General features: G+C 43.0%; 1 protein-coding gene and 1 long non-coding RNA gene across 2 annotated transcripts in view; one reads left to right on the top strand and one right to left on the bottom strand.

Annotated features, from left to right (window-relative positions):
* Positions 1-12,122, top strand: part of ETS2 (ETS proto-oncogene 2, transcription factor) — a 15,167-nt gene extending 3,045 nt beyond the window's left edge. Inside the window, exons 2-10 of the mRNA XM_057428718.1 lie at positions 389-460; positions 3,983-4,103; positions 5,607-5,726; positions 6,165-6,365; positions 7,199-7,282; positions 8,055-8,297; positions 8,457-8,720; positions 9,406-9,524; positions 10,454-12,122. Coding sequence (XP_057284701.1) covers positions 389-460; positions 3,983-4,103; positions 5,607-5,726; positions 6,165-6,365; positions 7,199-7,282; positions 8,055-8,297; positions 8,457-8,720; positions 9,406-9,524; positions 10,454-10,669 — 1,440 coding nt within the window. The 3' untranslated portion in view covers positions 10,670-12,122. The remainder of the gene's footprint in view (positions 1-388; positions 461-3,982; positions 4,104-5,606; positions 5,727-6,164; positions 6,366-7,198; positions 7,283-8,054; positions 8,298-8,456; positions 8,721-9,405; positions 9,525-10,453) is intronic.
* A 795-nt stretch (positions 12,123-12,917) lies between these two features.
* LOC130609597 (uncharacterized) lies at positions 12,918-59,995 on the bottom strand. The gene is made up of 5 exons (XR_008974821.1): positions 59,911-59,995; positions 49,602-49,771; positions 24,634-24,790; positions 20,696-20,877; positions 12,918-13,044 (listed from the first exon to the last, which is right to left on the bottom strand). It is a non-coding gene; the product is annotated as an uncharacterized LOC130609597 (long non-coding RNA).
* Positions 59,996-72,089: the final 12,094 nt, after the last annotated feature.

Here is a 72,089-nt window from a genome sequence, read left to right as displayed (position 1 = left end):
AATGGTTAAGATAATGGGTGAAAGTTGGAAAATAGAGCAATAGATTCTTGGTGGATAAAGGACTTCTGGAGGCTTTTCAGACTAACAGTATAAGGTACTAAAAGCCCTCACACTGGGTATCAGAGGCTAATCATCCTCTTGTTTGCTCATTTCATAGAACTTTAACACCAGTAATGCCTGTGAAAGGTTTTCCAGTTAAAAAGCTGCGTAAGCAAGATGGAAATTGTGCCCTGTGTGGTTGGAATGTGAGCAATGAGAAGGGAAGCTTTCCCTGGATCTCATTCTGGGAGCTGTTCCGTAGTCTGTACTGAAGCAGTCAGATCCGTCTGTTAATAAGTTTGCTTCCTAGGTAGCAAGATTTTTCATGTGACCTTTCTCATTTTTTCAGATGAGTGATTTTGGGATCAGGAATATGGATCAAGTAGCTCCTGTGTCTAACATGTACAGAGGAATGCTCAAGGTGAGTAATCTTGAGCTGTCGCCTTCTAAAGCCAATTGGGGCATCTCCCGGCTAATGTATTTATTGTGTTCTTATTAATACCATCACAGGAATTGTATGACCATGAACACAGATGTTCAGGTTTTATTTACTTGTAAGCTTCAATCTTCTAGAGTATTTCCACTTCCAGCAGAGATGTGAAAAGAGGAACTGAAATAGGAAGATGTAAATTTTACACCCCCAACCCTCTTCCCCCAAGGAGATTCCCTCCTTCCGCCCCCTAAATTTGAAGAATTTGAAAATGAGAGATACACAAGAAATCCATTGGAGTTGGCACAGCACTTTTGCCTAAATAAAAGTTACAGGACTGGCAGTAGGGGTGGTCTTTATATATTTAACATAATGAGAGTGGCAAAGGGCTCTCCTGATATGACTGGTTAAATTTGATTCATTTCACCGAAGGAAAAAAAAAAAGTAGGTTATTCACTTACTGTATGCAACTATATGAAATGGAATTCTAATACATTGTAGGAAAACAAAGATAGTTATTAAATATATTTATCTTTCTATAGATTGTGTCTATGACCTTGTTTTGAAAGGAGCTTACAGCTGAGGACTAATGAGAGGCAAACCATAAGGACTCAGGTCTTTAAGGGCTTCCCTTCTCCCCATTTATACAAGTTGTTTTTAAATCTCAGTATCAATTTTTTTACATTACATTGATTAATGTAAACCGGCTAAAGATTAGGAAGAGACTTTCCACTCTGATTAACTTTGAGGAATGTTCATATTTTGAAGAACGAGTTAGTGAGACGGGTATGCTAACTTCTCTGATGCTTTATGTCCCCTCTTAGCTTATGCTCCTGCCCTCAACAACAACAAAATCCACAAGAGATCCCCAATTTAACAGCTGTGTGCTCTGTGACACAGTGGTTGTTCTAAGCAGTTATTTAATATTCAGTTGTCATATAATTAAGTTGATGTAGAGTCCTGTATTCTACTGTTTTGTAGCTTTCACATTTCTTTTCATTCTGTAATAATTGCTCTTACATATGTTGAAAATCCAAATAGTACGATTGTAGGGCAAGTAGAATTTATTGTGTATTGGGTTTTCCCCTTTTTTAGTATTAAATTAAGAACCTGCTTAAACATTAATTTTTCTCCTTTTTGAAATGTGAAACTAGCACAGTATAGATTTTACTCACTCACATGCCACAGCATTTTTTCCAGTGACTCAGGATAAGGGTCAGCTATTTACACAAAAAGCAGGAGTTTCCAGATGGTGTTGAAAGAACTTGCCCTTTCTTCTAGGTACTAGTGATTAGTCAGTGCTTTTTATCTAGTAATGTATAAAGAATCTTTTACTAGGAGGTTTGGCAATTGTTATTAACATGTTTCATTTAGATGTGAGCCTTTTGCGGGTTGGCTTTGACTCTAGTTGTGGGGGTATCAACTGTACACAATTTGTCTCAGTTGGATAGTGTTCAGTGGAGATTTCTGAACCCAGTTAACTGAGGCATGGTACTGTTTATCTCTTCTTCTGTGAAGTGCATGCTTTCATAATGCGTCTACTAGGACGTATTGCAGCCTGTTATAAAATACAACCATTAAAAATATGGTTCCTTATTTCTTACTAGAGTTAATGTAACTTGGGAAGACGGGGGATGGGGGATGACACATGGCACATAAAAGGCACCTGGTGCAAAGAGACTCCAAGCCACTTGAAATTTTGTGGTGAGATAAAAAGGAAAGGTAGGGAATAACCTGACTTGGAGTATTGTATACGGTTCTGGTGTCCTCAACATAAAAATGACATGGAACTGTTGGAACAAGTCCAGAGGAGGGCCATGAGGATGATCAAGGGACTGGAGCACCTCCTGTATGAAGATAGGCTGAGAAAGTTGGGGCTGTTCAGTCTGGAGAAGAGAAGGCTGCGTGGAGACCTCATAGCAGTCTTCCAGTATCTGAAGGGGGCTATAGGGATACTGGGGAGGGACTCTTCATTAGGGTCTGTAGTGACAGGACAAGGGGTAATGGGTTAAAACTTAAACAGGGGAAGTTTAGATTGGATATAAGGAAGAAGTTCTTTCCTGTTAGGGTGGTGAGGCACTGGAATGGGTTGCCCAGGGAGGCTGTGAATGCTCCATCCCTGGCGGTGTTCAAGGCTAGGCTGGACGAAGCCTTGGGTGAGATGGTTTAGTGTGAGGTGTCCCTGCCCATGGCAGGGGGGGTGGAACTAGATGATCTTGGGGGTCCTTTCCAATCCTAACTATTCTGTGATTCTATGATTGTGAGGAAATGTTAATACTCATTTGTTACTCCAGTAACATAACTTGGGTTGCTTGTGCATCGTAAATGAATACTGCCCTGAAAAATCTTTGCCTTGTCCTCATCTAAATCTCCTACCTTGGCATAAGCTGGCAGACCAGTGGATGCCTAAAACAAATAAGCATTTGCAAGTTGCCTTTGTCTCCAGCTCCCTGAACTGCAGTAGCTGCTATGAACAAACTGTAGCTTTCCAGAACAATATTCTATCCTCGGGTGCTTTTACAAATCTCAGTGGCAACTTTTATCTATCCATGCCTCTAGATACTACAGATAGAGTTTTCTTGTGATAAACAGGAAAGTTGCATAAGTCGTTTTTAAGTTTATTTCTTTGTTAACATTCCCTCTGTCCCCTGAAGACTAATGTGGCTGTGGAGTAATCCAGTAAAAGTACTAGTATTTCTGGCATACACAATTGACACAAGTCATGTTTTAAAGAAATAGGTTTCCAAAATATAACAATATTTATTGAATGTTGCCAACGTATTAGTAGAATCCACTCTATGTGGAACATTTTTATCAGTCCTGTTCATCCCTTTGTGTATAACGAAACTAGCAGCCTTTCACTGAGCACTTGAAAGCCTGCAGAATGTGGTAGCTGGCAAATGCAGTAACTCACAAGTATAAAAGTCACAGCAAAGGAGTAATATCTGTCTGCAGGTCCTGTAAGGCTGACTGTATGGCTTCAAGTGATATGGTTCAGATTAATTTTTTTATTTAGAAAAAAAACAAAAAAAACAGAATAAATCTACTCAAGGTCTTGCACTGGCAATTGTTTTTCCATAATTTATTGATCCTGCCTCTGCCATCAACCATTCATCAAGTGAATAGTCAATTTCAAAGGTTAAGGAAATAAGGATTTCTTTAAAATATATCTAGAAATAAATAAATATATAGCTGTACACACAGATGTGCATTCCCTGTTGTTAAAAGCCTCATTTGCAGGTAAACTAAGAATATCCTTACTTGGCTTTACTGCAACCTGCAGAACATGCCACCCACCTAGCACTGTGGTCCGAACATCAAGTGTTTTGTATTAATGTACAACAAGCTATGCTATCATTGTGTTTATATTTCAAGGGCACAAGTTAGCTGATGGAGGGTAGTACTTGTGCATGATCTTCAAATCTAGGAAACCTAACCCAGGCACTTTCCAGCAGTGAAGTTGATAGTGCTCTAGCAAAATGCTCACATTGTTTTATTTGTGTTGCTTTTCAGCGTCAACCAGCATTTGACACCTTTGATAGCTCAAACTCTCTTTTTGCTGGATACTTCTTCTCACTAAATGAAGATCAAACTCTTCAGGAAGTGCCAACAGGATTTGATTCTACTTCTTACGGTAACTCTTCACTTTGTTCCGTAGTCCAGTCAGCAGATCAGAAATTTGTGGGGTCTAACTACCAATTCATGGCTATGCTCTTACATGGATTTCCCAAAAAGGAATAGTTTAGTACACAGACTTCTGTATCCATGCTTGATTTTGCCCATGGGAGTTTTGTTCTGTGGATAGTTGCTATTCTCTGTACTGAAAAGGAATGGGAACTGGGGTTCAGTAGCCTAATAGACTGACTGTCCATGGAAGAAGCCTTAGTAGGTATAAAAACAGAACTAAGAGAATTTTAAAAATACATAAATAATTTTATGTGTATTTAAACTTGCAGCATCTCAACCATAATCAAAATGCAAGTGCTCTGCAAGCTCCTTTCTTGAAAACTGTGGTGGTAAATCCCAGTGTGTTTTACTCAATACATTAAAACCCAGGAGTGGGGATGTTTACAGATCCTTTTTTATTGTGTCTTTGTGTAGGACAAACATACCGTGAGTTCTCTACCAATCCTTGTCTAGAATCCCTGACAAAATATGAGGGCTTATCTGAAATGTAGACATTTTACCCTGTACTGCCTTTATCTCCCCTTGGGGAAGGAAAAACGCCCAACCCTCAAGCCTCTGAAAAGCACTCCTTTGTTATAATGTGACTCTAATCAGTAACCTGCTCTGGTCAGCAAAGCAAGTCCCAGCAGATATTGAGCATGGGTGTGGTAAAAATAGTAGTTAAGCATGGGCTGGTAATGAGCTCCACTTGCTGGGTCAAGTGGAGCCTGTAGACAGTCTTGGAGAACAAGAAGAGCTGCACAGCTTCATGAACTAACTTGGAGTCTGCCAAGTTCATCACCTTCTTATACCCTGCCACCGTTACATGACTGGTGCAGCAGAGCTCCTCCAAATGCAACCTGCACGTGAGTTCTTGGAGGCTCTCAAATGTTCAGGGATGCAGTTGTGAATTGCTGAAGTTGTCTTCAAATTGCCCTTAGCTTAATGGTCCTGACCAAGAAGTATCAGTAAAAGGCTTCCTAATCTAAAACACTGCTTTCTATTCCATTGGAATAAATAGTGCAAGCTGGTTCTTCACAACCCCACTGTCAGTTACTTAGCTCTCAAACTAAATGAAGACTGGTGTTATAAGAAAGTCTGAGGTCAAGCTATAGATGACAAAATGGGAATAAGCAGTCTTATATTTCCTTAAAAAAGAAAAAGTAAAGTTTCCCTGCAAGAAAGGCCCTTTATGTAAGTACTAAGAGTAAAGGAGGATCATGGAAAGCTGCAAAACTTTAATTTACCATGATGCAACTTCTATCCAACTAGTAGCACAGAGATTTTAGCATTGATATATTAAGTCAAAGAATATACCAGAAAATCATTTATGCTGTTTGTTTCTGGGTTTAAAATACCTAGTTTCCAGCATCCTTTTCTTCAAATAGTGCAGCAAAAACCTGTCACTCCTTTCACTGGCCTAAAAGTTAATGTATTTTTTTTTTCCCTCCACCCCTTTTGTTTCTTGTAGAGTCTAACAACTGTGAATTGCCTCTGTTAACCCCATGCAGTAAGGCTGTGATGAGTCAGGCCTTGAAAGATACTTTCAGTGGTTTCACAAAGGAACAGTGTCGGCTGGGTATCCCAAATAGTAAGTGTTTTCTATTTATAAGCTTTTTTTCTGTTTTTAATGCTAAGGAGGAGGCTGAATAGCGTCTCTTTCAGAAGAGAAAGAATGATGTCAGTAGGAAATACAAGAATGGATCCTATGTGAATCTGGCACCACAGCTTGACTTGGAAAGACCAGACTTAGTAGTATTAAAAATGGGTGCATGAAGAGCTCATGCTTTGGCAGCATAAGAGAGAATCAAGTAAGCTGAGGACATCTCTGATTACAAGTGAATGCAGAAGAACAATAGAGGACTGTTTTTCAGTTTTGCATTTTTTTTAAATCAGAATAGGTTCATTCTGAATTCATTCAAATCTAAGTAACGTGGGTAAACAGTTTTGTTCATTCACTGCCTTCTAATGAAGATTATTTCACAAAGGTCAGGAGTTATTTCTAAATGCTCGATACTTTGTCTTGCAGATCCCTGGTTGTGGACTGAACAGCAAGTTTGCCAATGGCTTTCATGGGCTACTAATGAGTTTAGCTTGGTAAATGTGAACTTCCATCAGTTTCTTATGAGTGGCCAAGACTTGTGCAACCTGGGCAAGGAGCGTTTCCTGGAACTGGCACCTGACTATGTGGGTGATATTCTGTGGGAACACCTGGAACAGATGATAAAAGGTAATTATAGAGCCAGAAAGCTTTTGTTTTAAGGCTCTTCTAATAGAAACACAAATGGGACTCTTTCAACACTTGTTTCTCTATGAAGGGCTTTTATTACATGTGAAGACTCAAAATGAACTTTAAAACTTAGTTGTGATAATGCTTTTATTAACCATTAATAAATTCTTGATATGCAAAGCACATACAGATATCTGCAGAAGTTTTTCAGTATTCAGTCTGAGTACTATTGTGGTCAGATTTTATTTGGAGTAATTATTGAAATGAGATTAGGATAAGACTAATACCCCATTTAAAAAGATAAACAAGAGTTGCACAAAATTTGTTCAGTTCTCATTACAAGTTTCTGGTTTTGTTCTTTTAATGTAGTGTTTTGAGGTAATTCAGTGAATGAATATCAAAAAATCAAAGACACCTGTAGGTGTCTTGGGTGAACACTGATGGTATTGCTAAATCCCTACATGCAGTGCTTTGTGAAGTCCATGGGGTTTGGACTGTAGCACTTGGTAGTTGCAAACATTAAAGACTTGGACTTTAAAATACACTGCAGTTATGTTGTTTCTAAGTTTTATGTTAAAATTCAATTGGTATGATGGTTTTCAAGCCTGTTGGAAATTGGTTAGGTGGTTTGGGTGTGTTTTTGGTTTTTGTTTTTTTTTTTTCAAGAGAGAGGGTTCAGTGGAGTGTATTTGTAAAATTCACGTGAATGATGACCCCAAAATACTCATGAGAGTTGGAAACTTTTTGTGGCCCACAGGTCAGATACATAAAAGTAAAAAAACAAATTAAAGTTTGTTTTGGTTTGTTTTTTTTTCCCCCTCGTCTCTCTCCAGACAGCCAAGAGAAGACACAGGATCAGTATGTGGAGAATTCTCATCTCACCTCAGTTCCTCACTGGGTCAATAATAATTCCTTAAGTAAGCATCTTATGAAATTTGACGTTTTACATCTCTGTTTACTGTAATCATGTCACAGATCCCAAACAAAAAAGCACACCAGAATAGTCACTGTGCTTCAAGAGAGCACTTGATTTCAATTGCTATGGCCTTTTTTCCTAGTATTATTTAATTGTCATCTAATTCATATCAGAAGTCTTTTGAAGAGCAAAGGCTTTGAGAAAATCAAATTTCCTCTTGGTATGCCAAAGCCTACATCTGTGGAGCAGAATGACTGCTCCCACTTCTAGCAAACACTGTCAAAAACTAGCATCACTGGGGAGCAGTAAGAGCTATATTTAGGCTTTTCTGAAGACTCTGGAAGTGAAATTTACCTTTTCAAAGTGTGTGGGACGCAGTGCTAGCTCCCTTTGATTAGCGTTGTATTTCATTCTACCATAGTCAATCTTCAGCTCAACCTTACTACGCCACTTAATGATGAGGGCCTTACTCAAAACCATTTAAGCTTCTTTAGCTTTCTCTGTACCCCTGTAGTTTCCTTGAAATACAAATAATACATGTATTTGTGATCAGCAAGTTACAGAGGGAGATTTACAGAATCTGATTTGGAGCCCATTAGATGGGGATCTTCTTATTGACTTCAGTAGATCTGTAGCATCTATCTTTCTCTTAGGTATTCATGGGTAAATAATTTCTTTGTGGCACAACTGTAGTGAGGTGCAGGAGGTTTATTAGTGTGTTTAAGGGTCTGCAGGGCAAATCATCTAATTAATTCTTTTATTTCTTTCTTCAGCTGTAAATGTAGATCAGAACTCATATGGTATGCAAATGCCTGGATACCCTAAAGCCCTCAGTTATCCCAAACCTAGCCTCCTGACTGATGTCTGTCAGACTTCCACAGGACCGAATCTCCTTAATCCAGAGCAAGAGTTTTCATTGTTCCCTAAAACCCAAGCAGATGCTGTTGGTGTCAACTACTGTGCAGTAAATCAAGATTTCCCAAGAAGCAATCTGAACTTGCTCATAGATAATTCTGGTGAGTTGTTATCTGCATAACCATGGGTCTGAGGTCATATTCTGTATGGCTTTTCCTCCTTTCCGTAATTGATATATACAAGCTGGATTGAGTAGGATAAAAAAAAACAACTAACCAAACCCAACACTGTTTGTTTGTTTGTTTGTTTGTTTCATAAAGGTAAGCTTAGGGAGCATGAATCTAGTGACAGCGGTGCGGAAAGTTATGAAAGCTCAGATTCAATGCTACAGTCCTGGAACAGCCAGTCGTCATTAGTGGATTTACAGCGGGTGCCATCCTATGAGAGTTTTGAAGATGACTGTAGCCAGTCCTTGTGTCTGAGCAAACCTACAATGTCTTTCAAAGACTATATTCAAGAACGAAGTGATCCTGTAGAGCAAGGGAAACCAGTTATACCGGCAGCAATTCTAGCTGGCTTTACTGGTAAGTAGTGAAGCAAAATGGTCACTCCTATTCTTATGTAACATCAGTATTCTCTATTAGTATGGACTTTATTGATAGTTGTAAGGTATGCCTTGCAATGTAGTCAAGAGACCACTACTCATAAGAGTAATAATTTTAAATGTTACTGAAGAAAGTATCATAGATCCATCCATCTAAAGCAAGGACAAGCAGGTGTGCCAGAGCACTTAAAAATCAAATGCACTTTTTGATCTGTCTGAAAAAGAGGGAAACTTGGAAATAAAACTACCGTACTTGAGAGTTTCTGCAGGTGTTGGCTTGCCTGTTAAGAACTTGTTCCTGCAGTCCTTGCCGAAATCTGTTTTTGCTTTAGAACACTTGCCAAGCCAAGGACTGCAGGACAAGCCCTGGAGCTTTGAATGCAGCTGATGGGAAGCAGCAGTGAAGGTTAAGGAATCCATATGAAAGGGAAAGCCATACCTTGTGTCAAATCCTGTGTTTCCTTGGAAAAGTAGACTTTTCATTTTAACATGTATAGGATCAGATTTGTGTTACAGAGAAAAACCTTAGGTTTTTTGCTAAAAAAAAAAAATCACAGTAATGCAAGATCTACCCTGAGATATGAGTATGGTTACATACATTGGTTATGGTAAGAGCTTGCAGAAGTATTAATTGTGGCTTCTCCCCACCCTTTTTTTCTCAATAGGCAGTGGACCTATACAGCTATGGCAATTCCTTCTGGAGCTACTGACTGACAAGTCATGTCAGTCATTCATTAGTTGGACAGGAGATGGATGGGAATTTAAACTTGCTGACCCAGATGAGGTATGTGGCTAACTGTGATGAGCACAAATATTTAAGGTCTGATCCACCATCTGTGGGCCTAGTCTTTATTAAAGCATTTACACGATCAGACACTTGCTGAAATCTCATCTGCAAATGCTTTATTGTACAGTCAGGATTGCTGTGGAATGTTTCCCCCTCTCCTCCCACCCAAGGATATTAGCATTTGGTTGTAGTTAGGAGAGCACATTTTATAGCTTGAAATGTAAAGGTAGTATACTAAGTTTGTTCTTCAGACAGTGGAATACTGTAAGATTAGTTTACTGGATGTAGTTGAATCAACAATGCCTTAGACTGCCCAAAGGCATGGGGAAAATGCCTTCTGCCTGTTGCTGTTCTTTTAGATACACAGTAGTGCCACTTTTGAAATATTTTGGGAACTAGAGCTTTAGTCATTAAAAATAAGCAGAATGCATTTTCATTTTCTGATACTGTTACCAGCAGGAAAGTTATTGTATCAAGGGATGTGATACAAAGGCTTTATATAAAAAAGAAAAAGGGCAAGAAGTCATTGACCCCAACAAACTTCATCTCATTCAGCTTCCAGTTAAAGACCTGTCCTGTGCTGCTCAATAGCAAATTAACAGTTAAATGGTGCCCTCTTGAGAGAGGGGAGACTATATTTCCTGTAAACCTGATCTCCTTAAACACATTTTGACCTATCCACTATCAATAGCTATCCTTTTCGCTGATATCAGCCACTTTCTCCTGAAGCTGCGACTGATAATTTCCTGGGGTATGTTCAGTTGTGGGATCAGTCACAAACTCTTCTCTTACCTGAGTTTGGGACATCCAAAGCAAGTAAAACGCTGTGACTGAAAAAAGGCTTTGATAACTGTTTATCAGCCACCGACTAGAAGAACATGACTTGAATAAACCCTTTGCATGTCACTTTCTTTTCGGACTGCCAGGTGGCACGGAGGTGGGGAAGGAGAAAAAACAAGCCAAAAATGAACTATGAGAAGCTCAGCCGAGGCCTACGCTACTATTATGACAAGAACATCATCCACAAGACTTCAGGGAAACGCTATGTGTATCGCTTCGTGTGTGACCTGCAGAACCTGCTGGGGTACACAGCAGAGGAGCTGCACGCAATGCTGGGGGTGCAGCCTGACACGGAGGACTGAGCCCAACAACGTGATGCTGCAGGGGCGAAGATCACGCGTTGGGACTGTGTCTGGGAACCGTCTATAGTAGTCAGTTCTTCTGGCTGTTCAGATGGCTGCAACTGTTGGGAAATAAGGACCTTACCCGATTTTTTTGTAACCAGGGAGAGCTGGAAGGAAGAGGCCTTATTTCATCAGTAGCCTTGGGTGTTGCCATGTCGGGCACTTGAGCAGCATGGAAGTCAGCACAGACCCTAGCTCTGTCATGAAGATATGGAAATGCTCTCAGGTTAAGCATTTCAACTGCCTGTACTGCCGTATGAAGTGTTTTGGCTACTTTCACTGCCATGAAAACTGGGTTGGCTTTAAAACCAAAGGTTGGATGAGAAACCAGTGATGCAGCAGAACTGTTGCTCAGATATTTTAAAATACCATTGTCCTTGCTTACATGTAATACAATGCAATTTATAAAAAAAAGGCAACAAAAAGAACCCCAACAAAGGTAATTTATTTTAAATGAGCAGTAAGGAGAATTGATATTAGTTTTGTTCTAAAGCACGTTTTATGATTATTGTTATTATTATTGCTCCTCCAGAAATGTGCTGCATAGGTACATAAACACTCTGTGTCCAAAACCAGATGTAGCAACCATTAACAAAAGAAAAGACCCTGTAAAGAAGGGAAGGAAAATTGTACCATTTCAATATTCAGTTTGTATATATTCTGTGATTCTTTTTGAAACTCTGTAATGCTCCTATTTAACAGATACTGTATAGTGTAAATTAAACTAATTGTGTGTGTGTTTTGAAATAGGATGAATGTAAACTTATCAAATGAATTTTTTTCATGTTTGTCTAGGATATACAACCTTCTGCAAATATTTAATTGGCCTGAGAGACAACATAAGTGCTCAGTGTGCATGCATATGGTATGCCTACGATATGAAATGGGGGGGTGGGGAGGGAGGGCTGGCTCAGTATTTTGCCAAGACTGAAGTTGGCAATTCTTTGTGCATTTTGGCATTTTTACAAGACACTGATGTTATATTCTGGGACATAAAGGGCCTGTTTGTGGTTTCTTCTGTAACTGAAAATGAAAATATTAATATGGCTAAAATTACCTTTTTTCTTTATAAATGGCATCTGTTTTTCAACTTCTATGCATGTCCTCTGAAAAAAATTTATATACAAGCCTTATTTTTTCAGTTGACTTGTCTCTTCCTGCAGTTTATCCTGTATGATTAAAATATGAATTCTATTTTTGGAAATAACTGTGACTCCTTTTCAAAGATCAGGAGGGATTTATGTAGCAGCTATTTTTACTGCAAAAGAAAAAAAAAAGAAAAAATTCACTGGAAAAATGTACTTTGTAAGAAAGCTTTATTTTTTATCTGAGCTTGATGTACATTTAATTGTGTTGTACAGTGTGAGAGGTTTTAAAATGAGCCTTCATTAAAACCTCTTGAATAAGAAAATAGTGTGTGTGTGTGCTCTTTGAAACTTCCCAAATTAGAGAAGTTCCTTTTTTTTTGTTTATTTGTTGGTTCAACCATTATCCATCCAACCAACACCTTCAGTCTCTGCAGGATTAAAAAACCCCAAACAAATCCACAAACCACCACCCAAACAGCCAAATTTACACTGGTAGGGAGCTTAGTGCATAGGCTGATGGTTTGGGTTGGAAGGGACCTTAAAGCTCATCCAGTTCCAACCCCACTGCCATGGGCAGGGACACCTTCCACTAGACCAAGTTGTTCAAAGCCCTGTCCAACCTGGCCTTGCATGCTGTTGGGGATGGGGCAGCCACAGCTTCTCTGGGCAACTTGCACCAGTGTCTCACCACCCTCACAGGGAAGAACTTCTTCCTAATGTCTAATCTTAAATCTATCCTCTTTCAGTTTGTCCTGTCACTACGTGCCCTTGTAAGTCCTGCTCCACATTTCTTGTAGGCTCCCTTTAGGTACTGGAAGCTGCTGTAAGGTCTCCACGCAGCCTTTTCTTCTCCAGGCTGAACAACCCCAACTCTCTCAGCTGGTCTTCATAGGAGAGGTACTCCAGCCTTTCTATACTTTTCTCCATTCCTCTATCTTACAGAAAAGTAGGAAATACGAAAACATTTGCTCTTAAGCACATATTTAGAAAACAGTAAATGTGATTATTAATAAAAATGGTGCTTCTTTCTACCAAACTGTGGCTGTGTCTTGATGTTGCTTTCAGAGTAGTCACCCTGTTTTGCAGTATGTTAAAAATTTGGACAGAAAGGATGTGGGTTTTTTCTGAAGATGTGCCTTTCTAAATGGAGGGAGCTGAAAGAGTAGCTGTGAGTCTTGCAGCATGGTCCTTGGACTTCCCTGAACAGTTGCAGACACCGTCCTTCAGCCTTGCTTTTCATTGTCCCTGTGAAAGAAAAGAAGCTTCCCACATCATTCCTCCTTTCACATCCACCACTGCTGCAGGTTTAGATGCATCTCAGTGGGTGTTAACCCACAAACTAGTCTCACACTAAAGATTAAGAGGATGTAAAGGCATAGAGAGCTGCACTCCCCTGAGCTGAGCCAGAGCTTGGCACCAAGTGGAAAAAAATCCCCTCAAACCAACAAGTTTTCCTGGGCTTTGGGTAACATCCTTAAAAACATAGTGCTACGTGTTACGTGCCTTCCAGCTGTGATCCTAACAGGGGAAGATGCCTTATTTTGCAGGAAATGTACGGTCAGTCTGTCACAATGAATATGTTGGTTTTTTTTCCCTGTGTGTCTTTCTCACGCTGTGGCTGCAGAACCCTAATCATCCTCTCAACCTGTACAAGTTTCATTTTCAATCTGTTTTCCCTGAACAGAGAACTGTTTCTTCATTTAGACTGAAAGTTTAGTTGCCTCTTGAGTCACAACTTGAGTTGCCTCTTGATCAATGCTAGCTTCAACCTAGAGACTAAAGGGAAGTTGTTTATTTCCCCCCCCTCAGCAGGAAAAGAAATTTCATGATAACAGAAGCAATGAAGCATCCTGAAACGCAACCCATGCTAGTGTGCCTTCCAGAGGCAAAACCTGGTATCCTGTACTGGGTCAGGCCAATGCAGTGGTCCAAGTTGCAACCCAGTGTGACCCAGAAGACAATTATTAAAGGGTATTTTGTCATAGCACACACAGAGAACACCACTCTGTTTTCTCAGCCACCCGGCATCAAAGAGGCTGTTGAAAGCAGTCTGGCTAAATTCTTCAGGACATGCTTCTCTGTCCTTCCAGCTGCCAGCTTTCCTCATGAGACAGCAGTCAAAATAAAGTCTTGCAGTTGGCACCTACCCACGGTTGGCATGTCACCTCTAATAACAAAGTCTGACTTCAAAGCCTTCTTTGCTCTCTTTTAAAAATTTATTATTTTTTAAATTTGGTATTTTTTAAAAAGGTAAGATCTCATCCTAAGTAAAGCAACACCTCCGGGTTGGGGAATCTGTGAGCCACAAACACTCCATGTCGAGGAGGCTATTCTGGGAAACATCTGCCTGCTGCACCCTATTCTTACACTCGCCTTAGGTCTTAGCTTTCAGCCACGACCAGGCACAGGTTAGGAGCATGAGAAATGGGGCATATGATGGATCATTTATCCCAGTACTATATCTCCACCAATGGGAGGAAGATTGACTATACCTGGCCATTCTCTGCTCTTCCTTTTCCCATGTGATCCCCCAACACCCACCACTCTCTGCTGTCTTGTCCTTAAGCACTGGAGAGGAGCACCTCACCCAGGGGCTGAGGTAAAGGTACACCATGATTTTGCTCAGCATCAAAACAAGCACCCTCTTTTGCTCAGCAACAAAAAAAGTACAAACTCCTCTCAGTACCCTTCCTCTGGTACCTTACACTTTTTTGGCTTTTTGGCAGTCACTGCACATTGAGCTGATGATTTCAGAGAGCTGTCAGTGATGACTTTCAATTCCATTGCCTGGTAACTATTTCCTAGTTTAGCATCACATACACTCTATTTGGGTTATATGTTCTTGGGTATATTAACTTTAAATTAATCTACATTGATGCTCATCTGCCATCTTTTTGTCAACTTTTATCATGTTGTGAAGTCCTCCTGGAGTTCCTCACCAGCACTGTGGTATTTGACTATTCAGACTATTTGGTGCAATCTTCAAACCTAGAGGTCCTCTCATCAGCCTGGGATTTCTGGCCACATTAGAGCCAAGGTGGCTGTTACTATGGTAAGGACCAAGAGGGCTGCTGCAAGATTCACCCCTTCTTCTCTTTTCAGTTCCCAGTTCCTCCATAGGTTTCTGGATGGCCCCAGGTAAAATATCCAAGACTGAGCCTTTCTGACGTGGCTGCTGCTATTCTAGTACAAATCTCATTCACTCACCCTTATGCATGCCACTAGCAGCACCAAGCTGGTGTTCTGCCAAATCTCTTTTGGGTTTTCCCTCTCCATAAGTAGGTTTTGAACCATCACTCTTGTGGTGCAGGACCATATCTGGCAATGAACAGGATCAGCAGCAGCTTGTTCAAAGTGGAAACAGAGCATCTGGTCCTCAGGAGAGTTCAGTAAAACTCTCTGAAACTGGTACTCTATAAATGCCAACCAGATACTGGAATTTCTTGTATTTTTGCTAAAAAAACTCTCATGGAATTGAAAACGAAGCAAGACCTAAAAACAAATTTACATGTTCACAGCACTAGTGGAAAGCCTTTTTGATGCCCTCTCCAAGGATGGTCCAAATTTTGGCAAAGAATTGCCAGATCTCAACCATTGCAGTTCATCTTGTGTCTCATGTTTCTCTTTCTCTCTGTGTGAAGCAGAGCACTAGTTGAACTGTCTGTGTTCACACAGCCATGTGACTGCAGCAGTGCTTCATATGCTAGACACATGAACGCTCAAAACACTACAGAGGGAATAAAAGGCATCCCTGTAAGCAAGAAGAATTAAAAATTCAGGCTAGGGTGCACGATCTTTGAGGAAGACCTCCAGCATCTCATTTGCAATGTGTGCCATGTGATGTGCAGTCTGGAACCACACAATAAGGGAATTTATTAAAAATAAATAAAATAGGTTGGCCAGTGACAGCATAATTTGCTCTGTGCAAACTGAGATTTTCAAGTGATAAGTCTCAGTTATGAATAGGAGAGTTTTAAGATAATTCTGTGGTTTCAGGAAGAAACATCATCAGATCTTGCCACTTTTCTCCTTTCTGCCTCTACATCTCTTGGCATTTACAATAAAGTAAAGGAGCTTAACAAAACACAGTGAATAACAAGTATAACAAGTATAACGAAATCCCTGCACATGCAAAAGGGTGTGTTCTTTGAAAGATGCTCTCTAGATAATTAGCAAAATAGCCCAAACTCCTATATAGAAATTTTGCCATAATATTCTGCATCATGAACAAAAATGAGAGAGGAAATGGAGAAGACCTGATTCAGAAGACCTGAATCCCCTTGAAGCCTGCATATCAAAAACCTATTTGTTCAGTATTTTCTTCCACTGTTGTGTGAACACAACCACAAAAGAAAACAGGTTTGTCCATGCATTACTTAATGTTCAGCGTTTGGGCCACAGAGGGAAATCCAGAGCCCAGTGGGAGGTGGGTAAGTTGAGACTAGAGGTTGTAGTTTGGAAACAGAAGAGGGCATCACACTGAGTGGTTAACCCACTCCAGGCCATCACCGCTGTGTATTAGAGCTGGCTAACCCTCTCTCCTAGACCCATCCCAGGTATGTGCACATGGAGCTAAAGGCAACACACACAGGGACTAAAACCTGGAGTCCCTCTGGAAAGCTGGTGGCCATACCCTTCCTTTATGGAAACCTGGGTATGGGCTCGCCCTCCTGAGCATGGCCAGGGGGGATAATGGTGGAGCAACAGCTTCCATCCTAGTTCATGTACCTGTAACTTGCTTGCCTCCATCGCAAGGTCTGGGGTGGGATTGCACTGCCATGGGAGAGTTTCCAGTGCCCATCTCCCACCTTGGCCCTATTAGTGAAGTGCAGAAAGGGAGGAAAGTGTTTTCCATCAAGCAGAGGCAGTTTGAAACTCAGTCTCAGGTATAGAGACCAGAATTCCCCCTCTCCTTTAGCTAGATGCTTGATTATCAGACTAAAGAGACCTGTTCCCACTTGTGCTGCCTCTCTTTGGTCGGATGAATCTTGAATCAATCTTATCCTTTTTCCTATTTCTTTTTTCTATTATTTTCTTTTTACCCTGACAGAAGGCAAAGAGCAGCCTAGCAGATGCAGTTCTTCCATTTAGCTTCCTCCCATTTGCAGGGAGTTTTTGTTCTCTCACAGGGTGCTTTTTGCCCTACGGAGGAAGATGAGCTCTTCCAAAAGAAATATAATTCCTCCTACATGCCTTTGAACAGACCTGTTTGTTTGTTTTTCCCTATCTCGAGTGTTAGCCCCTGGGAGATGCCAAGAATCCAGGTCCCTTGCTGAAGTCAGGACTGGGTCCCAAATCTCCTGCCCCACGGGCTGCCTACCCCATAGCTCAATTGACCATTGCCGCTTGTGAGCTAGCAGGGACAGTTTCTGCGTAAGGATGAACTGGCTTTGAACAGTTTCCCCAATGTCCTGGGCACAACGCTCCTTTTCTTCCTCATCAGGACTTTACGTCTGCTCTGCTGGCTTCCCAACTTTTTTTTTTTTTCCTTTTAAACAAATATAGGCATCGTTGTTTATGCAGGGAAAATTCCAGTTTCTCTTAAAGGGGCTTTGCCAGGATCTAAAAGCTCGGGATACACCTTTTCCAGAGGCAGCACCTTCCAGAATTCACACATTCTTCCTTCTCTCTTTCATACACATGAACAATTTTCATTACACATTTTTAAGCAATCTCTAAAATCCCCAGCTAGATCCCAGTGCCGTGATTAAGTCCCAGTCCCATGACTTATGCTTGCAAGGAAAGGAGATTCCTGCCAGTGAGGAGCAGTGAGGCCAGTCCCTGTGCAGTGCTCCCTGTTTCTCTGCCTACTCCAGCCTTAAACAGCTCAGGAATAGGGGATTTGTCATTTCCCTTGGAGAAGCCTTGTGCAAACCTTACCCATACTCAGAGAAATGCTGTTTGGTTTTATGGTGTCTGCTGCTAAGTCCCAAACACTACACTTCTCCAGTGGATCAGTACTACTAGTTCTCAGTGCTGGTGTTGCTATCACTTCCATGTTATCAAGCCTTGAAGACACAGTCCAAAATGACCCTTGTTAGTGATAAGCCCAGAGCTCGGGCAATTCTGTCCATAATTGTGTGACTACCCAGGTCAGCCATGTGCAACGACTCATTCAAAAAAGAAAACTCCATCAGTGGAGACCACAGAGGTCCATATATGCTCCATCTGCCCTTCCTAAATGAGTGAACATTTCCACTATTTGAAGTAAGAAGATGTTTACCAGAGCACTGGTGGTGCTGCCAGCTCTGCAGAGCACAGCAACCAGAAGAGCCAGCGCAAGACAGCCTCGCAGGGCAGAGCTTTCCACTGCAGTGTGATTGGGCCCTAGATATTCATATTTTATTACATCCATTTTTCTCCAAGAAATATTAAAATGCTCTCACTATTTGAAGGGAGAGGGGACTAAAACACACAAGCTGCCTAGCTATCCTCAAGCAACCTATCAAACAAAGCAATAAACTATTAGCAGGCAGAATGGTTTTAAAAGGACCTACAGCATTTTCAGGCCGTCAGGGGAAGAATAGGAATAGAAATGATTCTGAAAATTATTAGTAATGCCTTAACAGCTGCCTGTTAATATCTCCCACAGTATTCTCAGTCATTTGCACAACCGAGCTGCTGCTCCATGCCAATTACTGTCCCTGTTTCCCTCCGCTTGTGGCGGATGTGCAGAGGATGCAGCTGAAATGAGAATTTACTGAGATTCTGCTGCTCTTGCAAGTCTCTGCTGCAGCAGTAGAGGCGGTGTTAGGTAGAAGGTCTCCCAGCTCTTCCCATAAGGCTCTCCAGAAATAGAGTTTAAGCATGGCTCAGATAAGGAACTGGCCACTGCAGCTGCATTTTTACAGTTTCTTCACTGCAGGGATTAACTTTTCACTAATGGGGCTGCAGGGGACCAGTGGGAGCCATTTATGTCATGCACACAACCCAGACACTCTAGGGTTTGTTCGGTTTGGGTTTTACCTCCTCTTTCACCCCGTGGTATCACAAAGTGCCTGCAGTGTGTAACTCTATAGCAATGCTTCATTACCATCAGCAGGTTTGCCTCCTTATGGATCTAATGTAACCCCTAAACTGGCCCTGCTTTAAGCAGAACGTTGCACCGGAGGTCCCAGCCAGCCTCACTTATCTTACGTCTTGGTCCTTTGCTCATAAAGGCCCAACTCACCCCAGGGTTATGGCACAGCAACAGGAACAGATGCTGACAGCAGCCAGCCACCTCCTGACATTGTTTTCACCCAGCTGCATAAGGCAAGTTTGCCATGCTGAGACAGGGAGTCTGTAAAATTTGTGCCTTGGCACCTCCTCAGTGAGTTGGAAATGTTGAAACAAACACCTTATAGAGGGTCCTGCCCTAATCTGAGGCCTGAGATCTGACATGATGGTGGGCAATGCCAGGTACCTGCATGGGACTCCTGGTCATGAGCTGCATCTGCAGATCAGGAGAAGTCTAGTGAAGGAGTCCACATAGGAGAGCTGGTTCGCCAGTTGCTCACAGAGGCCCTTGTTTTGCTTTGGTTTTAAGTCACCAGGCTAGCACAGGCTTTTTCACCCAGCCAGCCAGCCAGAGATCTGCAAACCCTAAAGCAAGGCAGGGAAAAGGGGGAACATGGCTTCTGCTTTCTCACTACAGCCCAGCAAAGACTTCCCCTGCCCTGGCTGCCACCACTTGACTTCTCTTTTCCCACAGTGCTTTTTTTGCCCACTTACAGACAACAGGGATGGGGCTGGGAATGTGAGTGGAAAGTGGGTCAAGATCCTTATTGTTCCTTGTTCCTGTGTGTGGGTGGTAAGAGAAATATGAGAGCTTCTCCTTAGAAGAGGCCTCTTTGGCCTGGCTATAAATCAGAGCAGCTTCAGCAGCACAATCCAGGAAACACCCAGAGCTCGTTGTCGTTCCCCCATCAATGTCCCCTCATCTCCTTGCCCAGCTCCAAGCTCTCTGCCCTCTCCAGCTCATTCCTGCTCACCCCTGCAAGCCAGCACAAGGGGCAGGAAGGGAGGAGAGGGGAGAGGCATTGCCTTCAGCTGCTCAGTGCTCCCAGAGCTCCCTGAGGACTGTGTGTGGGTCTCCTTGCAGGGGGGAGAATGGTTATCTCGTAAAAGATGACTTTATTGTCAAGTGGGATTTGGAGTAATTCTGCTCCAGGCTGGGATAAACCAAGCTAGAGGAAGAGACAGGGGACTATTGCAGTATTGGTCTTCTGATTAATTTTCCCATGTAGACAAGTCCAAAGTTGAAATAGCTCCAGCTTTCCTCTTGTCCCTGGAATAGGACAGTAGGGGCAGCAGGAAGATATACGTAAGGTGTCATTGTGGATACTTTGCCCTGTTCTGTCTCTGTGGGACACACAAGATTTTGGCCATGGGCGCAACAACCCCCAGTGCTATAGGGAAGTGGTGGATTCCTTTGCTGTCAAGATTGGACATGAAGCCATCATCCACTGTAGAAGAGCAGTGCTGGTCAGCTCTGTTTGCAAAAATAGAGGAACAGAAAGTTGTATCCGGATTAAGTCATGGATGATAACTCTGTGAACACAGAGTTCTCCACCAAGTTACAAAACACCAGCTGAGCTGCTAGGAAAAGAGTTTTCATGTTACAGCACAGACTGTGAGCTAAACATTGCTCCTTTACTATTAAAAACCAAGGAAGGTTGCAACATGCAACCACATTTACAAAATGTGGGAGAAAGTTACATCATTGTATTGTAAATGTCCCTACTATTTTGGCTCTGGAGGCCTGCACGTCAGGACCAAGTGCTGAGCTCTTGAGTAACCATGTGTGTCAGCATACGGAAAACATTGCTAGAGATGCAACCACATCACAAGTAGAAGTCACTTACAACTTTTTAAGTTTTTAATTGTTCTAAGTTTACTTTCTCTGTCTTCTTACCTGTAGTAGCAGGCTATGAAGTTTAGGTGGTTTTAAAAGCAGCCACTCCTGGCTAGCACTCTCAGGGAAGATGCTTTTTGAGCTGAAGACCTTCCTTAGTTGATTATTTTCATCTGCCAAAAAATGTATGTATAAGCCAGTTGACATGATTCGCTCTTGTGCCAGACTTATCACTGTTTCAGCTGCAAACAAAATACGTAGGGGACAAAAGTTAAGACTTATGTTTCAAAATGTTCTACTGAAAGATCTGCTTCTTCATTTCTATGTTTTTGTCCCTCCCCAATTTTGCCTAAAATGAGAACTGAAAACAGAACATCACATACTTTATGGATGAAATATTTAATCTGATCAGAAGTAAATTGTGTAATTGGGGGTGGGAGAACAGGCACCAGACCAAAAAGTAGTTTTAATTCTAGTGTCTTAAACAAAGTATATTAGATCTTTATCATCCTTTCTTTTTAGTTACCTAAGAGCGCATGAAAAGATAAGGAGTTGTAGATATTTTCCTTGCTGGAGATGGGGGTTTTGTGCATGCTGTGTACAAAGCAGTTTAAGCCTTACATTTTAATATGACATGTTTATGGAAAAAAATTACTTACATCATCGTGTTTCTAGTTTTAATGCAAATTGGCTTTCATATTTCTGGAAAAGACAAATAAAACCAAGTCAACGTAGCTCAACCCAATGAAAGTCCTGACAGTATATCTGTTCCTCAGCTGTATTCATCTTTTTCATTTCTCACAATACAGTATCAGTCATTGTTACAGACTCCAAGTCTGGACAAGGCCTGAATTTCTATGGAAAAAGACAAATAAACACTGATAAATCTAATTTAGGGAAGTAGTCTGTTCTTTGATTGTTTGCTTATTTAAAAGAAAACAAGCAACTGTGGAGCAATTCACAAGAAAATTTCAACAGATGACTAGCAGAAGGATTCTAATTGTTTCTTCTTCTTAGATCTGGAGAGCACTAAATCTGCTTTTTAGCCTTGTGAATTAGGTTTGTGATTATTTTATTACTGGTTTTGTCATTTTTGAAACTTAAGGTGGAATCATGAAGAAATCCAATTTTTATCCATGACTTCAATGACAATACACAAAGCACTGCCAACAGGAAAACCACCTGTATTTGGATGCAAAGACAAGGGCAGATTCACAACTGCAAACATTTTAAGTGTTTTCCAGGTTTTGGAAGTTATCATCTCAAAAACCATACCCCATTCCCGAAATGAAACACGCCATGACCAAACACAACTACTACTTGGAAATATCTGTGAAACTGACATCTCCTTGCTCTGCAAGATGTTGGAAGCCAGGACTGAAGATGTATAACAGCCACAGCAAACATCTTACCCTGGGCTATGCAGAGACCTCCAGACCTGATGACACATATCTATACAGAGGGAGTAAACAGTGCACATGCTAGAGTTGTGGTACAGCAGCCTCCAGGGTCCTGAGGCTGAGAACATGCTGACCTACAGCTCAGAGCACATACCCTGCCTGTGGTCATGCCTCTGTACCTAACTGCATTACTATAACACTGAAGCTTGAAACACATTTTCCTCTACACCTCACTTCTTGTGTGCACAGGGTTAACTTCCCATAAACATTCACCATCACCTTCTACCTCATCCTGTGTCCCACAGTAAGGCTTTCCTCCACTGTGTCATCTGCCGAACAACTGGAGAAAGGTCCAGCTCCTGTTGTGTCCTGGTTGCTGCAGTGATACCATCACCTGCCATATTAGCAATGCTGACATCTCTTGTCTCCTTGGTTTATCCCTGGCCATGGCTAGCATCTGTATTTAGCATGAAGCACAATGGTGTCCTAGGTTCCGCTTGGATCCCTAAGTGCAGTGGCTATGTCTAAAGGAGAGGTGGTTTGGAGAATCCTCCTGAGTTTGTGGGTCCTGACGTGAACATTACCCATGACCAAATGCAGTGAAGAGAAGGTGGTAGGTGCTAGCTATCCTTTTGTAATCTGTGGACCACCGCAGCTACAGATCATGGCTAAGCCCTCAGCTGGGACCAGTAGGAATGCTGTTGCATTCACATGCACAGCAGCCTTGGCAGATGTAGGTACAGCTTTTGGTACAGCAACCAAACATAGTAATTGCAGAAAAGTGTATCAGTTCTGTCCAGCTTCATAGGAAATATTTTACAGTAGAGCTGTGATATCAGGTAAGAAAGGAATACCCAAAACTTTTACAGTAAAACAGGTATTTCCTTTGAAGAAGTTCAAGCACTCAGCCTGAACAAAAAGAAAAAGGCAGAGCCTTAGGCTGAAAAATGTGTCCCTGGAAAATACAACTATGACGATAGCATAGCTGATGAAAATACAATAAAACTCAGTGTCTCAAAATTAAAGCCAGACCTGAGTGGTCTATGGAAAGTAAACACATTTTTCATAGTGGAGGGAATTAACCAATCAAAATATTATTTCATGTTGTGTACTGGATTTTTCATCTCTAGAAATGTCATCATCAAGAAAGGAAAGGGGTTTTTCAGCTGATGTGCTCAGGTTCAGATGAGAATCAGTTCAAGGTAAAGTCAGTTCAAGGAAATCCAAGAGATGACGTGAGACGGCTGAGATCAGACTCTGTGATCAGGTTTACTCCATGTTCACTTTCAGCAGGAAATCTCCATATTCCGACTTGCACTGTGACTGTCTCTAAGCTCTAGCCTTTTATGGGGTGACAGTGATACAACCTACAACCCTTCAACAGGAGCTTGTACTTCAGGAGCAATAGAAAGTGAGGAAAAAATACCTCCTCATCCTTTCTTTTTTGGCTGTTCTCTCTCCAACCCATTACAGCTCCTTGGATCCCTCTAAATTCCCATTCTTTTGATCAGCAAATGGAGTCTTCAGTTTGGTATGCAGTTTAATGGAGCTCTGTTTGTGCAAATGCCTGGAAAGGCCTTCTATAAACTGTTCTTACCAAACATTCAAAGTAATGCCCAAACATGCAGGCAGTTTCTTGGTGTTGCTCAAGATCATTTGACGTGTCATTAAAGAGACATCTCTGTTTAATCCTCATTCTTTCCATGCTTTGAAAAGAATGACATTTCAAGAAAAGGGGAAGGTTTTCTTTCTGCAAGTGGCTGTACCCTTCAGTTTCCTGTTCAGTCTCACCCTTAATAGGTGCAATTTTGAGACTGCCTAACTATGCCTGCAGCATTGTATTTCTCTGTGCTGGGTGTGTATCACACAATTATAACTACAGCAGAACCAGTGGACGTGGGAGTGCTCTTGACACTGTGCCAGTGTGAGACCACAGGTGCATTAGCTCATCTTCCATGCCCTGGATGCAGTGGAGTAGAACAGCTAGAGACTAGGAGCCTGATGCATGATCTAAGCTGCATGCTTAGAACCAAACTGCATGGCTAACACTTAGACAGTAATTTAATGTGGACAAAACTGTAAGTGGGATAATGAAAGCCATTGGTTATAAAACAAAATCAGGTTTCCCACACCTGCAGAAGGCAAAGTCAGCACTTGGTGGCTGATGTAAAGAAGCAACTGGCATTAATGCAGCAGGCCCCAGCCTGGCAGGCAGGTATCCCTGTGACCTCAAGGTGGATGCGGTTGCTGCATGAGCTGTGGTGCCACTGATGGCCTCAAAGCTTCACCAAAGGCTGCTGATGTGCAGAAACCCCCTTTTCCAGTTCCCCACCTCCATATCACCCCAGTGAATTATTCACTTGCTAGGTGCTTGAGGGATTGGGGCAGCAGGTGCTGTAAGTAGCAGGCAGTTTGCCTGGTCTAGACACTTGGGTATCTGTGCCATTGTCCAATTCAAGACCAGCCTCACCTGGACAGGAAATATGAAGACAGTTAAGATACCTAATCAAGGGTCAAGCCCTCTTTTTTCTGATAATGGGGAGAAGAGGAGAAATACCAGCAGAGATGAAACTTACAGATGAGCACAGTTGCTCATACCTTCAGCTTGGATCTATCTGAACAGGGCTAAGCAGCCAGCAGAAGCCACAACACAAATGCAGAAGCACTCTGTGGTTTCATTCTTGCACCAGTTTCCCAAGCCTGGGGCAGTAAAACATGCAGCAGGAGTATCTGTGCTGCACTTTGAATCTGAACCCTTTATCAAAAGGGTACTGGATTATTTCTATCACAAGACTGAAGGATACAGCAAGGTAATATGATTCTGTGTCCTATAAAAATCTACTTTTCTCAGAAAACAAGCATGTGTGTCAATGTGTCTGTCTGAATCGGGCATAGACAGCCACTGTGATTCATCATTCACGGACCCCTGCTGGCCAGGGATCCAAAAGGTTGACAAATCCCTCATGATACGGGATAAATTGTAATCAGCTGTTGTTACGAAGATTAGACACACATTTATTACAGATATATCTGTCAGGGCAGCACATGACACGCGTCACGAGCTCTTGCAGTGGCAAAGTCGTGTTCTCCCAATGCAAAATTGAGAGGACAAGGAAACAAAAACAGCAAGCTTGGGGATTGCATGGTCTGTTTCATTTCAGTTAAGGATCACCAATCAAACAGATTACAGAGTCACAAACACTTCCTACAGAGCAAAGCAAAGACAGATTTGCCTGTGCACTGAATCTCATTACAGAGCTTTATCACCAAAAATTGCTACCACTATTTGAGGAGGGCACTTTTGTGCTTTTCTCTTGGCTGCAGATCTGGATTGTCCAGAGAGAGGAACTTGACTGAAATACTGTTGAAGACAAATTACCAGTCATTCCAAGCCCTATGGGTTAAAACATTGTGAAACATGAGTATTTAACTATGAAACAGCAGGCAAACTAACTGCCTGTGAGCTGGGCCATAAATATGATGTCTCAAGGAAAGCAAGCTCTCACAAATGGTTTGAACTAACTTTAAGTGTGTCAAGAGAGAAAAACAAAAAAACATACAAAAAGTCTTTAGGGAATAAACCTCTTCCCTGTCTCAGTGTCCCTCATAGTGAGTACTAATCTTCTTTAACACCCACAAGGCACAATGTTCAGCTTGTAGAGGATTACAGTGGCTTTCTGTGGTATAACTCAGCGAGAACTCCTTTCTCACTGTGATATCTGAGAATGAATAAAAACCAAACCACTAACACACAAGGGACATTTTTGAATCCTGCCCTCAGGTGAAAGTAGGTTGTGACTCATCACTAAGGTAGCCAGTTTAGGTGGAAGCCAAGAACATCTGAGGTGTCAACCAGTGATCAGAAACCAAGGTCATAAAAATACCACAAACACTTTTGTCATTGAAATGAAACCAAGAGTCTCCAAAACCTTTCAGAAAAAACTACCTGCAAGGCTGCTTCCCAAAAGGGTCACTGGACACTTGATTTAGCTAGTGTCAGGCTACAGAATACAGCCCAGATGGATCAGCCTCTCTGCCCCTCAAAGAGCTCCTTCCTCTTTCCTCCAAGCACCTCCAAGAGGCGTTGTGTGGGCACAGTGGAGGACAAAGCTAAAACTCTTCCAAGACTGCCTAAGAGAAGAAGTTCTCAGTCAAAAAAAAAAACATTGACAAATGTCAAGCTGTGTGGAGCGCAGGCAAGGGGGAGCTAATGCTTTCTGATTTTTTCTGCATGCAATTTGCATGAATTGATGTTTCTAGGAGTTGCTTCCATATAGCGTGATGTGGTCTTATGGTTAGAAATGTATGGTTTTAGAAAGCAAATGGTGTTGGGGTCTTTTTCGTCAAGTGGTTACTTTAGAAGTACAAAAATCTTACACAGCTCAAAAAAAAAAAGAATCTGTAAAAGTAATAAAGTTTAGAGAACAAGAGGCAGATTTTTTCCCTTGCAAACTTCACTTTACTTTCACAGACCCACGCAGAAGTGAGAAGTGTTCCTACATTTAATGCTTAGTAAATTGTGTTGACATATGAGTTAGAGGTAAAATGTGGCATGCAGTTTAACTGCAGAAGTTAGCTGTATATATAATACCAAACTGTTATGGGGCAGAGTTGAATTTCTGGTCAGGGCATCCTATTTTGCTTTTGTTTAATTTCTGCTTTGCTTTTCCGATGATGCCCATTAAACTATAGAGTCTGATAACTGAAGCAAGGTTTTTGACTGCTAAGTGATTCCAGCAGCTTGCTATAAAGCTATTCAGTAAAAATCTTGACTTTCCCAGTTGAATTGTCTTGGTGCCAAAGCAATCCAGAAAGCAGTTCAAGGACAGATTTTTAAGCGCATCATCTCTGGCTTGTCAGTAGGAACTTATGACTGGAGGTCCACAGATTGCTTAGTACATGTTCTCTTGCTACCATTGCAAATAATATCATTTGGGAATAATAATAAACTTTACTTAGAAACTATTCAGGGTTGGAAGGAAGTTGTCCCACTACTCATTCTGAAAACTGTCTTTGGACCTTACTGTTTTGATAGAGCAGAAGTAGACTGTTTCCTGCCCAAATGCAATAAAGGCAAGTTTGGATGCATTCGTTCCTGTGCCCACGCTAGCTTCCCTTCAGTCGCTTACTCCCTGCAGGGCTGAAGAGAATATGTGCTGCCATCTGCACTACATTCTTCTTTCTTAGACATATGTACACCCAAATTAGTCTTTTTTTTTTTGACCTCTCGGTTTATGAGTATGCAGCAGTAGGATAGAGGAGTGAATCAGAAGCACATTCCTTTAATTTTTAGGGTCTCTTTGGTACTCATTCAACAAATATACCATGGAGATGTGCTTCTGGGGATATAATGGCTGTAAGGAAGTGGCTAACACAGAGTAGCAACTTTTTGCAGAGGTCAGGAAAAATGTGTTGTTTCATAAGGGGGCTCCAAGTAATGCCAAGTATTCATGCTGCAGTGAGAGCACTGCAAGCCATACCATCCTCAGTGCAGATCATGAAGACATGCACTAGCAACAACTTGTCTTTCACATAAACTTCAGGAACTCTCTGTGTTTCAGCTTTTCAGATGGATGAGCAAAACTCACTGTCTAGCCATGTATAGATTTTCTGATGCGATGGTATTCTTGTGTTGGCTTTGGAAAACTGACTTAAATTCTCCATATACTGCCCATCAGCTGAAGATTTAAGCCATGTACTGGTCAGAAGGTACAATATTATGACAAAGCCCTTAAGCATTGCCAGGCCCTGCAATACAATCATTTAGGTTGGTAAACTATAGGGATACTTCCTGGTATTGTTGCTAGCACTATCCCTAAATAACTCTGGGGCATGATTTGGTATGTAGAACATTTCAGGGATCATTCCCAAAAGGTGCCTTGCACAAAGTCACCTTGTTTTAGATGGTGAGCCAGGTTACCACTTCAGACATGGACTGGTCTGTGTTTTCTGGCATCAGTGCTTGACAGTATTCCTGGTCATGTTTAATTTGCCAGTATGGATTTAGTCTATGTTTTTCCTTTGTTAAAATAGGCTTAGAAGTGAGTTCAGTTCTTCCATCCGCATGGTGCTAGTGTCAAACACAGAGTAGCCTGCTGTCTTGCAGGGAGAAGAGCAGCTGGGATGAACACTTATGGCAACTGAGTTTGCACAGTTAATTCCCCATGTAAAGCCAAAGTTTCACTCAACTCATTACCAAAAAAAAAAAAAGAAAAATAAATAATTTTCATGTTAGCTAAAAAAAAAAAAAGTAATTTGGCACTGAAATCCAACCAGCCTACAAGGACCTACAGTAAACAGGATAACTTCTTCCTGTCTTTTGGGGGTTTTCTTGTAATTGAAATCAGACTTTTTTTCATTTAGCCATTGCAGAAAGGTGTAGGAGTGACTAAACAGAACGACTGAATCTTTATCAACATTAATAAGCCTGCCTAATAGCCTTGATAACAAAAGAAGATATATAGTGTGTGTGTATGTATATATATGCACATGTTCTATATTTATGTCTGACTATATTTGTACTTTATTTTTATTGGAAATAAAACATTATCAGCTCTTTTAAATTACATTAGGATGCCAAATCAAGATTTTTAGACCATGCTTCTCTTTCATAAACCAAAGTCAGTAGAAATAGCACATGTGATGCAAATATAGACTTACACAAAGATTTCTAGGAACAACTTTATTTATGAACTTCAGTGAGTTCTCTGGGTTAGCAAAAGAAGTCTGAGAGGACTTTTTGCAGAGAACTGTTATATTTCTGAAGCGACAGCACAAAGCTTCCAAAGGATGCCAGTCCCATAAACCACCATGTTTGGACAAAGCCAGTATTCACACACCTGAGAGGGCCCTTTGAAATTCAGGATGTACCTGAAGAACATCATGTACGAGGACTAAAAACACACACAAAAATGTATATGAAATAGACCAGCCTGAAGTAATCTGGGAGAAGAAATATGATGAGGTTTTGGTGGAAGAGATGTATACTCACCTGTGAATGTCTCCTATCCAAAGCTACATTAGGTGAGGTTCAGACTTGACATACAGGAAGCATTTCTTTACTAAGAGGGTGGTAAAACACTGGAACAGGTATCCTAGAGAGGTGACCAATGCCCCACGCCCTTAATAACATGCTTTAACATTTAGTCAGCCCTGAATTGGTCAGGCAGCTGGACTAGATGGTCATTGTAGGTCCCTTCCACTGAGATTAGTCTAATATAGTCTAGTCTAGTAGGATCTAAAAAGTCATGCAGGAAATACAATATGAACACCTCTACAACAGTATGTAGGTTTACATCTAACGTAAAGTTACCCCATACTGTGTGGGATTTCAGCCTTCGGAATGATGTTTTCTTCCAAATTACTAGCAAAACCTCAAGATCTTATTTTTTTTCAAAAAAAAAAATGTTCATTCTGCAAGAATTAGATGATTTTACTCCTATCCTTCAAAAAACGACATGGAGGAAACAATGGAGCTGGGCAGGCTCCTTTGGAAAGCGATTGCAAAGGAAGGCACCCTGGGATCTAGCAGCTGCCATGCCATGGGGGAGCAGAGGGCAGCCTTGTGCAGCCCTGACTTGAGTGGAATTCAGGCTGGTGTGGGGCCCATGTGTGTTCTCCATGTGAACCTGGGACTGGCATGAGAAACACAGCCCATGTCCCTGCCATGGAATTTGAAACCTTGTTGCTCCTGCGTCCTGCAGCACGGCTGCTGATAAACAATGTTCAGGACTTAATATTGCCTATAACCATTTATTGTCTGCTAAGTGTTTTCAGAAAAAGCTGATTTTGAGTGAATATAATCTTTCTGGGAAAAGCAAGCCCAATCCAGTAATTATCTTTGACAGTTAAATCAGCCTTTAACTTACTTGAAAGTGGGGATGGAGGGACAAGCCTTTGCAAGCTGCAGCCTTTCTGGAGCATGCGAAGCCTGTTCCTTGCCCTCTAAGAATAGCATCACTCCTAATCAGCGTTCCCTGGAGACTTGAAACATAACCTGCAGAAGCAGTGTTCGCGTGTGTGTGTAAGGAGAGGCACTGCATCTTTGCCAGCCTATCTGCTCGGCTAAGCCCCAGAAGGTCATTAAAGCCTGACAAAACTTGTTACAGGCTGTTTATAATGTCCAGAAGTATGCTTAAATTTGCAACGGGGGAGGGGTGGCGGGAGCCTGCAAGGAAGATGCCCAGCACTGACCTTCTGAAGCTACCCACTGCCGAGAGTTGTGGCCGAGGGCTGACGCCATGGGCACCAGTGGTGGTATCCCCTCTCCTGCTGCACTGATGGCCCCGGAGCCAATCTGGCACGCTTGGCCGTCAGTGTTAGCTCCAGCTGCTCCACTCTGCAGTTATTCTTCTCCTGCCTCCCCAGCAAACAGGATGGAGGGGTGAAAAACTGAAGAAGACTTCAGTTGCCCACTGGAAGCCCTTTCTGCCAGTTCCCAGGCTGGGATTTCTGTCCTCTGAGCATCTCCCTTGATAACACCCACAGATCACGCACCAAAAAGAGGTCAGAAAGAATGAGGGTACCAGGGCAGCCTAATAAACCTTTGCCTCCAGTTTTGGAGGCTGATCTTATGCCGGCAGCAGCTGAGCCCTCCCTGGCGATGGTTGGGACTGGCCAGGATTTGCAAAGAGGATTCACACCACCAGGTCACCCCAGCTGACCTACCCTCCCCACAGCAGTTTCCAACACAACAAAGAGAAGGTGACTAAGTGTGTTTTGGTTTGAGGAGTACAGCTAGATACTGTCCGTCCACTGTAGAACTGTTTGCCTTTCATTGACTCAGGATTCTGCAACCCATTCAAACCTAGCCTTACGTCAAAACCCAGTTGAGCCTATTTGTGGTCTCCTCAGTCAGGACTAGCTCCTTATCGCTCATGTGATGCAGGCACACGGGTGGTAAAGGAGAGCAACTTCACTTGCTGACAGTGCACCAAGGAAATGCTCACGGGGTGAGCAACTAAGAAGCCCATGGCGGTAGCACCCATGCCAAGGGTAGTAGGGACATGCAGAGAATGGCAGCTGGAGCCAGATCCCTTTACGAGGCAGCAATTACTTAAACAGCACCTACTTGTAGGTGCATAAAATACAAGCAAGGGTGTGTCAGCTTTTATAATACTCCTTGGCTTTCATAAATCCATGTTATGAGTTGCCTTAGAAGTGGAGCTTAGCACCTGAGGTCCTGACCCGTAAGTAAATTTCAGGACAGGGAGCAGCCTTGTCCTCAGCATGTTTGAGTGTGGTTGGGAGCACAAAGTGTGCCAGCTTTCCATTTCTCTGTCTGAAGGAGCAAAGGTTTCAGTAGTCCAAGAGGGAGCAGCCCTCATTCATCACCTGAATCATAATGCTATCACTGTCTGGGTTCTTATCTCCAGCCAGTTGGGTGCAGCTGGCTCACTGCCCCTTTGGACTCCCTTCCTCACTATCCCTCTGGACACACCTGGGAGGACCAAGATGTGGAAGCAGGTGCAGAGAGAGTCTAGGGATGGCCACCCTGCCCTGTGTCCTAAAAGGCAGGATTTGGGCAAAGATGGGCTGGGTAGAGGGAGTGGTGTACCTGAGCTGCACGGTCTCCCACTGTTCATGCTGGGACTTCCAGGTCAAGCACAGTAGCGTAGCAACACATTAATACCAGTAAGGTGTTGAGAACACCGTGGAAAGCAGTGCAAAGGCCACACAAGCTGGCATTTAGCTGCTGTCAGCACCTGCGTGTTGCCTGGTGGATGCTTTGTAATCAAGCATTAACAGCTATCATTAGAGCTTCAGCTTTTCTGGATGTTTGTTTACAGGTTGGAGAAGGTTTTAAATACAATTGGGAAGGATGTGGACAGGTTTCTGGCAGAGGGAAAAAGAGAATGAAATCTGGCAGCAAAATTAAACTGCTTTAACGAGGAAGGGGGTGGAGGGGAAGGGTGGAATAAAACCCTGCAACCCATAGAAGCCCCATGCCACCAGAAAGCTGATTTCTTTCATCCTGTGGGGCGGGCTCCTTGTGGGCGCAGCTCCGGGCTGGCTGCCCAGCAGTGTAGGTGGTGTGCTCTGAACAAGAGTTCAGTGCTGCCAGGTGAGCCGTATCACCTACAGGAGGAACTTTGTCCTTTCAGCCGCAAACTACTCGAGCAAGCAGGGCTGTCTTGGCTGAGCCCTCATAAAGCAAAAAGCAAGGAGCTGCCCGTGCAGCTCACCCTAGCAGGGAATGACGTTAATTTCCATTCCGGGTGGAGGGCAGAGGTGCCCCAAAGGCATGGGAGGGCTGGGGCAGGCTCAGGGATGGCCAGAGGCAACAGAAAGCGACTGTAGAAGTGGGCAGATGGGGAACAGTCATTTGGGAGCACAGCCCAAAGGGGTTTGCATTCAACTTAGCAACATAACGCTCACTAGTACTGCATATAGGAAGCCCAGACACAAGGGACAATAGCCATGCCCTTAGGTGGTGAGGCATAAACCATCTCAGCTCCAAGCCCTGTCTGGCTGTACAGCTGCCCAGATCACACACCTTCCCCCCCCCAACCCCTAGCTCTCTGTCTAGGTTTATTTGCCTTGAAGCAATGATGCAGTCCAAGTGAGGGTGGCTGTCCTACACTTGGTCTGCTGCAGGTAGGGAGGACAAGCTAAGAGCTTGTTAGCAAGGCCTCAAAGCTTCTCTTTGGTGCGTTTTGTACTGTTCATACTGATGGTGCAATACCGACAGATCACTAAGTGTTACGTTGCACCATCCCAGTGCTGCATGTAGAAGGGTTTTTCTGAGGAAGAAATGCCCTGTTACATATTGCAAAGAAAACTGGAAAGTTGCAAAGGAAACTGAACTATGATCCTGCTGGCCGTGCCAAAGTATACAGAAGTACCATCTACACCTGTTCTGGATTTGAAGGAGGTGAAACTGTGACCTAACATGCTCTGCACTTGTCATGGGACTGCACCAAGTCATACGGGCTGTGTCATTTCATTCATTTATCTCCTGTGATTCACTCACTCCCATGGAGACCTATGTAAACGCTCACTGCTCTTTACACTTTGCGAAAGGAAAGTGTTCTCTATGAGATGCAACACAGTATTTTCAGCGACCAAACAATTTACATGTATAAAATCCGAGACAGAGCTATGCAAAGCAGATGCAACAGGATCATCAAACCCTTATTTGTGGGTAGGAAGGCACTGGAATGGAAAGGAGTTAAATCTTCCTGCAGCTGGCTCAGGTTGTTCACTGTGGAGACCTGGGGTGGTCAACCAAAGGCTATCCACATAGCATTATTCCTCAGTTACCTGGCAGCTCTTCCTCATGCGGCTCCTATTAGATTCATATCTCAGACACAGCCACATCCCTGGGACTAGAGTCAGAATCATAGGAACAACTAGGTTGGAAAAGATGTTTAAGATCATCAAATCCAACCTTCACCCCAGGACTGCTGAGTCCACCACTAAACCATGTCACTGAGGGCCTCATCTGCGTGGTTTTTAAACACTTCCAGGGATGGTGATTCCACCACCTCCCTGGGCAGCCTGTTCCAATGCCTGACCATCCTCTTGGGTGAAGACATTTTTCCTAATATCCAGTCTAAACACCCCTGGCACAGCTTGAGGCTGTTACCTCTTGAAACACCCATGATTTGGGATGCATGGGGCCTTCCTGTCCATGCCAGGGGCATGGGGACAGTTTGGTTCTCTCTCCTCACAACTCTGAACTACAACATCCCACGTTTCCTTCTCCATGTCTTTGGCAGAGGGGAGCTCCAGCTCCCATGTAAAAAATATTTACTTCATCCTGAAAATGAGCAATGCTTTAAAGTCCCCGGCATTTTCATTTGCTGAGCACAGATTTGGTCAGGGTCAATGAAAACAAATGTATCTGCCATGAAACAAAGCTAGAATGAAAAATCCCAAACAGTTGTGCTACACGTTTATTCCACAGCCTATGACTGCAGCACCAAGCCCTGTGCTGCTTCCCTGCCTCAGGTCACAGTGCAGCATGAGCCCATCACCCAAAACTCCTGAGAGACTGTCTCTGTACACACATGTGAATAACAATGGCCAGCCAGATGCCTGGCAGCTCATGACGGTAGGAAACAAAGCTCTCAGAGGAGCTATGCAAAGCCCATGGAGACAGCTTACACATATAGTCCAAAGAAATAAAGGGGCTGGCACTCTCTGGACTGCAGTCACATCTCACTTGTTGGGGTCTGTTCTCCTTCAGCACATGTAGCTCAAGAGGCTGGTGAGAAGCCTACTGCAGTTGAAGAATGCTTTCAAGTAACCTGTGGCTCAATTGCCATGCTTGTTATTTTGCTCTTTGATTTTAATTATTTTTTTAATCTTTTAAAAATAGATCCTTGAAAGAAAAATAGCTGCTGCCTGAGACTCCTGCATTGCTCCTGGAGACTCTGCAGCCAGAAGAGCTATCCCTCCAGCTAGGTGTGTAGCGCATAAGGGACAATGTGCTGTACAAATACCGTTTTCTTAAAGGAAGCTGGCTCTTGCAAACACATCAGAGATGTTTTCATGCAGGGTATACTGCTATTAGGTCAAAATAGCTGTTTCTTCAGTTTCTTCTCCTGCATACACAGGGGTAGGCTATATGCAACATTTCAGTAATTACAGTTCTGAACAGGACTTGTACATCTAAAATAGGGTAAGTAAGTACCGGTAAGTATGTAGATTTCCAAAGATGTTAACCAGAGCAGAACTCCAGCCACCTCTTTCTGCTCCTGTCCAATGCTGAGTTCCTAACTCCTCAAGCTCCAGATCATCATCCTTGGCCCTGATTTTCAAGCGTGTTCATAAAAGTCCAAGGCAAGCCTGACATCTTTCAGCTGCAGGAAGGAGCTTAACAAAAGCACCCATTTGAAAAATAAAAATGCTGGCCTCTAGATCTCCACTGTCTAAAAGTGTTTGCCAGCACTCCTCAGCTGCCTTCCTGGGAACATTTAATGACAGATTGCTTTGCTCTGCGTGCATGGGTAATATATAATCCTTGTGCCACTACTTGCTTTGAGCATTCTTCATGACTGGAGGCATTTTTTTTTCCTTCTTGCTTTTGATCTCACCGAGACTGTTATTCCTGTAGTAGCAAAGCTATTTGTCCTTTTAAGTAAGCATGTGGTAATCCACAAAATCCATGATTCATAATGAAATTGGCTTCAGTCTGCAGGAGTTTAATGGTTGTCTCAACCAAGAGCAACTGGCAATTTTGGCACGGAGCACTGCAACCCCTCCTTGAAGTAATAACATCTGAAGTCTTGGACAAACTGGGTAGTTGATGATAACCAGTATAAAACATGATATATTGCATAGCTGTGGGTAAATTAGAGTGCGCTTTAATTTGAGTTTGTGCAACCATGTTTAGCAGCAGTTGATGTTTTGACTGTGTTAGTTGTAAAATTAATATTACAATTGGACTGCAGTATTAAAGAGCAGCTTTGAATCTTTTAAGACCACCAACCATGCCATGCACTGAATTAGACCCAGGCATATGGAAAACCCCAATGTATTTATGGTAATGCTCTTTAATTACAGAAAAAAGTTATTCAAACTTATGCTGCACATGGAGCTGAAACGTTTATAAATTACCATTTTTTTCTTGGGCAATATATGTATGTTTCTCTCGTGTTATATGTGCCGTACTACTACAATACAGTTATGTCTTTGCATTCAAATAAAAAATCTGGGAAGATGTGCTAGTACTACAATCCACAGAACTTAGCTTGATGCCCTTTTAACAAACAGAGTCCCTTCATCATGCACTTTCTGTGCTCCTAGAACTCCGTTAAATGTAAGTTTGAATTAGTTTCAGTCCACTCTCCCACAGTATTTTACTAAACCTGCCATGCAATGAAAACACCTGCTAACAGTTCTCTTCAACAAAGAACCTGCCCCCCGATTCAGAAACTATTACATACCATGGTTTATAAATGATAGCTGGTTGAGACATTCTTTTTACTTGTAGGAAGAAAAAAAATAGCCTATTTCTAGCTGTTACTGAGCGTATACAGCTTGCTGGGCACAGTGAGTGAAGTCGAGCCAGTCCTTTGTTTCCTTTGATCCATTAAAGTCTGAGCCTGTTTCCTTCTGTCGGAGCAACATCACAAGCAGTGACTTTCAAAGCAATGTTTGTTTTCTCACCCCCTGTTTATGCTATGGCTTTCTCAAGGATGTTCCTGTTGGTTTGAAATTTCCCAGGATTAATTTTAGATCATAAGTGACTTTTTTTTCTTGGAAAGCCGTAACCAGCAAGTGCTTAACAAGTACTCTTTAGCACTCTAAGAATGGACACTGTGTCCTTTTAAAAGAAAAAAAATGCCAAATGGCCTTTGTGCTTCAGCTACTCCAGGGGAAAAAATAGCCCGTTCTTAAATAAGCTTGGGTGAAATCAGAAAAGACCTGCTAGAAAGGCTAAAGAGAGGCTTGGGAGGAACACAGGAAAGACTGTGAGTGTTGAAAATATCCATGCACAAAACATTTCATGTTTTGGGTGCTTGTTTACATTTTTCACAGACTCAGCTAAAAATGAAGGGAGCAAATTATTTGTCCAGTACAATACAAAGCAAGGTCATCTTGTTGCGGTTCTCATCCTGACTACTGTAAGCTTGGTTCTAATGAAAAAAATGATCATATGCATTTTCTTGAGGCTTTAAAGGCACCCACACATCTGTAAGCAAATACAAAGGTTTACCCAAACACTGCTATTCTTGGCATTTTCAGCTTCCTGCAAAACAGCTTTCATGTGAGCAGCACTGACTGGCCAGTGCCTGCACTAGACTCAGGCAGCTAGCACTCATATTTGTTGTCAGTTTTGAATTCACCACCTAAATTGGGAGAAACATTATTGCTTCCAGGAGGCCCTGGGGGATCTCCCTTTACTGGGAGCAGTGTACACAAGGGCCCAGCACCCTGAGTCTGGCCTCTCCTACCCATTTGGTCAGCCACAGTGAGTTACAACCCACAGCACTGCATGGGTGATGCTTTCCTTTCAGGCTTGCTTTGCACTGTGAAGGGTTTCTTACCCCTCCACTGATTTTTCTAGGTAGGAATCCCTTTCTTCTCTTCGATCACATGCACCTGGAGCACTGAACTCAAAGCAAAGCCCTGCCTTTGGGTTGCTAGAAGTGGTGCTTTATAGATGCTAAAAAGCTGGAGCAGAAGATTGCTGGAATGTTGGTGATTTGGTCCGGGGGGGTGGGAGAAGCATGTGGGCTGGAGCCACTCAGCTGGAGGATGGCTGTTGAGGAATAGACACTCAATGAATGAACATACCAGCATGCCCACAGTCCTGGTCAAAACCCTGATGACATGATTGTGCTATACCCTGCATGGGCTTGGATTTTCTTTCCTTTTTTATTAATTAAATTTTTGCATAAGAGCCATACTAGGATTCATGCTGTGCGAGCACTGCTGCAGTTTGTTGGGACTCTGTTTGGTTTGTGTATCCATCCTCAGCCTGCATGGGTCCACCTTCCTAAAGTCCATCAAAGTGCAGGTTTGTACTTCATTTTCAATGGCAGTTCAGGTCTCCCATAAAGCTCACCACAATTTGCCCACCTTGGGCAGCTTGCAAGTGCTCTTTGCCTTTAGTAATACATTCTAAGTGATGACAAATGAAAGTTTCAATAACAAATAAGTTAACAACAACCTCCATTACTTCCCACAAGCATGCAACTGAGAGAGGACCTGAGAGGAAAAGCCTCAAGACTCTCTTGGTGGCCTGGGATCCACTGCCACTTTGACCTGTAGAACATTAAAGAAGGCACTGGGATGGGAATGAGTGTGGGGATGTCAGCTCTTCAGCTAGTCTGCCAAGGCAGAAATCAGGTTTTGCTGCTGAAGATTTCAGGTGCCACCCTTTTGTTCACAGCTCAGGTGAGGAAATGTTGAAAACCACAAGAGCTGTGCCTTTCCCATCAGCTTGGATGGTGCAGCCTTCTAGCAAGGGGATGTGCTGAAAAAAAATTAAAAAAGGGAAACTGCATTGCCTTTTCCAGGTGATTTCCACTATTTTCCTATCAAACCCTGTTGTCCTTTCTTTTTCCCTGAGTCTTGGCCCTTGTGCAGGCACCCAGACCACAGTCCAGGAAGGAGAAACCCCTGGCAAGGAACTGCTGGCTCTCCTCCACCCCTGCGCCGTGGCAGTCAGTGCTCCTGGCTGCACTGCTTTCTGCAAGGTAACTAGAGCCTTTAATTTCCAGAGATTATACATTTCAGCCATCTACAGAGGGGAGGAACTTCGCTCTCCCTACCAGCGCTCCACCCAGGACCAGTTTATCTCCATCCAGATAGGGCTGAAAAGGCACTTGAGCCATTTACAAGGGTGGGCAGATCAGATTAAAGTAATTTAATGCAGAAGGCAGCAGAATTGCCTCAGCCCATTGCCATGGCACCGGGAAAGGAAGGTCGCCTGTGCCGCTGGACGGCACCGCCGCATCTTTTGGACATCTTTCAAAATACACTCCCAGCAAATGCTATTCAAAAATCTGGTCTAAGCAGATGATGCTGATACGACAGATATGTTATGACATAGCTTTTTTTTTTAATTTACTTAGGAACATAAATAGCTTTGTTAATTGCCATTCCTTTCAAAACATTGGAAGATGTAAACAAGTGTTTGCCAGATGAGTAGAGAAATGTGACTGAATTTCTGTGGTGGCAAGGGAGACCACGTGTTTTTTTTTAAAGACCACTTAGAAAGGGCTCTGTAGTGATCAGAGTGGAAAATTATCTGAAAATGCCTTTATTTTAACAGCTTGATCTTATCATGAGCTCCCAGACCCACTATTTCTACTATGAAGCCCCAGGTCTTACAATTATGGGGTAGCAGAAGAATGCAAGATTTTGTTTAAAACAAAAGAAGAGCACAGGGAAAAGAAAAACAAATCTGTTTCTCAGGTACCTGTGCAGATTATGTGGCCTGAGCTCACCCAAAGGCTCAGGGAACAAATATTCACAAACAAAACCACAGCTTTCCCCAATTTCAAGCTGACTGTCACAGCTTTCTGGGACTGCCTGATGATGACACCCAAGGATGATGTGCACCAGTGTCCTGGGTTCCGCAGTAGCAGCCATTTTTCTCCTTCTTAGTAGCTGGTGCAGTGCTGTGTTTTTGACTTTCAGCCTGGGAACAACGCTGCTAACACCGATGATTTTAGTTGTTGCTAAGTAATGATTACTCCAACCAAGGACTTTGAGTCTCCTGCTCTGCCAGGGAGGAGGGGAAGCTGGGAGGAAGCAGAGACAGGACACTTGACCCAAACTAGACAAAGAGGTATTGCATACCACAGCACCTCATGCCCACTAAATAAACTGGGGGCATGTCATGGTTTAAACCCTAGCCAGACAGCTTGTTCACTCACTCCCAGTGAGTGGTGCTGGGCTGAGAGCAATAGAGGCCCTCCCCCTTCCTCCCCCCCCCCCCCCCCTCCTGGGCTCTGCCCTTCCCCACTCCCAGAGGAACAGGGAGGAGGATCGAAAGAGTGCAACTCCTATGGGTTGAGACAAGAACAGTCCAGCAACCAATGTAAGGTGGACAGCTGCTCAATTTCCTCAGTCTCCAAAGCAGCAATATCAAAAGCCCATCAGTATCCTTTTTGGTCTTTGAAGTACCCTCTCTTGAGGTAGTCTATGCCGAGAATGCATGGAGCCTCTGGACCAGTCACAATAGGGTGCTTTTGCCATTCCCTCCCAGTCAGGCTGATTTCAGCCACCAGCACAGTCAACTCTTGGGATCCTCCTGTCACTCCAGAAATATAGATGGGTTCCACCCCTTGACAGCTTGATGGCATCAGGGTACACTGTGCACCGGTATTTAATAGAGCCTTATACTTCTGTGGCACTGATGCGCCAGGCCACCTGATCCACACAGTCCAGTAAATCCGATTGTCCCCTACCTCCACCTGGCTGGAGGCAGGGCCCCTCTAATGGTCGTCACAGCGTTGGACACTTAAGTCGTGGTAAAAGGGATTATTCTTCGTTATCACAGGAGCTGGAGTAAAATCAGCTCTTCCATTCCATCTGGGAAACTGCTCACCAGAGACTGAAGCCGTAGCTCTCATGGGATGATCAGTCTTGGCCCTTGCTCCTCTCTTCACTTCACTCACTCGTTCCTCCAAAGCTGAAGTAGGTTTTCCATCCCACTTTGTCATGTCCTCTCTGTGATCCCGCAGGTAAAACCATAGGGTACCCCGTGGCGTATACCTCCTGTATCTCCTCTCTCGAACAATAGGACGCCTTTTGTTAATAGCTGAGACGTGTTGGTACACATGAGGAGCTGGATAAATCAGATAGATCGTCCCTCAATTGTTTGAGGTCCTGGGACAGTTTTTCCACAGCTGAGATGATGGAAGGGGTGAGATTGTCTTCGAACTCTCGGAGTTTATGAACCATTTAATCCACTGTTAGTGGTACTATGTCATTCCAGGTCACTGTTGCCAATGAATGGGCATATGATGACGGTGCATTCCGTGTAAGTTTTCGCCACATGGGTCGTGTACATTCAACTTCATCTGGATCTATGGGTATATCCCCGTTATTCGGCTTGATGTGATAGATCATCTCTACGATGGCCAATTCCCTCAGAGACTGGATGCCTTTGTCTATAGTAGTCCACTTGGCCGAACGACTCGTAACATCGTCCTTGTATGGAAACCTTTCTTTCACAGCTGCCAAGAGCCGCCTCCAAAGGCTGAGGGACTTTTTCTCTCTTGCAATTGCTTTGTCAATTCCTTCTCTAGCAAGTGATCCCATCTTCTTGGCTTCTGTACCTTCTAGTTCGTGACCATCGGCCCCATTGTCCCAGCATCGGAGTAACCAGGTGATGATGTGCTCCCCTAGTTGACAGGTAAAATCTTTTCGCATATTCTGCAGCTCGGTTGAGATCCGAGGTCGAGAAGTTACCTCTTCTTCTTCTTCGTCATGTGATGATGACTCCTGATCAGATGCTAGACCGGGTGGTGAATACATTGTTTCTTCATCTTGCTTCACCCTTCTTGCCTCCTTTTTGCTTGTTCTCTTGCGTACAGGGGCAACCGATATTGGTACGAATTGGTCCTCTGGTTTGGCTGCAGTGGTTATCACTGTGGTTTGAGTAGCGACTGTACTTGTTGCTGGGGGTGGTGTAGCTGCTGTGCTTGGAGCTGGGGTAACTGTGCTGTCTGTTGCAGTTGAAGTTTGAGCAGCTTCTGTACTTGCCACTGGGGTAGCTGCGCTGTTCATTGCAGCCAAAGTTTGAGTAGCGACTGTACTTGTCGCTGGGGGGGGTGAAGCTGCTGTGCCTGGAGCTGGAGTAGCTGCGCTGACTGTTGCTTTGCCCTCAGATCCACCGACATTCTTTTCCTTTTGAAGGTGCTGGATAGTGTTGAACAAGGCCCTGTAAGCCTAGGCCAAGCCCCAGCATGTTGCTATGATTTGTCCATCTCTGGTATGGCCAGAATGACCACACACCTCATTTAAGTGTTTTACTAATTCTTCTGGATTTTGAAGTTGTTCGGTAGTGAAATTCCAAAGTACTGGAGGGGCCCACTGACCTAGATACTTGCCCATACTATCCCACATACCCTGCCACTCATGGCTGTCCAGCCTCAGGGAAAATCTCTTGGTCCTCCTACATCGTTGTTTGACCCCAGACAAGACCCAAACCTGACTCTGCTTAACTCTTGAAATCAGTCGTGGGCAAAACACACTCTGTATGCGTGCTAGCATGGTGATTCCCATCACCATCAGCAAACAAGTCTCAACAGCATTAAAATGTCATTCAAAAAATTCAAAACTCTCAAATGTAAATGGTCTGGGGGGACGACTAGGAGGGTAAAAGGATGTCTCCTTCACAGGTTGACCACCTGAGAAGGAGAAAAAAGATGTGTAATTGCTAAGCACCTCCATCATATACCTCCCAAAGTATAAAGGTGGTGACCACACTGGGAACATAAGCCAGATCAGTTTCATGATCAATGATTCTATTGTATTACAAGTCATTACCATAAAGTACAATGGGACAAAAACCTTAGCCCAAGCCCCACACTTGAAAAACACTAATACAGCAAATACCGGATGGAAGTAAGATACGATATACTGAAACTGTGAGATCAAGAGGAACAACCTTGAAAGCCAATAAATCAGCATTGTGAGGAGTGACTATTAATCCAGACAGATCTGTCGTTATCTCAACCCCTTGTGCCCCACGTTGGGTGCCAAAAGAACTGTCGTGATTTAAACCCTAGCCAGACAGCTTGTCCACTCACTCCCAGTGAGTGGTGCTGGGCTGAGAGCAATTGGGGCCCCCCCCTCCCCCCCAGGCTCTCCCCTTCCCCGCTCCCGGAGGAACAGGGAGGAGGATCAAATGAGTGCAACTCCTACGGGTTGAGACAAGAACAGTCCAGCAACCAATGTACAACACAAATCACCACTGCTACCACCAACTACAACAATGATAAGGGAAAATAACAAGGGAAGAGAATACAATATCGCCGGCTAAGAAACGAATCCCACCCAGAAGCCCGTGTCCTTCCGGGTAACTCCCAGTTACCCCCCACCCCGGGCATGACGTGCTCTGGTATGGAATACCTCCCATGGCTAGCCTGGGTCAGGCGCCCCATCTCTGCTTCCTCCCAGCTTCCCCTCCTCCCTGGCAGAGCACGAGCCTCACAAAGTCCTTGGTCAGGGTAAACATCACTTAGCAACAACCGAAAACATCGGTATCACCAGCACTGTTCCCAGGCTGGAAGTCAAAACACAGCACTGCACCAGCTACCACGAAGGAGAAACATGACTGCTACTTCTGAACCCAGGACAGGGCAGTTACCTGGAAGGGCTAGATCACTGCTGTGGTTGGGCTGGGTATCTGTTGGCAGGTGGTGAAGGGCTGTATTCTCTTCCCTTGTTATTTCCCTTATCATTATTATTATTGGTGGTAGCAGCAGTGGTTTGTGTTATACCTTAGTTACTGGACTGTTCTTATCTCAACCCATGGGAGTTACATTCTTTCCATTCTCCTTCCTATCCCTCTGGGAGGAGGGAGGAGGAAGGGGAGAGGGGGGACAAGATTGGGCATTTTCACGGTGGTGTGGCCGTAGGCCCCGTTGGCTAGTTTGGGTCAGGTGTTCTTTCTCTGTTTCTGCCTGGCTTCCCCTCCTCCCTGGCAGAGCATGAGACTCAGAAAGTCCTTGGTCAGAGTAAACATTACTGGGCAACAGCTAAAAACATTGGTGTTGTCAGTGGTGTTCCCAGGCTGAAAGTCAAAGACACAGCACTGCACCAGCTACTAAGAAGGAGAAAAATGACTGCTACTGCTGAACCCGGGACAACGAGCCCCTGAGGACCTCACATAGAGAGACCACCATAATATAATGAAACCAGATGGCACATGGAGACCCTGTCCCTCCCAGCCTACTCCTTAGGTGGGGCTGAGATGATGGGTAGGAGGATCCCAGCCCCTTCCCACAGGCCAACAGCCACAAAAGGAACAGACAGAGGAGGTCAAGCAATAAGGCAGTCACCAGGGACAGCCCTGGGTGAACCAGCCAGAGGTGGGTGCCAGTCTCAAATCTGCTAGTGGCAGTGAAATGAGGTGAGCAAGCGGCACAGCTGGCTGGGGATGTCCCCTTAAATGGTGGCTCAAAAGAGACAGACAAATACAGCTGGCATCACAGGGTTTATCCCTAATTCTACTACAGCGTGTTTGCACATTCTTTGAGCCTGACATTACACTACAGGGCCCTGCTGCAGGAGGGAAGGCAGGGAGGAGGTTGACCAGAGGACCTCAGAGGTCCCTTCCAGCCTACATGGTAGCATGCCTCTGAGTGCCAGACCTCCCAGACCTCACTGCCTCTCTGCTGCAGCAAGGGAGAGGCCCACAAACACACACCCCCCCCCCCCCCAGAGACACTCAGCTGCTTTCCTTGGCTCATTAGCACATGCTCTTTCATGCCAAACCCACAACCCTTTCCTACTTAGTATGGATCTCGTGCCACTGAAATGGAAACTGCAATCCCAGGGTGCTCCTCCCTTGTGAGGCAAGGCAGCCACATGCCTTTGAGGGCGCGGTGAACTGTCTGCTGGCTTTTTCGCTCATTAAGATCACTTTATTCATCTGTCAATGATGTTCATGAGTAAGGATGCTACTACAATTCATGGAAATTGTATACAGCACCCCTCACAGATATGTGTTTTTCTCTACCAGTGTACATGGTGTCATGTCTGTCTAAACATACACGTTTGGTTCGTAAGTAATTACTGAAGACAGAGGTCATCTCCAGCGCATGCTTTAAATCCTCACTTATCTCCATCACCCATTTTTCCACCTCATTGTCTCGCCTCCTTTTGCTATTGACATCACCTCCCATGTGCAAAAGGCACCAACACCTCTACAGCTGTGATCTCACTACCTCTAACCTTTACCACAATATTGCCAAAACTTAGGTTTGTTTTTTTGGTGGTGATGGTGGTTTTTGTTTGTTTGTTTTTCTGGTTTTGGGTTTGTTTTGCTGTTGTTTTTCATAGCAAATGAATTCAAACTTTCTGCAATCAGTAAAAGATCTAGATACGTTGTCCTGACACATAAGTCTCACTGAATTTTGCCAGCCTGAAGAAGTATCTCCATTCATTAATACACGCTTCATCTCTGCCAAATGAAGCAGTGAAGAGTAAATGGTGTTTCTAATTTGGCAGTAAGAAGTTTGCCCACTTTTCCTGTACATTAAACCGTTGAGCTTGAAAAACACCCCAATCCACAACATAAAAATAAATTCCAAGGAAAAGTTATTAAAATCTAAAATTCTGTCAGGGTTGAGTGAGTCACCACCCCTGGAGGTATTTAAAAGCTTTGTGGATGTCACACTGATGGAAGTGGTTTAGTGGTGAGCTTGGAAGTGTTAGCTTAATGATTGGACTCGATGATCTTAAACGTCTCTGCCAAACTAAATGATTCTATGATTCTGTGCTCAGCTGAGCCTCTCCCTCCATCACTCACAGAAGTTTTGGTGAGTTTCTCCTGTTACTGCCTTCTCTTAGACATTTCACGTCTTGCATAACCCTCATGAGCTGACCAGCCCATTGCCCTGTGGCCAAAGCCACTTTATTATGCTTCTCTCATACGCCCAACATCATAAGCATTTCTATCACTTGCATTTCTGCTTAAGCCATACATTTTGGAGTCATCCTTACTCACGTAATTTTTCTTTCTGGCTTTTTAGGTCTCTCTGTCCATAGCGTTATGTTGGAACTACTATTATTTTTTGCTTGCTTGATACCACAACTGGAAATCTCTATTCTATCTTACCATTTTAAACTTGGGTTATTGCAACTTTCTTCTTTATTTCTATGTTCCTACATTACTTCTAGCAAAATCTCAAGGAATCCAAACTATTCAAAGTAACAGAGTGTGTCTCATTTTTATCAATTCTCTTCGTTTTCATTTGGTCTTCTACAGGAGATGCACAGAAAAATTAGGTATGAAAACCAGCTGCTGCTTAGTCACAGGTGTCTACAGCATGCTACAATTTGAATCTAAAGCAATCATGCTGGTCCTGTGGGTGGATAACAACTTACGAAACGTAACTTTTAAAGGTGGTTGAATAAAAGTACCAAGTCATTGTAAAGAATAAACAAATACACCTTGGTATTCCACTTAAGCAGACTTTCTAAGGGAAAATTCTTTCCCTGAGTCATATTTCTGACCTTCCTACTATAGACCTTGAAGACAAAAACCAGGAAATCAGGTACAGTGTTCTCCCCACTGATGATGCTGGAAAAGGGACCCCCATAAAAATGTGCTTCAGTGTTGCTAAAGTAAAATTATCTTTCACAGAAGGAGGTAGATCCTGTGTTCAGCAAAACATTATTTCCAAGCCTGACAAGAGAGCTTTGGCAGATGCTTTCTGATGCCATTTCCAACTCATTTTTCACCACTGCTGGAACAAGTTGTTTGGCTAATCCATCAAACCAAGCACACGACATTAATCCCTGCTCACCTCAGGACACTACTAATAATGCTCTGGCAGCAGAAGGCTATCTCACACGTATTGGAAAAGCTCACAGCCATAACTAAGGAGCTGCTTAGCAAGTGGTCCAGCATGATGCAGTGACAGTGCTGGTTAGCAGACCACTCCAGGCACACACAGGTGACAAAGGCAAAGCACAGGTCCTAGGAACACAACTCAGGAGTCTCTTCTGTCATTCCCTTGGTCTTCAGAGGGACACTGCACACCAGCTTATGGTTTCCACAGCTCCCACCCGTGGTGGGAAGAGATCCTCAGGTTGACTTGTTTCTTAAAGGCTGAAGGTGGGATTCCTCTCTCCAGACTTTAGATGACCACCAGGTGTGAGTCAGTGTGGCGATAAATCCCCTCTGCATCCAGCTCCTCTGCTCTATTGCTTGCTATTAGGATGGGGTGTACCTTGCTCGAGGAGAGTATTGTCTCCTTCCATTGCCTATTAAGTGAGCCTGGGTGAGTAGTTGAGCTGGAGACACTTACAGTGTAATGGTCAGGCAGGACGAATCCTCCATCTTGTCCAAAACCAGGTAAGCCTAAAGAAAAAGTCTTGAATGCACGTGTTTTAGTGTTAGGTATCATTATGTCCCTGTTAGTCACATATTTGCACATTTTAAGAATGCACGACTGAAATCAAGGTCTGTTTTTTTTTGACTGCAGAGCCAGCAGGCACCAAACCCAGACTGAAGTTCTCTTTTTAGAGTAAATATTTTTGGCATATGGAAGGAAAGGCTGCCAAGTGAGGGGAACATTAGCTGAACTGCCTCACCGAATAGGCTGACAAATACCTACAGATCCCTCAATCCTGACCTCCTGGGGCTGGCTCTGGCAGCCTTCACTCGCCAGAGCAAGCCTGAAGCCAAGGAAACCACGTGCCCGGGTAAGGTGAGCCCAAGGTTGGCTCCGTCAATCAGAGAGGAGGGACATGGTGCCAACAGCACTCACACAATTATCTGGCTCAGGTTTTGAAACCTCTGCTCAACAGCTATGATTCAGCAGTTGATTGCTCTTCATTTACTGGAAACTGCTTCTCGTCACTCAGAAGGAAAAACAACTGGAAAAGGCCTGTATCACTCAATTTTACATTAGACAACACCATTATGGTCAATTGCAAGCCTACAAAAAAAATCACGTACTGGAAAGCTCCAACATCAAAACATTTTTTCTTCTTTCAAGAACCTTTTAATTTTCATATTAACATAATGTTCCTTCTATTTGCCTTCTGTTTTTCTGGCCTCTGGGTGTTCACTTCCCTGTTTTCTCTGACCTCATGAAGACCAGAAACTTTACTGTATATTTAACCCCCCCCCCCCCAAACACACACACAAATTTCTTCCTATATCTGGGACCTGAGCACTACAGGGAAAAAGGAAAAAAGAAAAAAGAAAAGAAAAAAGAAAAAAAATACAATTTTGGAAGATCCAAGAGAAGTCACAACAGTTTGTTGTACCTGGCATCCCATCCAATATGTTGAAGACTAACCTGAGACCCTCCAAAGCAAAAAGCATGGGTAGCTGGCACCTGTAGAAACAACTTTTAACTGGAGCTGCCACGCACGTACTGCATCTGGAATGCAGGAAGATGCAAAGTCCAGTCCCAAGCTTGACTAAGTCAATGGCCACTCTGTAATTTCAGAAGGTCACATCGCTGGGACTGCTGCTTCAACAAGCAGTAGCATCTGGTCCCGGATTTACCATACTGAAGAGCAGCAGCTTGACCTGGTATCTTCACGGCATCATTCTGATGCATCATCTGTCCACTGAAAGACTGGCATCTGCTAGGAGTCTGCACTCAACATTTAAGTCAGTTTGCATTTTGGGGTTTAACCAGTGGTTAGGAACCCTGTGTGCCACAAGTACATTCTATAGGTGACCCATATGTATCTTCATCATTCACTGTCACTGCAGTAATCTTCAGAGTAAGACAAAGGCCATTTGCTAACTCAAATCGAAATGTATAGATATTATTTAGCAAAATAAAACCCTGTTGCTTTAAGTATTTGCTTTCTGGCCAGCTCATCTGGGTTCAGGTACCAGATACCAGGTATAAACATCTTTCACACCAGCTACCCCACCCTCATCCGTGCTTGCCACCACAATGGCGTCCTGAGCCTTCACTTGGGCCCCTGGAGGCTGACACAATGCCAAGAAAGGACCATCCCCTATAGATGTTTGAATTCGACCTTACTCTTATTTCCAAGGGAAGCATCTTCCTGAGACTGCACTTTCTGAGACTTTGTTTTGGCCATGCCCACCTCCCCAGGTCTAACAACTATGATTACATTTACATAGCAAACTAAAGACTGCGTTGCTCACCACAACATCCTTTTCAACATATCGAATGGTACTGTGGCTTCATCACAGTTTGACATCCCATCAGTACTGCCTACAAGTAATGGGTGGACAGTGATTGCATTGTTTTTCCAGAGCACATGCCTACAAAACTTCCACTACACAGGGGTGTCCATGTAACCTACCCCTTTCAGTGACACTTAAGGCCACGTCCTGCTACCGGCAGTGTAAGATGATTTTATTGGGTGTGTAATGACTGCTAATGAAGAACTAACTAGTGGGAGTTGTACCAAACCATCCCACTTGCATGATATCATCTTTGCAAAGGGAGGCATCCTGAAGCTCACTCACAGCAACTCTCAGTCTGTGGCTTTCAGTATCTGTGGGGCAGCTTTCTTTGCTTATATATACACCAAGACACCAAGACAGATAATTTCACTCAGTTCAATTCTTCTAGGACTTGATGCTATGGTTTCTTAAGGCAAGTGAAGCAGACACCCCTAGGATCCTCTGAAGCTGTAGTATTTCTATGGGTTCACTTATGGGTTCCACAACTTCAGACCTATCTCTGGTTAACAAAGCATCATTTACACATTCATAAAAAAAAGGTTAATTCATAAGGATACATAACATACCCCTGAGTTTTTATCCATATAATATATGATACGTATTCTGAAATACTGCCACATAATCAATAGTTGCAATAATATCAGTGATTTGTGCCTAAATCCTCATCTTTTACAAACTTTCCCCAGCAACCTCAAAATTGCTGAACTCTTTTCTGGCCAGGTCCATCCCAAACCCACATAAATTAAATGTAATTGGCTGGGTATTCTTAAAAATACTTACCTTCTGATGGCGGTGCAGGGGAGAGTGGTCTGGGGGCTCCCCTTGCCTTTTGGGATCTATTTTGCTGTTAATGGTTCCTTCCACCCTAGATATACATCCCAAAAGAGAGCTCTGGGGATTCCTGTCCCTTTGAGTAAGAAATTAGCTGAAGTGATGGTGGCACAGATGAAAGAAGGATTCGACATGTGCACCAGCCCACAGTCCTCAATGATGAGGAGGGAAGGTATTTGGTCAGTTTCGTTTCACTTGTGGGCAGAATAAATAATTCCAGACTCTTGGCCCCAAACTGACAAATTTTCAACCTCTTGTAAATCTTTGTGAATCTTCTCAGTGAATTCCTCTCATGTATGCTCAGGAGCCAGGTGTTTTCTGGGATGCAGTTAGTGAGTGTGAGCTGCCAGACTACCAGGTCCTGAAGAGGACCTTTGTTATGGGACACCTGTAACCACCTTTGTCCTACCTGGGGAAGAAATAAGCCCTGTCCAGCAGTGTCCCTCCAGTTCAACATCTCTTCTCACCCCTGAACACAGCTGGGACTTTGTTCCATCCTCCCTCTCACTTGGGTTTTCCAATACCCTCTGCATCATCACTGCTACCCCCAAGAATTGAGGTTGGATTCTTCATCAGGGGCTGTAGCAATAAGACAAAGGGTAACAGGTTTAAACTTAAACAAAGGAAGGTCAGGTTAAGTATAAGGAAAAGGTTCTCCACTGTGAGGGTGTTGAGGCACTGGAACTGATTGCTCAAAGAAGTTGTAAATGCTCCATCCCTGGCAGTGTTCAAGGCCAGGTTGGACAGAGCTTTGGGTGACATGGGTTACTGCGAGGCATCCCTGCCCATGGCAGAGGGATTGGAACTAGATGATCTTAAGGTCCTTTTCAACCCTAACCATTCTGTGATTCTATGATTCTCCTTCCCCAAAAGCCCATATCTGCCTCCCTGCTGATCCTTACAGTTTAACTAGGCAAGATGCTATCTCCACTCCACCTTTCTTGGTCCAAAAACCTCCTCCTTCCTGCTGTTGCAACCTCCTTCTCCAGATGACCATCATCCTCCTGCCTAAACAAAACAACCCTAGGCATTACATGACTAACTGCTGTCTATATCAAATATGGCCTTATTCATTCCCCCTTCCCTTCTTCTCCTGCACCTCTGGAGTCCAATCACAAGTGCCTGTTGTTCGAGGAAGTCCAGCAACTTTAGACTCAGATCTTAATCTCAACTGCTGCCTCCCTCCTGTGCTATATGATTTTGTATGGAATTTATCTCCCCTAAATCATTTCGTCATCTAACAAGACTCTTAGCTCAGCAACCCAGACTCGCCTTAAAATCAATAGATAGTCATCTAGGACTGGTAGGATGAACAGGTGCCTGGAGGTACCCGTTTCCCCCCATGCTTGGCAGGAGGAGCTTGGTGTGGGCAGCTCACTTGGTGACTGCTGGTGTTAAGGGAAAAGAAACCCATCTGGGTAACGCAGCTCATATACACTTGCAATCATGTCCCCTGGTGTCCGGACTTCACTTCTGCTGGACCTTCCTCCAAAATTAACTTTTCTGTCTCATCACTACCTTGTCATTTCTTTCTTCTCGTATCCTATTTTTTATGTCTTGCTCATCCCCAGTTGTAATTACATTACTCATGGTAGGTCAGGCAAATGTGATGTCACCGGGTTGGAAAACCGCTGGTCAAATTTGCCCCTTGCTAAGCCAGTATGATCTGATTTTTGGCCTCAACCCTATGAGCACGCACATACTTGTTTAATTGCATGCGTGAGTTGTGGTGCTGCCTGCACTGGGACTATGCCCATGTGTGAAGGAAAGCACGTGCCCACAAGCACAGAGGCTCACAGCCACAGAAAGGGAAGGGGCTGGTTAGAGTTCTTTTGACTGGGTCCGGGGCTGAAGGTCTTCTACATCCCACATGTGGGCTCTGTGAAACAAAAAATTAGGTAGGGTCCCATGGCCCCAAAGCCACAATACAGGGCTGGCTCAGGGGACCATCCCTTAAAATGAGAAAGGAACGGAGAGCACAGCTGTAAGCCACAGCAACCAGATGTCTCCCAGTCTCATCCTGGTGTAAAAGAAGTGGCTTACACAAGGTATGGGATCAAGTTAAAAATAAATCCTAGTGCTTGTACCTGCATATTAACATTCATCCATCACCACAATTATTAGCTAGGACTGAGCTGTAACATTTCACGGCATTTAGGACAGACAACACTTTCTTCTGACTTAATGGTATCTCCTGTGAAATAATTTACTCAACTACAAACTATTATTATTACTTGTTATGATAAACCGTACATGTACTGGGTTTAAGTATCAGGCAGGGAACAAAGGTTTACATACACTCTGTAAGGACAATCGAAATACTGAGACAGGGTTAGACATTGCTTAATATAGGTATCTGTTTTAGGTGCTGCTGCCTCACTGAGGTCTGATACAGCTGAGCGAGACTGAAATGAGAGCCAAAGCATCTAATACAATCATTTACTTCCCAGTGAACACTTTTTGTCATTTCCATAGAAAAGCTCTTCCCATTTCTAAAGCTATAAAGAGTTTCAAATGGTTTTGCTTTTGCAGGAGTTTAGTCCTGATCCAGTTTGTTGAAGTCAAAGAAAGACCTCCCTCAGATGAAGTAAGCATTGGACAAAGCCCTAGGAGAAGGTATTTTTTGGAACATTTTTGTGGATACAAGCATTAAAAAAAAAGCTACAGGAATAGCACGCCAGAGACAGTATTACCCCATTACAATGCTCCTAGAAAAGGACCTGTCATTTTTATTTTGGGATGAAGAGTCAGAAGATCTTCAGAAGGTAACAGTGGCTTTTCCATCAAAAACCTCTTCAGATTCAGATCATTAGCAATATGCCCAAATTTTCTCATTTTTTCTCATTTTTCTTCTATATATTGTTTGTTTTTAACTGAAAGAAAGCTATGAATGCATGCCAGCCCTTTATACTCCCCCAAAATGTGATACATTCATCATTCCCAATTCTTCCAACAGCCTGAATACATCAACAAAAAGGCCCAGTCTAATGAAAAAAAAAACCAACTTTATTTGGAAAAAAATAGGAAGCAAACCAAGTTTCCATATGTTTACCATAAAAACAACCTAGATTCCACCTTGGGGTGTATAAAAATACAGAGTACAGAATGTATAATTTGGCATTAGTTAAAAAATGCCTTTGTAAACATACCCTATTAAAATTTAACTGCGTCTTTTATCATTTACTCAAGTAACATATGAAAGGGCTAGAACACTTATCACAGAAGTAGACATTTTATCAGGGCTTAGTAATAGCAGTGATGTATTGTGCAATTTGCAGTGCATGCCTGGTTTACAATACATTACTGGTGACTATTATTCATACACATCTGCAAAGTATCCTTTAAAGTGTATCCAGAAACATTAACACCTACTAAAAAAATAAAAAAATAATTTAAAAAAAGAAGTTATAGGAGCAGCAGACTTTCCAAACCTGTTGATAAGACTTCAGTTAACATACATGGTTTGTGTCCAGACTGCTGGCCAAGCGACAGACATGCAGGCAGTACTACAGTGGGAGAACAAGTTTCATTCGTATTTGTTTTTAGTGGTTGGCTACTGAGATGAAATGAGGTCAAATATCCCCAAATAGCTCTAGATTGAGATTCAGTGACACTTTTTGGACATAGGTTTTTATGGTATCAAAATAAATGTTGTAAGAGTTCATACGACTCATTGAGCTGTCAAGTCTGGGTCCTGCCCATTTAGTTTGGATTTTAATGAGCCAGAGACGCTTGAAAGATTTCAGATCTTCTTAAGAAGTAGCTTACATGACTCACTGAAGTTTGCATTACCCCAGCGATTGTCTGGCTAAGCATACATACCACCCACGGGCCAGTGGCAAAACCTCAGCATCCCTCAGTGCTGATGGCAACCCAAGATCAAGCAATGAGCTCACTTAGGCCCTGCATTTCTGCAAGAATTTCTTTAACAGGCTTATTCTAACCTTTTCAAAGTAGTCACTGTTTCTACTACAAACAGAGCAACAAAAGTGAGAGAGTTTAAATGAAAGAGTTATATTAAACCATCACAGCTACTAAAGTACATCTGAGTAATTCCCTAGTTACTTTACCGAAGTGGCAAGAACCATTTGAGTACCATACATCACTGCTGCATCTCAGACTTGATGAGCATATGGATAATAAGGTTTGTGTTTGAGCAACACATTACGATGGCAGGAGGTGTACACAACCACGCAGTGTGGGCAAGAAGTGCTACACCATAGTGTTAACACGCAGCATCATGTATTTGCATAGGAACGAGACACCAAAGGGTAGAGACACTGAGTGATTTCCTCCTTCAGCTTTTCTGAGGTTACTCTCTTGTGTTAAAGAAAGGGGTCTGCTATTTATTTTTAAGATTGAAGGTCTTCTGTGTCTTAACTGTATTGCCTGGAAATTCCACATATGAAGGTCTGCAATTCACTGCAAAAACAATAAATGCCTTTTTGTACTTTCAAGTGGGAAAGCTTTCATTATTACAAAAGAGGAGAAAGCAGGAGGAAAGTTAAGAAGATCTGCAGGTGGACAGCACAATGCCTCCTTTGAGTTGAGGGGCAAAGACAGTTGCTCAACAAACACTCTGCTGTTTATTTTTTTATTTCTTTTCTGAATGTGTGTGAGATTGGGAATTCAAAGGATTATATTCAGCACAGCTTAGTCTTAGCAAAACACATATTCCAAGACCTGCATGTGTTGCCAAATGTTACAGTCCATTTCACGAGACTTGAATACATCACTTCTGTTGTTGTTTCTGCTGCAGGAAAATATCCTGAATGCAGGACAGTGTTTGATTTTGTAGCAAAGCAGATACTGGCAGTATATAGATTAACTAATTATCTCTGTTTACATAAGGAAAAGTTTGTTTAGATGTAGGATGGAAATGACTGGAAAATACAAGTCAGATATTTCATCTTTTCTTTCCCATATGCCAGGCACACGTGCTAACAATATCCCTCAACCATTCATCACACATTCTGTTTGCTGTGCCTTAACCCCATGGAAGAAGGTCACTCGGTGCACCAAGCTGAGAGTATACATTACATAAATTTGTGCACAACACATCGTTGTGCTCCAACATAGGGGTTGGGTTTTTTTTCTCTTGAAGAGAAGTTTGGAGACTGGAAAATGTGGGCATCATGTTCATGACAGATTATTTTTGGAAGTAATTTATGTACAAATGAATATCCAGCAGGAGATGTTGTGACAAACATTCAAGTGACAAAAAGCCAGTCACATTTCTCAGCTATCTGATTACAGGAGAATTTCTCCAGTCAGCTCAATGTCACCGAATTGATAGCAATTCCGCCTTGCAAGGCCACTTTGGGGAAAGCTGTGCACGCATGTCCAGAAACAGTGTTTGCACTTTGACATCTGCTCTGCTTTATCAGGGCATTTTACAGCCACTGCTGTTAACTGAATTACATTGCTGCCATGAAGTACTTCTAAACCCCAGGCCCGCTGTCTTGCAGAAAAACAATAGGGCCAGGCAGACGGAAGAAAGGGCATGGGGCTAGCATGGCAGCCTGTGGCCAGTGTGAGGGCCACCGCCTACAAAAGGGGATCCAAAATTGTCCTACTTAGTCTAAAAAGCACCTAATGTAAAGCATCAACCTACTTGCAGATGTAAGAAACAAACCCAAGTGAGAACCTTAAGCAGTCCTCAGGTTGTTTCCTCATTTTCCAGGATTATATAGCCAAATGCAGGTGACACAGGGACCACCGGTAAGGGCATTCTGTTTGGGCACCTTTTTCACTCATTAGCAGTGACAAGTGACTTGGGAAGGCTTGTCCTGCCTGAGGAGACCTGGCCCCCAGCACTGTCTGTGGGGCTCTCTCCTCATGTTCACTGTTGGTTGCCTGTGCCTTGGCTAGTTGTGGCCTGAGCCGTCTCCTCCTGATGCACTGGCCAGGGACTCTCCCAGGACACAGCAGAAATAAGGCAACCCTGTTTTGCAAGGGTGCAGGGAAGAAAGTTAAGCTGGCAAGCAGAAGTCTTGCCCTTGGCACTAGGAAACAAGCACCGGTCCATATTTTTTGTTACTGTAGATGTAACCTGCAGCATCAAATCTTGCTGTGGATCTCGTTTGGGTACTGCCTTCGGGCAGTATTAGCATTTCCTCTTACACTGCTGTGCTTGGGTTGTTTTTTTTTTCAGTTTTGAGTTTGTTTGGGTTTTTTTTTTCCTTTCTCCTTTTATTTTCTGAAAGACACTGGGAAGCATTTTGACTGACTTTAACATGAGATACTGTAAGTTCAAGGAACAAATAACACATTGACAAAGCACTGATGACTGCAATGAAGACAGAAGATGCTCATGCCTGCCTCTGCTCCCATTGCTACAGAGAGGAGCCGCTGGCTTTGCTGGGAGCAGATAGGTCACCAGATGAGGATGACTATATATCCAGCCAGCAGCAGAAAGATGTGCTTCAGCTGTGTGGTTGCACAGGTTCAGGGGAAAAGGGTGTTTTCCAGCATGGACATCAGCCTGCCTGTGGGTCCTGGTGAGTCTCCTACCCTCCAGCAAGCCATTTGTTCTCCCTGTGCTCCCTATAGCATTTCAACCCTGCTCCAGGGGGTGAGCTGCAGGGTCCCAGCCTCTGTCTCTCTGTCTGGGTTTGCATTTTTAAGCTCAGGAGTAATGAAGGTTATAAATAGGTAACAGGAGAGGAGGCAATCACACGTACCAGAAATCTCAGAGGCTAAGTAGTGACATCAGCCAGGAGAATGTTCATTTCACCTCAAATCTATTCAGTTGCTGCCAGAAGCCTCTGGGGTAGGTCCCCACTCACCACCATGGTAGGGCCTGAGAAGATGCAGCAGTTGCTCATATCTCCAGAAAGCCCATTGTCTGGTCTGTGTTTAAATGGCTGAAATGAATAATTGTTAAATTATGGTGAACAAGAAAAACACCCACAACGAGCAGCCAGAGCATTAAGTGTATCATCAAATGATTCTGTGTGTGACCACAATTATTCTTTCATCTTTTCTGGAAACAAATTGTCCAGCAAAGCCACACAGCTACAGACTGGTTTGTTCTGAGGTTAGCACTGAACTAACACAAAATAATTCATGGAGGATATTCGTTTCCTCTGCCTACTGCAACTTCCTGGTGCAGCACCGAGCTTCAGGGAGACTGGAAAGTTACAGCATTAGCTGGCACGACTTACCTGGAGTAGATCAGCACGCAGCTTGCCCTCCTGGTGGGCAGTGGGGCTCAGCGTGGCAGCTGACATTTATCAACCCCCTTCCCCTCCCAGACTGCATATGAGAGCGGTCAGCATCAGCGTCCTCCTGGTCTCTGGCACCAGACAGCCCTAAAACGCTGCATTGCTGCATCTCCATGGCGGCAGTCCAACCACCTAATGCAGTTTCCTGAATGTTGCTTTCAAATCACAAACCATGGAAATATTTTATCTCCAGTTGCAGAATGATATCTCTGTGAATGGCATATCCTTCCTAATTAATAATTGCGATATTGCCAAGGACTTTATGAAAGGTTGGGTCCTTCTTAATCATCTAGTCGGGCTGACATTTGCTCAAGTTTCCCTAAGTTGTATTTTAGCAAACAGCACTACTTCTCTTGTGTTTCTCAACATTTTCTGGAATAATTTAGGGTAAAGTAGTTCCACTTACAATTCTAACTTCTTTATTTCCATTCTAGGCCTATCCAAAGAAAACCTGTCAATAAATTGCAGAGGCATTATGCAAAAAATTCAGTGAACAGAGTGAATATTGAAGGGGGGGGGAGAAAACAAATTTACTGCAAAAACTATTAATTAATGATTTCATATAGTTCGAATCTATTTGAAAGTAAGATGAAGGAAAAGCTGGAAGTATAATGTTTTAAAACAGAGTCTAAGATGACATTGCTTCATGTTTAATAAACTGTTTGAACTTTGCCATGCGTTTTGATAGTCTAGAATTTTCCCTGACCTGGGAAGTTGGAAACCAAAATGTGATTGTTTCTTTAGTTAGGGTAATATTTTTGATAAAGCCTATAAAAAAGCAAACTAAATTAAATTAATTAACTTGGGGGGGGAAAAGAAAACAAACAAACAAACAAACAAACCTCTACACAAAAAATACATCACTGCTAGGAAATCTTCTCAGGCCACCCAAGGCTCTGTTCCCTGCCCTGCACTAGCAGCAGTTGCTGGGGATCATCATTGACTTAGGGAGCCACGACTGCAGGTCTTGCAGCTCAGTTTTGTAGGGGTTTATTTTCTGAAGGTGAGTCATATTTGTATTTTCCCAAAAAAAGCAAATGGAAACAGGTATGAAACCCTCACAATTCTCCCCAAAATGGAAGTCTCACTCCCTTCCAACCTTATTCACAGAGCAGTACATCGCTATGTTGGAAACTCAACTATGACAGGAATCATCAACCTCTCCTGGTGTTGAAGGAACACAGTGTTTAAGTGACATCCCGAAACAAGCAGGAGCAGATATCAAGATCCACATACCCTAGGTCTGGGATCAATTGAGAAAAGTGCTCAGTGATGTAACAGCTTTTTACATCATGCTGTTTGGTGCACCATGTCTGTAACGCTCCACTAGTGCTGTCAAAGCCAGGCAGGCCCATGTTGCATGTAAATTAGGGCAGTATTACTGATACCAGTGGAGCCACACTGGTTTACACCAGTGGAGGACACAGTCTGAGGCACGTGAATTCATTGCAAAAAAAATGCAGAGGGAGTGGGGAGGCTGAAGGTGTTCACAAGTTTGGTTTTGTTTTTAAAGGACACATAAGGCTGGTCAAGGCGCACTAAACTGTAGGCTAACTGCCTTCCGAAGCCCTGCCATCATCATCGCCACCACAGGAAACAGCTACAAACAAATCCCACAAAACGACAATGTAGGTGAATGCTGGTAAGATGGAGGTAAGTGCTGTGGAAATAGCTCAGCTATCTGTGGCTTCTCTTATGTGAAAGCTGAGTAAGCGTTCTGGCCACAGAAGAGATCATCTCACCCCCTCTGTTTTCCGAACAGCATTTCCACGCTAACAGCTTGGAGACTGCTTTGGGATATAGCACAATATACGCTGCCTGTGGGCAGAGGTGAATATAGAATAGTTAGGGTTGGAAAGGACCTTAAGATCATCTAGTTCCAACCTGCCTGCCATGGGCAGGGACACCTCACACTAAACCATCTCACCCAATATCTTACGGTAGCTAATTGCATGACTACTAATTGATAGGAGGTGTACTCTAAAAAGACAATGAAGGTCCTTAAATTCCTTCTGAATCCTCAGCCTCCTGCTCTGTTCTCAAACACCAGAAATGAGCAACATTACCCACCTTCAAAAACATTACCCACTTCCTCCCTCACCTAGAACTGAGCACAGTGTTCACAGTTATCTTGAAGGATGGTGGAGAAGGTAATTCAAGAGAAAATGTTCTGCCAAAAAGTGAAACTAGAATTTCTGAACCAAGAAGTTGCTATTTCTCTCAGGACAGGCTGAAATTTCACCAGGGCATGCTGTGTGAAAACATGGCAAGGAGACAACCTTCAGTTTCACCTTTTGTAAATCTCTAGTTGTAGCTTGTTGGCAACAGAGCACCTCCTAAGGCTTGGCATATGGTATCATCTGAAGCACAAAATAAAAATATTGCACCCATCTGTACTGTTACACACTTTTGCTGGCCAATTTCTGCACTCGTGAAAGCAGATTATTTTAATATTACATTAAAAATAATCCTTAAAGCAATGTCACAAAAGTGTTTTCAGTTTTGTGTATCTGAAATACTTCAGCAGAAGAAACAGAGAGAATCACATTTACTCTCAGGCTGTTATCCAAGATGCTGTTAGGATAAATGGGCCCTAACACGGAATTAAATGCAATTAATGCCTATGGCAAGGTTCCTTTACATTCCTGTGAAATAAAGGAGAATTCATCACTCATGTAATAAGCCTATTCAAAATCATTAACTGCATTAGTTACTAATATTCTTAGTCCTGTAGCATCTGTCAGCTTTTTTAATGTACAGAATCCAGGCCAATTAGAGAATAAGACTGGAACAACTACAGATAAACTTTCTTTGAAAGTCCCAGTTTCTCTCTGCTGTCGCCTTAATTTCAGAAAGTGCTTAACTGGAGCAGGCACGCAGCCAGATCCTATCTGGGGAAGTTCCCCATCTCACAAGTTATCTTTTTAATTCCAATGGCACTATTTTATAATGGCCCTTCCTGTTCCTTTCTCTTTGCTTCTCAGCCTAGTTGTGCTGAAACATTGCCAGGTTTTGGTTTTTTTTTTCCTAAACCACTGGACAGCCCCCTCGCCTTTGAAAACTCTGGGTTATTTCTGGATGCACAGGTCAACGACAACTTCTGGGGAAGGCTTATCTCACCAGCTATAAACTCTTTTCCTACCTGATTCTCTTAAGAACAAGACATATTTGCTGCTCATAATTCACGTAAATGTTCAATGTTTCATGACAAAGAGAAACATGTTGAATTATTTTTATCCCCTCTCCCGGAATAAATCACCACACAGTTCATTTCCAGGCATCCATCACTTCACACCAGAGGCAGGGCTTTGGTAACGAAGGGAGATCTAAGCAGAGAAGCCTCCAGAGCATTAACCTGCCCTGAGTGGGACAGAAGCAAAGCAGGACTGCATTCCACCTCGAAAAGTCAAACTGTGCCACAGTACCTTTAAAGCCAAAATTTACCAACACATGCTCACACTGCCTGCTTAATTAAAAAGGGCTATAACCAACCTTGTTCTCTGCACTGGAACAGATCTGTCTGGAAGTGTTGGATACCAAGGACAGATAGAAAACATGGCACACATTGAAGAGAGCTGCGGGAATAGTTTGAAGCAAATATTTAAAATACAACAAATTCTGCCTTTGTCTGCTCAAGAATAGCCATGAATTTAACCACAATTTTGCTTCAACTAATCTGATTTTAATCATTTATCATTCCATCAAATGATTCTTGGTCTGTAAATTATACAAATTTATGTAAATAAAGAAAACCCCATCTGTGCTGAAGAGCCCTTAGCAGGAAGTGATATATTGTTGTTCCAGCCCCCTGAAATGAAAGCATAATCTCTTACATGCTTTAAGGAAGTATCCCTATAAAACCAAGAAGTTTTTTCCATTGCTGCAGATTCAGTTATCAACATTTGGCACCATTGTAGGGTTTATCTGGCTCATCTTTTTATGGGCCATTAGCAGGAGTCAGGGAGACACAGTCAAAAATTAACATGTATTAGGTATAAGAGACAAGAACAAGGAGCAAGATTTGAAGCAGTTTGTTTGAACCATCAGAAAAATTGAAGGAAGTCATAGCAAACTGTAAACTACTCATTTCACAGAAATGGGCCATGTCAAGAGTGATTTTTTTGGCTATCAGCCCTCTTATTTCTCAAAGAACTGGAGGCAAAATTTCATAAAAAACCCCATGGAAGACAGCCTGATAAAAAGTTAATAAGCCAATCAAAGGGGAAAAGTGTCTGTAGCTAAAACTGCAAGTTGAATTTGGGTGGATAAAAGCATGCAATAGTGTAAGATTACAGAACATAAGACAATTCTGCCAAAAGGCCATGAGATTTTAGCTCAAGCTCAGGGTTTTTGTAAAAAAGGCATTTTCTCTTGATTTTTCCAAGTCCCCATGGAGAGAGACTGATTGACACAACCAGTTAAGATGTCAAAAAGCATTCCTGAAGCTGAAATAAATACACTGATTAAGGGGGAAACCTCCTCTCCCCTCTCAAAATGTTATAAGTAAAATAAAAGCAAGACAAGAGACAAAAATGAGATTAAAATTTGCCATAATCTTTCCTGAGTTGTATTTGTGCAAAGCTGTGAACTGAACTACGCTGATTTTTATAAAAGACTGCAACCTGCCATGCCACGTGATTCAAAATAGTTACCTTGGAACAACAGAGAACAAGTCAAATCCTTGAGAACCAGAAGAGAGCCATTGGATGTAGCTAAGATTCAAGACACTCAGTGCTGAGTCCCAGCAGAAATGCAATCCTGAGAGCCTGGGGTGCGCAAGGCCAGAGATGGTGATCCCACAGCCAGATATGTGACTTGTCCAGCTTCTTTAAACATGGGAAGCCCTGTAGGGTCCAGGATGCAGGATTCCACACCCAAGGGCAATCAGAGGGACCAAGATCCCCACAATTTCTGCAGTCACACTGAAACTCTCAACCCTACTGAGATCCAGATCTACTTAGGGCCTGAATTTTTTCTCCTACAGAACCTGGAAATCCTGACTTTCAAGATAAAAACAGGGTGTCAAGAGCTCCCAGGCGCCCTGCTTCATTGTGCCAGCTGGAGCCAGCATCCGCTCCAACAGCCCATCTCCCTGCGAGCGCTGGCAATGGGTTTGCTCCCGAGCCACAGCTCCCTGTTGTCCTGGCAGCTCCTTGTGAAATTGGCACTGTCCTCAGTCTCCCAGCTGCTGTTATTTATTTCATTAGCAAACATTGTGCTTCGGTACTTTTAAAAAGTAAATTTCCAGTTTCTGGGAAATAGGAATAAAATTAAATTAAATTAAATCAAAACTTTCACAAGATTTCCCATGAACCAGAACCATGCTCGCTTGCAACTTTTCATTAGTAGTTCAGGGGAAAAACAGGCTTTCTGTGCTGAGCGTGGACAAATGGAAGTGAATCTTGTAGTCAGTGGTTAAACTTGAAAATTCAGACTCAGGTTTGAATTTCACTTTGAATCACTCCATCTTCTCAAATATCTTAGGTAACTTTTACAAGAATGAAAAGTCAGGCTTCACAGACATTTTACACATTTAATGCATCTTTTTACAGCAGCACATACATACATTTAACTTGTGTGAGTTCATCCTATCGCCTGTCAGAAATACTACATCAAATGTCTGTAGGGGAATTTGGAGGTTCAGCACAAAGAAATATGATGTTTATTCCCCAGGGATATTCCCTGCACCTCAAATACAGAATTTGCAAAACATGTGGAAATTCAAAATTAAGAAAAAAAGAAAAAAAGATTAAATTAGCACTTGGTTGAATTTTAAAGACAAGCAGTGGTCTAGGGTACCGGAACCATGAGGATCCAGCCTGGAAAGGATGGGTCTCCCTGTTGGGCACCAGGCAGGGAGAGCAGAAAGTCAGCACAGACCAGACTGGTGAGTGATAAAGGGACATTTAGCCAGCTGGTTGTCCTGCTTTCAGCGATCATGTCTGAAAATTGAGATTGATAAGCACACTCGGTGTATTAACACATGTCAAAAAGAAAGGGACAGGTGGATGAAATTCACAGGGTGGGCAAGCTCATCTTTGTGCTCAGTGTTACCACTCAGAGGACAATCGGGGTCTTCCAGTCAGCCTTTTAATCAGGAATATCAGAAGAGTGATGCTGAACTGAGCTTTTACTCACACACAGATTTACACACCCTCTGGCACAGGTGTCCCTGCGCTGAACAAGGAGTAAAGACAGTGAAAGAAAATAGTCCCCACCCCACAAATACCTGTCATGACAAATCTAGATCAGCTGTGCCCCTGACATACAGCAACACCATGGCTGGGATGGCATGTGCACAAATAGCACCATAAAAACCTGGCAGACCCCAGGTCAGCTGGTCCCAAGGTGCCTCTCTTCTGCCTTGTTCTGCAGGAGCAGCACCACTCAGCCTGCCCTGATGCTGTGGCACAGCCTGGCTTAGCTGACATCTGTTTTGCAGCTGGAATCACACTTTAAAACTGCAACGGCTCTTCTGCCGGTTGCAGTCATCCTCTACTCAATCTCCTCCACGAATGGAGAGGGACCCAGCCCTCATTGAACTGAAATGTGTTGATGAGCTCTTCTGCTTACCCATCTCTGTGCATCCAGGAAGGTTTTGATAAGGGTATCACAGTTTATACTCCCCAGTCATGAAGCCAAGTTCAGACCTAATTTAATCTCTGACAATTTACAATGCTGTAGTGTGATGACATTCAATTTGGCCTTGTACATGAGATTATCATATGAAGTCTCCAGTATCACCAGTTTAATATACTATTCTATGATCAGTGAAACATTTTTTTTTCTTTAAGAAGGGTGAGTGTTCATATATCACCTCTCAAACGAGCAGTTGAAGCCTGGTTTTTAAATGTTCTTCTGAAGAGAAAAGCACTGTATGCTCTCACTGTCTCAGCTGGTGAGACTTCCCTTGCTAGTTTATCTCTCTACATTAATCTGTCTGAACAGAACTTTATGGTCTTTAGACATTCAGCAGTACCTAGCCTCTTATACGTGCAGCTGCAATTATACCAGACAACTCGTCAAGAGAGGAAACACAACTCCCTAACCCCAGCCCAGTATATTGACTTCTCTCATATCCCATTTTGACTTTGCTATTCAACTCATAGAGTCAAAAAGTCATGACCTCTGGAAGAAAAATATGTGTGTGAGAAAAATGATAGCATGGCATTTTGACTCTCTTCAATAGTCAGGAATATGTTTTCAAAGCCATAAAAAGAGAGAAGGAAAATCATACGAGAGCTGAAACAACAGGAGAGGTAGAAGTGCAAGAAGCAAAACAAAGAAGAGAACAGTATCAGTGTATGAGGGTGAGTGAAGACAGGCGAACCTTATCCATAGCCACAGAGGAGCAACTCCCTGGCCAGCAGCAAGCCTGGAAGCAAATAACCCAAGGAAAGAAAAGGAGGGAAGAGCAAATGTCCCCCAGCACAGGGAGTACCACTGGGTGGAGAGCCGACAAGAGATTTTAAAATACTGGTTGTATTTCATATTGAAGCATAAAAGAATAGTGAGTTAATGAGAAGGGCTGGCCGAGGACTCTCCCATAAATCAGTTGTCTCCGAGTGGGGAGGGGAAAAAGACACCCCTCCACAAAGAAACGCAATAGCAGGAGATCAAGATTTTTCCCACACTTAATAACATTTTACACAATTACAGTAATGGATCTCCAGGGAGTGGGGTTGTGACGCCAAGACATGTACTCGAAAAGAGCAGCTAGATTAAATTGTAATAAAGCTCTGGCATTTGCACTGTGGAAAAAAACACAAATATACGTATAGGAGAATCTTTTAAAGAAACAATTATCTAAAGAAAGAATAAGGAAAAACAAACAAAAGGGAAATGCACTTTCAAGCATCAGTGCCAACCCACTGAGAAGGCTGCTACAGAATTAACTTGGTTTATTTACATTATTATTTGGTTCAAACAGCTTGTAGGACTTCAGCGTGATTATGCAGGGTGAATTTCATTTAGTGAAATCCATCAAATTTTATTAAAAAAGAATAAGAAAAGAAGAAAAAATGAAATGACATCCACACCCAGCCTCCTTGTGTAGGCACACAGTAACTAAATACCTGCCTACAGTGGAGGGAGCTGAGAAGAAACTGTCACAATTAGATGAAACTCCAGCCTTCAGAAGTTTGTGGTAGTCCAAGCAAAGCCTGAAATTTAGGACAGAAACATTAATCACAGCTCTGAGAAGCAACTGGCTTTCTTTTTGAGTAAATTAGATGTTAATGTCACAGGTGTTTAAGACAAAACTGTAATTATTGTAATGGCCTGAATTCACTAAAACTGGAGAAGGGTTTTTTTTCTTTCAGTTCCTAGCTCTGACACAGACTTTTTGAGTAACCAGCATCTCAGAGGCTTGCTTTGCTTCGCTAAAGTGGTGGTAATAATGTTTCTTTTGTCTGTTTAGCTCTCAACCTTTTTGCAAGTGCTTTCTCCATGTGACACCCTTGTGACACAAGTACTGTAAATACACAGACTTACTATGTGGAATCCTTATGGTTAATGGCAACTCATTAAATGCACTCCATCCATGGTCTGTATTGTTATGTAGATGTTAAAACAATAACCAAATAAACCAAAACACATTTTGAGGCCATATGACGTTTTGTTAAAATAAGCTATTTGCAATGTAAATGGCAAACACACTAGCCAGCATAGCGCCTCATCCCTCCCTTGCAGGACAGCGCAGAAAGAGTCATGTGACACTCTTCCGAAAAGCCACATTCCCACCCCTGTCCTGCATCTCTCAGTGCTCCACACTGGAGCAGGCCTAGGGGGAAATGCTTTGAAGAAAGCAAGGGAGAGAGCTCTCAGAGCTGTCCTCGAGCAGCCTCCGTGTCAGGAGTAGCCAGTGCTCAGGAGAGCTCCCCCACCACCCCTCCACACCCAGATGCAAGGCATGGGGAGGAACCAGGCGATATGAACCGGGTCAGCTAAGGTATTCGGATATAGGAGGCAACACTCCTTACATTTTAGTCTTCAGTATAACCGAGAAGCAAGCAGGCAGTTGCAGGTGATATTTGAGCTCCGTGTCCTATTTTGTAAAGCACGGCGTCTTACTGGCAGTGTAAACTGCTGGGTTTGAGCTCCTCTCTGTAATTGAATTTAATGGCAGAGCATCTTGCAGACACTCCAGAATAGGGGAATTGCATCCTATTTGCATTTGTTTCTCTCCTGTAAAAGGGATTAAGAGTGACTAGTTCAGAGGAATCCTGCCTGATAAGTCTCCTGGTGCTTCTCTCTGGAAAGGGAGCACTCCTCTTCTGCATGAGAATTAGCAGGTTGTTGGGCCTGTGGGAGAGGATAATTTAAAAAAACAAAACAAAACCCAAACAAACTAAAACCCACAAACCCTGCCTTACTTAGCACTAGGATTTCATGCCTTGCTCTCCTAAGACATCAGTAACACACTGAGTCACAGCAGGCATGGGAAACTTTTCTGTTGGTTGCACAATGTCACCACTCTCCTGCATCGTGATCTTACGAAATTCAGAAGTATCATTAAACTGAACCAACATTGTGTTTCTGAAAGGCCATCTTATGTTATGTAAACAGACAGTTTTTAGTCCCAGAACAAGAGATCATTGTGTAAGATGATGCATTATCACTTCACAGTTCAGACACCGCTGATCTGACGTGATAGAATTCCTCAGCATGAAGCGAAGTCCTAGTAATAGAGCTTCATTGGAAATAAAAAGGAAATCAGCCTGATTTTTAAGAAAAGCGCCACTGCTGGTGATGCCTGGGATTCCATAGTCTTTCTTAGAAGTAGACCATGAGAAAGGGATTCAGGCTTAGATTGCTTCCCATTCTTTCAAGAGTATCTGCAGCAAGCACAGCATGGCAATGTCTGTTGGATATGAATCCCCTGGCTCTTATTTATATGTCACTACTCTTGGGTGCTGTAAACTTCAGTCAGGTTCATCCCTAGAGGACCCAGTTTTCATAGGGATTCCTTTTTTATCCCTTAAATGGGGCACTTATTTTCGTTCGAGTGAGCTTGTTCTCTCCAGAGTAAGCTGGAGGAAAGAAGAGAGGCGATGGCACTGATGTTCACCCCTGGCAACAAGGTGGTACTGCTTTCTTGGAGGCAGGGCTGTGGTGCAGCCAGTGGAGAAGTGCTGCAGCTTGCCCAGGCTTTCCACAGACCCATGGGCAGTGAGGAAGAACTGCCAAAGAAGTGCCACCCTCTGGGCGTCACAGACAGCTCTGCATCTCTGGGGCTGGAGCTCAGCTGTTAGGTACAGCCATATAAAGGTTACTCCAGGTGCCAGGAGATTCCAGGCAATGAACCCAGTATGTACAGAGGGCTGCCTTCACCCACCAGCTGGAGGGGAACACAGCAGCCATTGAAACTTACTATAAAGAATGTAGTATTTACCCAGAAAGCCTTTATGGGCTTTTGCTCAAACACATGCACTATTTGGGCTCACGTTGATACACAGAGAGATACAGGTCTCTTGAGGAATGCCCATAATTTAAATAGCTGACTCGAATTTTTCTGTCTAAAAGACAGAAGTCCCCTGATCCACCTTGGGGACAAGTAATCTAGTTTCAGTTCAAAAGGCAGTGTCTTTCAGTCTCCTCCAGCAGCATCTAGCACTGCTGCCAGGTGGGGAGGGGCTGGCTGTTCCCACTGGGTAAGTTTCTAGCCTGGATTTCAGAGGCTGATTAGCAGCTGGAGAGGAAAGTAAAGGAGCTGTAAGGGATACATATTGGAGGAGACTGATTGCAAAGTTACAAGTCTCTATAGGCTTACTGCTGACCAGAACCCGGTAATTGACAGGCCTCTCATGGTTACCTTCATCTCCGCAGGTATGAAGCTCTTCACACTGGGCCTCCTTTTCTCCCCTGCTTTCACCCTCATTCCAGAGACTACATCCCCACTACTTCATCCTTCACCCTTGCTCCATTCCTGGTCCTATATCTCCTTCATCTGTCGTTATCATCACACCCTACTCCTGGCTCTATTATCCCATTCACCCAAAGGCTGGGCACTTCACTTTGCCCTTTCCAGTCTTTTTCCCCAGATCAGAAGCTCCCCATCTGTTTCCCAGTTCCTTTATGCATCATCTTTCAATCCTTGTTTTCACACCCAGTCACTGTACGTGCATGTTTTTACAGTTTCCAACCTGTCATCACTGACTACTTTTATTTTGCTGGGACCCACTCTGAGTTCCTTCCTTTCTTAATTCAATGGCATGGCTAAGATTCTTTCACACATGCCTCCAAACCATACTCTTGCTGGCTTCTCCTTCCAGCATGAGGCCTACCCTACCCACTATCAGCCCTGGCTAACATCTGACACCTCTTTTCTCTATTCCCTTGCTCATACTACTAATGACTTGCAGAGGTCCCATGACTCTGCTTACTTCCCTCAACTATTAGACAGTCCTACCCTCCAGCTGTCCTGACAGCTTCCTACCTAGGAGAACACAGCATCTCTAACTCCAGATCCCATACCAGAAAGCCCAGCTTTCTTCTCATCACCTCTGACTCACCACTACACTCTTCCATCTGTTTCCACTTCTCTCTCTCTCTACAGAGAAGTGCACCAGTTTCCCATGACAGAAGATGAACAAGAAGCCCACATACCCTTCTGCCACTCTTGTTTCCACTTCTTCTGTGACTGCACAGTGAGATGGAGTACAAGGAAGATAAGATTTATTGATCGTATCTGTATGTGGCCCCTCCTATACATTATTTACTGATTTCCTTTGAAAACAGTCATGCCTCTACCAACATCTTTCTTTTCACATTATAAATGCACTTTAATCTTTCACTGCTACTATTTTTTTAAACCTATCTCCCTCTCCAACTGTTGACTGATCTCTTTTCTTCTTACATCTCCAGGTCCATTGAATTCCCTATTTTCAGTGGTTTCTTTCTTCCAATATCATTCTAGACCCTCTTATAACAATTTTCTGCAATGGTAACTCATTGGATATAAAATCATAGAATAATATGTTTCCCAGTCTTATTAAATGAGCTCTTCCAAGTCTTTATCCAGCCACCATTTTTTCCTATACCCCCCTTTATTTCAAGCTGTAGGTCTCTGTTGGTTCATTCCCTAGATTTTAAATTTCTTTTAGCATATGAAAGGAGGACCTCTCTTATATGTAGCCTTGTCTTTAATCCTTCTTCATTTTAATTCTTGTGAGAGACCTCATCTTTGGGAAGCAGAACCTCAGGGCTGAAAGAGACCTCAGGCAGATATCTGGTAAATCCCTGGGAACAGGGCAGGCCCAGCTTTCATTTGTGAAAGGTTTTTGACAACTTCCAACAACAGATACTGCAAAGGTTCTTCAGCCAATTTTTGCCTGATTTTGCTATTCAGACTGGAAGAAAGTTCTTTCCTGATGTCTGGCTTGAGTTATTCTTGCCTCAGTTTAAGCCTGGGACTTCTTGCCCTGATGACCACAGACAAGGAGAATGAATTATTCTTTTAATCTTTGAAACACCCTTTTGTGTTACAATATTCTCTCTCATCCTTCTCTTCTCTAAACTAAGCAACCCCAGTTCACACATGACCATGTTCATCTAACTCCCACTCACTGAGGTTGCTGTCCTCTGGTCTCCAGTAACTTTTCTTTCTCAAATCACAATTCAGCTTTACTAGTACTCACTAGAGCAAATGGATTAATTCAAAAGTCCTGCAGACTGTCTTTTGATCCACGTAGCCCAGTATGATGCTTGCCTTTTCCAGAATAGCATGATGTTGCCATACTTCCTTCCACTTTAACTTCCAGAGCCATTTTATGAAGAATTACCAGACAGCAGTGATAGCTACCTGGCTGCTTTATTCTCAGTTATGTCCAGTACTTTACACTAGATTTTGTTGAATAGCATCTCATTTTTTGTCTTGTTTCTCCAACATTGTATCATTGGGGATTTAGCCAGTATGATTACAGGCCCCTATAGCTTACTGAGACCTCTTGCTATGTCCAGTTTATACAGATTATCTCTCTCTCATTTCTCTAAATTATATGGTCTCCAACCTAACCAGGAAGCTAAAAATGTCATCTGTGGGCTTTCAACACCTCATGTCTTTGTTCAGACAGCAACTTTTCCCTTAGCCTTAATAAATAAAAACAACTTCTACTTTCACACATCCCAGATATTGCCAGAGATGTTTTTTCTCACCAGCACTCTCACCTTGGTACACCCTGCACATTGTAAGTTCCCCCACCTTCTCTGCCATATGAAACCATCAGCAGCTTGTCACCACTTCACACATCATCCCTCGTTCACTGCTGAGCTGCCAGCCTACTGTGTTTGGCCAGCAGTGTCCCTTCTGTCTTCAGCTTGCCACGTTATGAACATGAACTTCTAAGTTCCCTTTATGCTTTAGAACAGATTTCCAGAAACAGCAAAAAAACTCCCAGGAACTTCATTAGCCTCTTCAAACTCTTCTTAAATTTTTCTTTGTCAGGAAGGACATAATAAATAAATGCAGAAATGAGCACAACAATAAATGCTTGGTATGCTGAAAACACCAAATACCTCCCTGACTCACAGTGTCCTTGTGCTGCCTTATTGCCCTCTCATCTCACTCCATCACCCGCTGGCTGCTGTCCTGCATTTCTGTCTCACATTTCTGGGGAACGAGACTCTATCTCTAATACGCAGTTGTACAAGACTTAGCCCAGTGCTATCCCAGTTTCTGACTGGTGTCCTAGATACAATCTAACAACAAACACCCCCAAGTCATGACCAGTCATAGTGGGAAGTTAACCTTGATAGCAACTGGCTGCAAGTTGTTTGCATTTGACCACAATTTGGCACTCCCTAGTTTAGCACGGTGATGGTACCAGTTCATTTCTCAGTGATCAAATCTGTTAAAAAGACACTGAAAGCAGCTCTCAAAGCAATTTTCATGGCATTTGCTGCATGACCCTGTGAAAGGAAATCAAAGGAAAACTCATTTTCTAAGGTGGCCTCTTTGGTTTAGAAATCCCTATGGAGGTGAGTGGAGGGGAAGGGGAAGTCTTGTTGAAGGGATAAAGAGAAAACTTCAGTTTTCAAAACCATTAGAAATGGTACTGTCAAATAGAAAGCACATAAGGAAACATAGCCATATATCATATTTAACCCTTTTCTGGTTTCAGTTTGAAACAGTCTGCATTGGTCAGTAACTTAAAAATTTTGGAAAGAATGAATACCTCCCCTTCTCTTGTGGGAGGTGTACTAGTCTTGCACACCTATATCTCTAAATAGAGGACAAAAAACAAACATGTTTTGGAGAAAGACATATTTCATAAGAAAAAGCCCTCTGTATCTAGCAGACAGCTCATAGCAGTAGCAGCCCTGGTGATGCTCAGAAGGGAGTGCTCTGTATTCATGTTTACATATTGATTGTTTTGAAGCCTCTTTCAGTTCCAGGAATGATAGACTATAAAAAATGATATATATTTGTGGTTTGGCACCCAAAGAGAGCTCCAGCTCATGCATCACTGTCGGTTGCCAACATCTGCAAATTATTATATGTTGGTTTTGTTTTGGGATCTTTTTAAGCCTCAAACTGCTAAACTAACGTCACTTGCTGGTTGCACCTACTGCCAAGTAACAGGGTGGAATTTTGGTATGGGAGTTTTGCCAATGCAGGTCACCGAGTTCACTGATAAACATGATTTTATCATAATACTTCTCCTCTCTGCTGCTGCTTTATAGAGTAAATTCTAGGTAAACAAAACTCTGAGAGAAATTTCAGTTTCTTTTCAAAAGCAACTAGTGAATAAAGAACACTGAGATATATTTTTAAAACAATCTTCCACTGAAAATGTACCAGTACCATAGTATAATGACACTTGGCTTTGTCAAAGAAGGAAAATAATCTGTGCCGATGATTTTGGAACCATATGTGTGAGCAGTGGGGAACAGTCTGTCAAAGTGTAGAGTCCTCATTCTTGCTGAAATACTTGGCAATGATCTGCACATAGAAAATCCAATGCCAGAAGAGCTCACCACATGCTTACACAAGCCCAGCAGATCTCATGGCTGACACGCAGCAGTGCAGATGTGTATACAAGGAACCATCCTCAGCCAACATCTGTCTCAGACACAAGTTAGAAAGAAAGCACCATCCTGAACAATTTAACCACAGCTGCCAGGCAGCAGTGAATTGCTGCTCAAAATGCATCACATGGCACCAACTCACTGGGGCAAATCATCAAATTCAGCAGTTGTAGCACACATTTTTTTCTTGCTTATAAAGGGCAAAGAGGTAGGCAAAAAGGGACATCATGACACTAACTTTTCTCCCCTTCTTGCTGATCTAGTTTCAAGACCATAACAGGAAACCCCGCCACTGCATCTGTGCTTCATGGAAAAATGGTACTTCATGATACACAGTATTTCTTTGCAGAGAGAATAGGCATGCTCAGAATGCATCTGGATAGCCAGAATTTATTTGAAGTAGAAAGGAAGATTAAAAAAAGAGTGATTAATAAATTCGAGTTCAATCCCTTTATCTTAAAATGTTAAATTTGAGGCTCTTTTGTCTTCACTGCTGGTTTAGCTTTACTTCAAATTGGATCTGTCTGCAGCATAGAAATAATGTTAGTCTGGCATGCTCATGTTTTACACTGAAGCTGAAGCACTCTTCTATTATGAATTCATGCCCTGGTTGATTTTGTAACTGCTTTCCAGTACAAATTAAC

This window comes from Pezoporus wallicus, unplaced genomic scaffold, assembly GCF_028554395.1.
Source record: "Pezoporus wallicus isolate ANWC-B61680 ecotype Strahan unplaced genomic scaffold, APGP_CSIRO_Pwel_v1 contig_8746, whole genome shotgun sequence".
Taxonomy (NCBI): Eukaryota; Metazoa; Chordata; class Aves; order Psittaciformes; family Psittacidae; genus Pezoporus; species Pezoporus wallicus.
This window is presented reverse-complemented; position numbering and strand designations above follow the sequence as displayed.